The following is a 60,948-nucleotide window of genomic DNA, read 5'->3' as shown; positions in this document are numbered from 1 at the left end:
GAAGAAAAGGGACATCTTCAAAGGGACATTCATTTCTTTTTTAATAATTTTACAACACTCCCCCTTGAATGTCCATAAAAAAATTCTAGTGAAAGAACAAATATATATATATATATAGTTATTCTTAACACTCATAGATGTTGTGCCTCGTTAAAACCTTATTAGGAACAATTCAGTGGGAAAAAACCTAGTGAAGAAAAAAAAGTACATACATCTGGCAATACTCCTTGAGTGCTGCCTCATTAAAAAACTTGCTAGGACAACCCAATGGGACAAAACCTATTCTAAGAGAAAAAGTGTGCAGCGCATGTCATGCTCTCCCTGATGAAGACATCATTTAACATCTCGAAGATGACGCATTCCAATCTTGTATCTCAATTTCTCAAAGGTTGAAGTTGGCAATGCCTTGGTAAACATGTCTGCTAAATTATCACTTGAATGAACTTGTTGAACATCTATTTCACCTTTCTTTTGAAGATCATAGGTAAAGAAGAATTTTGGTGAAATATGTTTAGTTTTGTCTCCTTTGATGTATCCTCCCTTTAGTTGAACTATACATGCAACATTATTTTCATACAATATTGTTGGAGCGTTTTTTGTCAAAGAAAGGTTACATGTTTCTTGAATTTGTTTAGTTATTGATCTTAACCAAACACATTCTCGACTTGCTTCATGAATTACTATTATTTCTGCATGATTTGAAGAAGTAGCAATCATAGTTTGTTTTGTTGAACGTCATGATATAGCTGTACCACCACATGTAAATAAGTAGCCCATCTGCGATCGACCTTTATAGGGATCAGAAAAATATCCTGCATCTGCATAACCAATCAATTGTGACGTGAATTCATTTGAGTAAAACAATCCTATATCTATCGTCCCTCGGAGGTATATGAATATATGCTTAATTCCATTCCAGTGTCGTCGCGTTGGGGAAGAACTAAATCTTGCTAACAAGTTTACTGAGAAAGCTATATCTGGTCTAGAATTGTTGGCAAGATACATTAATGTACCAATTGTACTAAGGTATGGTATTTCAGCACCAACAAGCTCTTCATCATTTTCATGAGGTCGAAATGGATCTTTATTAATATCAAGAGATCACACAACAATTGGGGTACTCAGTGGATGTGCTTTATCCATGTAAAATCTCCTTAAAATATTTTCTGTATATGTTGATTGATGGACAAATATTCCATTTGCAAAATGTTCAATCTGTAGACCAAGACAAATTTTGGTCTTTCCGAGGTCTTTCATTTCAAATTCCTTTTTTCAATATTTTACTGCCTTTGAAAGTTCTTCAGGAGTTCTGAGGATATTCAAATCATCAACATATACTGCTATTATGACAAATTCAGATTCAGACCTTTTCATAAAGACACAAAGACAAATTGGATCATTTTTATATTCTTCTTTTAGCAAATATTCGTTAAGACGATTGTACCACATTCGCCCTGATTGTTTCAGCCCATATAAAGATTTTTGAAGTTTTATTGAACAAGTTTCTCGGGAATCTTTATATATTTTAGACATTTTAAATCCTTCAAGAATTTTCATAAAAATATCGTTATCCAGAGAACCATATAAATAGGCTGTAACAATATTCATCAGATGCATGCCAAATTTTTCATGAACTGCCAGATTTATAAGATATCTGAAAGTGATTGCATCCACCACAAGAAAATATATTTCCATATAATGAATGCCATGTCTTTACAAAAATTCTTATGCTACAAGTCGTGCTTTATATCTTACGACTTCATTTTTCTCATTTCTTTTTTCGCACAAAGACCCAATTGTACCCCACTGATTTTATACCTTCAGGTGTTCGGACTATCGATCCAAAAATTTCACGTTTTTCAAGCAAAGCTAATTCAACTTGAATTGCATTTTTCCATTTTGGCCAATCATTCCTCTGTCTACATTCATCGACAGATTTTGGTTCAAGATCCCCATTTTGTTGCATTATTTCAATAGTAACATTATAAGCAAAACTATTATCGATAATTACATTATTTCGATTCCATATTTTCCTGATGAGACATAATTTAATGAAATTTCTTTATCATTTTCAGGCACCTTGACCTCTTCCAAGGTCTTATCAATTGTTATGTCTTCTCGCTCTTCTTGAGCAGGTTCTTTCATATCATGACTATCTTGATTGTTTGCTTCTTTATTCTTTTTCGAGGATTTTTATCTTTGTAATCGATTGATCTATCATATTTTAAATGTGGTTTAGACTCATTTGCATTAATTAATTATCTATTGGGACATAACTCGAATTGAAGCATTTGCAGCTGAAATTTGAGATTTAGTAACTCTTGATAGGTCAGTGAATGCATTTGACAGTTGATTTGCAATATTTTGCAAATGAATTATCTTTTGAACTTCCAGTTCACATTTATTTGTACGAGGATCTAAATGAGATAGTGATAATGCATTCCAATCTATTTTCCTTTTCAGCTGCTTATTTTCTCCTCCTAATGCTGGGTATACTGATTCATCAAAATGACAATCAATAAATCTTCAGTCATAGGTTCCAAATATTATATGATAGAAGGAGATTCATACCCAACATATATCTCCAATCTTCTTTGAAGTCCCATTTTTATGCATTGTGGCGGAGCAATTGGAACATATATTGCATATCCAAATATTCTAAGATGAGAAATGTTCGGCTCTTGACCAAAAACCAATTATAATGGGGAGACTTTATGATAACTTGTGGTTCTATTCCGCACAAGACTTGGTGCATTCAAAATAACATGACCCCATAATGAAATGAAAAGTTTTGTTCTAATAAACATTGGTCTAGCAATTAATTGGAGACGTTTAATCAATAATTCCGCTAGACAATTTTGAGTATGAACATGAACAGTCGGATGCTCAACTATTATCTCAGTGGACAAACAATAATCATTAAATGCCTGAGATGTGAACTCACGAGCATTATCAAGATGAATTGTCTTTATTGCATAATTTAAAAATTGTGCTCTTAACTTAATTATTTGAGCAAGTAATCTCACAAATATCATATTACGACTTGATAATAAACCGACATGTGATAATCTTGAAGATGTATTTATTTAAACTATATAATATTTAAATGGTACACATGATGGGTGAATGAACTCACATATATCACTCTATATACGTTCCAGAAATGTTGGGGATTCAATGCCCACTTTGATTACTGATGATCTAGTAATCAATTTGTCCTGAGAACATGCAGCACAAGAGAATTCTTTAAATTGAAGAATTTTTTGATTCTTCTAAGAATGTCCATGTGAACTTTCAATTATTTTGCGCATCATATTAGAATCGGGGTGGCCCAATCGGTCATGCCAAATAATAAAATTATTTGAGCTAGTAAATCAAAATGGCATGTGTTTCAACCATGCTAATACTTGTGAAGTATAAGTCGGATGAAAGAGCGAGTAACTTTTCAAGTATAAACTTTTTGCCCGACATCATTGTAATAATGTAAATATATTCATTCTTTTCATCATTTGTAGTCTCAATATGATAAATATTTTGACGAATGTCTTTGAAACTTAATAAGTTTCTTTGAGACTTACTACAATATAATGTATCATTAATTGTTAAATTTATTCCTCCGATAAGTATAATTTTAGCTTTTCTAGACCATTCAATTAATCTTGTACTGCCAAATATTGTATTAATATTAGCTTTTTTTCATAATCAAAGAAGAGAAATATTTCTTATCTCTTAAAATAGTGTGTGTTGGGCACTATCAATAAGACACATATCATCATAATTGATTTTGGATCCAATTGATGACTGGAGAATTTCCATATTCTTCATAAACAAAAAGATACATTATAAAAACGTAAAAAACTAACAACATAAAAACTTTATGAAATTGCACTGCCTTAAGAAATTTTTTTACGAAGGACAACATAATATCAAACATAATAAGAAAATAATAACTATTTTTATAATATTTATCCCCAGTTAGATGATCAATTCGTAAGTCAATATTCATAAAGTCTTCAGCTTCAAATGAGTAATATTTGGTAGATCTCCAAAATCATCATCTTTATAAGCAAGATTTGTCTCAATATGTTCATATTTATTTGAGGGAGTTGCTTCATTATCATCATTTTGAAAATTCAAGTGCGTCTCCATATTATTATCTCTTCTTTTGAGAGAGGCTTGATAAAGTTTCACAAAATGATCGGGCGTACGAAATTCACGTGCCCAATGACCTTTCATACCACACCGGTGGCAAATATTGAATTTACCCCTAAAAGAATTATTTTGAAGAACTTTATTGTTCTCATGTTTATTTTCATCATGATGATGATAATTATTTCGTCCTCTACCACGTCCTCGCCAACGTCCACGACCACGGCCATGGCCGCGATCTGATAATTATTTTATCTTGATTCAGATTGATTATTTGTTGTTACAACATTCGCTTTAGAGAATGGAGCAGACATAGTGAGACGGGCTTCATGATTTTTCATTAGCAAAGTATTATTCTGCTCGGCCACAAGTAGACATGTAATTAATTCAGAATATTTCTTAAAACCCCTTTCACGATATTGTTGTTGTAGCAACACATTTGAATCGTGAAAAGTGGAAAGAGTTTTCTCGAGTAAGACATTATCAGTGGTAGTATTTTCACATAATTTTAACATGGAACTTACCTTGTGGATAGCAAAATTATACTCTGTCACAGTTTTAAAATCTTAAAATCGAGGGTGTATCCAGTCATATTAGGCTTTTGATAACACCATAAATTTTAGATGGTGATATCGATCCTTCAAATTTGTCCATAATTCAAGCTGATTAGCTGAACACCCCATAATTTACCTAACAATTAGGTTGGTGTCTGGAAAAAAAAAAGATTTTTCACTTTTATGGTTGAGCAAAAAAAAGAGTAGTCTCTCCCCTCCACCATACATCTTATTAAAATCTCTCCCATATTGACAAAAATAAATAAATTATAGCATCTTTTTCTGTCAATCATAAAAAAGTCATTTATAAATATGTCCATCTTGTGTGCTTTCATTCAAGAAAGCATAATTAAGAACGTCCAAAAAAAGCAAAGACTTAAAATATAATGTGGTAAAAATAGTTCTAATTTGTTAACTATGATTCGTAGCTACATATTAGAGGGAAGAGATAGACGAGTGAGATTGAGAGATGGAGATAAGAGGCGAGCAAGAGAGAAAGAGAGAGGAGATAGTCAAATTGTATTTGTATATCTGTTGAATAATTGTATATATGTAACTAATATGTATATGTATCAATGATTGTATTTATATATCTCCTAGATAATTGTATTTATGTAATATATTAGTATGTATATGTGTTAATGAATACAATAGTATTAACGAATACAATTTGTATCAATGGATAAATTGTATACAATTATATCAATATTGTGTCAAGTTCGATATTTATAATTGTATAATTGATTGTTGTCATTTGTATCAATGTTGTATTAATTTTACTAACTATATTAATTTTACTAACTACAATTGTATCAATTTTGTATCAAATTTCATATTGTATTTGTATAATTGATTGTCATCATTTGTATCAATGTTGTATCACCGAATACATATGTATTTTGTATTTGTATTACTAAAGAAAATCTGTATAGTTGACACTTATAATTTGTATGTGTTGAGAGATGGGAGGCAAAAAGAGGTGTGTGTGAGAGAGAGTAGGCAGGGAGAGATGACACAGAAAGAGGGGAGAGGCGAGTGAGATTGCAAAGAGAGAGGAGAGAGATGAGAGGCGAGAGAAAATAACAACAAAATTTTAACTATAGCTATAAATTGTAATTATTTCAAAGTATAGTGATGTATTGTAAATACATTACGTGTTTGCCTAATTAGGTAAGTTACCCCAATAATTAATGTCAACCTATTCTTTCTCTTGGAATTGTCCTTTTCATCAATTGAGCCAAACGCTAGAGATGATAACAACAATTAAAGAGTAAATAAAATGATGTACACATTTAATTCTTTTTTTTAAAGTTTTATATCTAGACTATTGAGAGTTTGAGTTTCATACTTAAATTATCACTCATTAATTTGAAAAACATACTTTAATAGTGTGTGCAGTACTCTTTTTTTATGTAACATTTTTTTGTCACATGACATTCTACATGGATAAACTATTTCACCTTGATAAAAATTAATAAACTATTACTGTTAGTTTAAAAAATTAAAGATTAAAATAGCACTATTCCTGAAAGGGTTAATTTTTTAAAAAATTAAATTTAAAAATCCCCTCCCCTCAATTTTATAAATTTCTTTTATAAACGTTATTTTTAAAAAATCTTACTTCAATCAACCCCACCCCACCCCAAACCACCCACTCTTTTCCAAAAACTTTAGATATTATTTTTATTTTATTTTAAAAAAATAATTCTACCCTACCCAACCTAACCCTTTGCTTTCATTTTAAAAAAAATATTTTTGTCATTTTGTATGTTAAATATATACATATGTTTTTAGGAAAATATTGAGAGTGGATAGTTAGATAGGGTGAGGTAGAATTTTTTATTTTTTTATAAAAGAAATATAAAAAATTAATTTTTTTTTTGGGGGGGGGAGGGGGTGTTGGGAGATACGGTAGGAGGAGGAGGTGGAATGTGGTAAGAAAAAAAATATTTTTTTTAAAAAAAATATTTTGGGATAATAATACTTTAACCTTTAACTTTTAACTAATATTAATAATTTATTTAATTTTGATCAAGATGTAATGTTTTATCTATGTGTAGTGTCATGCAATAATTTTTTTTTAAATAAAAGAGAGTATAGTACACACCATCAAATTAAGAGAGTATAACAAAAAAGAGAGGTGTGTTTCTCAAACTAATGAGAAATATTTTAGGTAGGAAACTCACACTTCAAATGATTTAGATTTAAAATTAAAAAAGAAGAAGAAGAGATATAGTAAAACTTCACTAAATTAATAGTCTGTAAATTAATAATCTCTCTAACATAATATTTAACTCTGGTCCCGATTTGAGCCAATGAAAATAAACACATATCTCGATAAGATAATAAGATATATTTTCAAAAGACACCTATATAAATATATCATCCCATTAATATTATGAATTAATAATTTTTAAAAGTACAAATATATCTAAGATAATTTAGTGAAATATGATTTTATTGTGTTTGGTGTTTTTTTTAGATTAAATTTAAAACTAGTTGAAGCTCATCATTAGCTTTTCTTATTTCATCTAAAAGTTCTGGTGTTGTCTTTCCAAACTGCACCATAAAATTGTGAACAGTTCTAGATTCGATAAGTGCTACCGTATGCATAAATGGTTCCGAAGGTATTATATCATCTTCAACTTTATCATCAATATTGTTTTTTTCAATGGTATCCACAATTCTCCACAGTTTTGAACCTTTGAACATGTATAATTTTCGCCAGGATAATTCAACAGGTTATTGATGTCTATTTTATTACGATAATCGATATCATTAATTATGACTTCAAATTTGTGAATGGCGTTTTCACAAGTGGATTCATTAAAAAAATAATATTTTTTCTTATAAATTTTAATTTCATCTCCAAATCTTTTATATCAATCGAACCACTCTCACCGAAATGACGTGACTTGATACCACGTCTTAGCTTGATTTTTTCAAGTCAGCCTTGAGATAATTTGTGCTCAAAATCTTGCCAAGGATATAAAAGTTTCATTGCATATGTTGCCTTCTCCAAAATTATCTCTCTTATTATATTTACACGATCTTAATATTGAAGAAACCACTCATAAACAACCTTCTCTATGTCTGGATATTTTGCTAGCTTGTGCTGCTTGATATTCATTCCTTTTTTTAAGTTAGTTTAAAGATATTCAGCTAATTGTTGAATGTGTTTGATATTTTATCCTGACTAACTTTTAAATGAAAATTTTCATTAAGCCATGATTGCAATTTGTTTTGAGTACATGTGGAATAATTTTTTTTGTACTCACATAATATTTTATATATTTGATCTGTCATTGTTGGATTTGTGATACCTTTTAAATGAGAAGATATTTTTGGATACGGTTTCAAAAAGATCCTGTGTTCCTTATATAGTTTGTTCTCTCACCATTATACATTGAATGTTTTTAGTAAATATACAATGAATAATATTTGATTATTAAGAAACAATGAACATTATGCATAATGAATTTTTTTTTACAATGAATCATTGAATTCTTGAATTTATTTTACAATGAATCATTTATCAAAAAAATATATTAGAATGAATTATACATATACATTGTAATATAATGAATTTATTTTTTTATATGAATTTAATAAATATGATACATAATTTAGTAAAATACAATAATTTTGATGTATTCATTGTATTTTATGTATGATTATTTTTTTTACGTGAATTTAATAAATATGATACATTATTTAGTAAAATACAATAATTTTGATGTATTCATTGTACTTTATGTATGATAATTGTTTTTACATGAATTTAATAAATATGATACATAAATTAGTAAGATATAATGATTTTGATGTAATCAAAATTAATCTTCGTTGAATCTCAAAACACTTTTTAAATAATACAACAACAACAACAACAACAACATACCAAGTGAAATTCCACAAGTGGGGTCTGGAGAGAGTAGAGTGTACGTAGACCGTACCACTACCTCATTAAAGATAGAGAGGTTGTTTTCGAAAAACCCTCGGCTCAAAAGTATCAACCCCAAGTAAAAGAGTAAAACAATATATATAGCATATCGGCTAAAACTAAAAGCAATGCAAATTCTACAAGACAAGAACAATAATAATATCAAAATAGTGTGATAATCAATAGGCAATAATAACACAACTATAATGATACAACTAGGTCTAAGACTAACCCTAAGCCGTCACAAGGCAAGGCAATATTCTACCGCTACTTGTCTTCTACACTAATACACAACACTCTTTAAATAATACTTCTATATAATAATAATAAAAACCTATATTAATTTAGTAAACTTTTACTATAATTTATTATCACGATCCAAGCCTAGGGCCTAGGCGTGACATGGCGAATAAGGAACCCGTAAGTACCTCAAACAAGTCTCTTAGCATTCTTTTAGCCTTTCATAGATAATGATGATAAATAAACAAGCGGAAATCATAATAAATCTTCAACTTACATATGTCCAACAGTACCTCTAACTATTTGATTTAACGGGGCTAAGACAAGTCCCTAACTCACCCTTAATCATAATAGAAGAAATTTCATAGTAAAACGTCTTAACATATCATAAGCTAGAAATATAAAGGAGTATTGTTCCCGGAACATGGGAACTCACCAAAAGTAGTCTTCAAACGAAATCTCGACTAGCCACGTGGATGAGAACGAGGAGGAGCATTGATCCCTACATGGTGATATCATGTAGGCAAAAGAGTATGCGTTAGTACTTTGAATGTACTAAGTATGTAAGGATGCATAAACATTGAGGAAACATTAAAACATTTATGTAATATGGAACATAATTTAATGTATGCATAATAAATCATATATATATCCTTTAAAACATTCATTTTGTGGGAAATTAACCATAACCGACATTTAAGACCATGCGAGCTATTACATGGAATCCAACATAACCCCCTACGTTGGCCGGGGAGACTACTTGCCAGCTAGAACTCCGTCAACTTCATTCATTTCTTTAACTTTAACTTTAAGGGCTATTTATGGATCCATTAGCCCAAGCCTACAAGGGCTCCTATGTTGACACATAGTTAATGAGACAAGGGGTTGCTACTAGGATTCCTTTACTGAATCCCACCTTAATGACCCATTCGGTGCTAAATCAATCCCACAGAATAGTTTAATACTTTAAAATAGTCATAACATATAGCTTGAGAATTCAAAATATCATATTCGGTAGAATAGCTCATTAAAACATTTGGTAATTCAAATATGCAAGAATTTTCCTTATTGCATAAAGAATCCATCATTCATATCATTTCATCATTCTTTTATTTCATAAGACTCCCTTTTGATCATAGATATTGCTTTTATAAACATTCATTTGGAGTCAAAGCTTTCAAGTCAAACTTTATTAAAAACATAGTAAAACTAGGTGGGTTCAAATCACTTCAACTTTTAAACATATATGTAAATAAATATACATAAATACTTTGAAATCCATTAATTAAAAATCATGCTTTAAATAACCCGCCCTTAATTTCAAGAACCTTTAAATAGATAAATAGAAAAATTACTTGCAAACCATCAATTCATACATATGAAATTATGTTGCATCAAAATAGACCAATAATCATTAGTTTAACCATGATTCATACTATTAAGTAAAAATAAGAATTACCATAAGAAAATATTACTTGAAATCAAGAGACTTAATTGAAAGAGTTTTTTTTGGACTACATGGGTGAAAGAACCCATTGATAAATACCCACATAATTTAGAGTAAAGCTTAAAGAAAATAAGTATAATTTAGCATATACTCAAAATAATTTAGGTATGAGAGTGGAAGGAATACTCTCATTGAAGCCTTACATACCTGGAAATCGAAGCTTTAGTTGATACCGAAAGACTTAATGAACACTCTTGAGTCCTAGCTTCTCTCCTCGCCGGAATGTTTTGTGTACTACCCGGAGTATATGAATCACTGGAATAGTATTTCTTCACTACTAAGAACTAAAACTATATTTGAGAATGTGTAAAGAAGTGTATAGAGAGAAGATTTGCTTGAGAAAACTTGATGAATAAAATGAGGAAATAAGGTGGGTATTTATAGGTGGGAAAGAGGAACCTAACAATAAATAAAATAATTATAAATAAAAATCTAAAAATTTAGTGGAATATATTGATGTCATGGATGATGTTAAATGGAGGACAATTTATGTCATGAGTGATGTCAAATGTATCTAGATCTTTCTATGGTAGGTGAAATGAGTTATCTTTGACAGAATACTCTTTTTGGGAGCTGCGTTTGAATAAGATAAATTCCTTATTAGGATTTGGTGTCTTCATAAGAATTGTAGATATAGAGGTCTAGTTTTATATCGTTCAAGAATCAACCAATTTGGATAAACCTACAGTGAGATATGATTTTTCTTCTATAAACACTCATTTCCGTCACAACATCCTACCTTACAAACATTAATTTATTTGACCTACTTAACCTCTGAATCTTAAAATATGGTCTTCATAAAAGTTGTAGGTAATGATCTTATGGTTACGCAGAAATTTGAATCACTCAATTTGGATATTCCTATGAAAAGTTATGACCAAACTACAGAGGTTGTATCATGTTTAGGCAAAAATTGAAACATCGTATACAACGTTTTTAGGGGATGTTACATTATCTCCCCCTTGGGAACATTCGTCCTCGAATGATAAAAGACTCAGCTTGAGTAGAGTAGAGTGTTAAGAAACAACCTATCATTAATGCAACAGTGTAATTTAAAATGTCATTTAAAATATATTTCATAATTTTGTAAGCATATGACAAGAAAAGTTGAGATGTAAAGATTTCAAGTAATTGAGCAAGGGCAACTTAATACCTTAGGTTTAGGTAGAGGGGAAAAGATGAGGGTATCTCTTAATCATATTCGCTTCCGCTTCCCATGTTGCACTTTCTATTTGTTGATTCCTCCAAAGAACTTTAACAGATGCAACTTCTTTGTTCCTCAATCTCTTAACTTGCCGGTCCAAAATTTCCACAGGAACTTCTTCATAGGTCAAGTTTTCTTCAATATTCACTACTCCCCTAGGTACAATGGAACTAGGATCACCCACACATTTTTTCAACATAGATACGTGAAACACCGGATGAACCATGGCCATTTCCAATGGTAATTCCAACTCATATGCAACCTTACCAACACGTCTCACGATTCTATAAGGCCCTACATATCTAGGGCTCAATTTCCTTTTCTTGCCAAATCGAACCACACCTTTCATGGGTGAAACCTTCAGATACACCCAATCATCCACATTAAACTCAAGATCCCTTCTTCTAGTGTCAGAATAGGACTTTTGACGACTTTGAGCCGTCTTCAACCTTTCTCTAATGATCTTCACCTTCTTTAAAGCATCAAGTACCAAATCGGGGCCCAACAAGGTCATCTCGCCTACTTCAAACCAATCAACTAGTGATCTACATCGTCTCCCATACAAAGCCTCAAACGGCGCCATCTCAATACTTGAGTGGTAACTATTATTATAGGCAAACTCTATGAGAGGTAGATGATCATCCCAATTCCCTTTAAACTCCAACACACAAGCCCTTAACATATCCTCTAGTGTTTGAATCGTCCTTTCGGCTTGCCCATCCGTTTGAGGATGGAATGCTGTGCTCAACTTTACCTTAGTACCGAGGCCTTTTTGAAATGATCTCCAGAAGTGTGAAGTGAATTGGGTACCACGATCCAAAATAATTGATAATGGCACACCATTCAACCTCACCAACTCTCGAATATACAACTTAGCATAGTCTTCAGCACTATAGGAAGTTTTAATCGGTAGGAAGTGAGCTGACTTAGTCATTCTATCAACAATTACCCAAATCGAGTCATGACGCTTCCGGGTATGAGGCAAACCCACTACAAAATCCATATTCACATCTTCCCACTTCCAAGTAGGGATTTCAATGTCTTGAGCTAGTCCACCCGGCCTTTGATGTTCGGCCTTCACTTATTGGCAATTTGTACATTCGGACACAAACCTTGCTATGTCCTTCTTCATGCCACCCCACTAATACAACTCCTTTAAGTCTCGGTACATTTTCGTTGAACCGGAATGAATGGAGTATCTAGAATTATGAGCCTCCATCAAGATCAAACTCCTTAGGCCATCCACATCTGGAACACATATCCGACCTTGGTAGTATAGAACCCCATCTCCCCCTTGGGAAAAGACCTCTATCTTTTTTTCCTTTACCAACTTCTTTAACTCAATAAACTTTGGGTCAAGATCTTGTTTTTTTTTAACATCCACCACCAAAGAGGATTCAGACCTATTTTGAACAACCATACCCCCATCATTAGTACTACCCAACTTCACCCCTAATCTAGCCAATCGGTGAACATCTTTCACCAACTCTCTCTTCCTTTCATCCACATGGGCCACACTCCCCATAGACACTCTACTAAGTGCATCAGCAACCACATTGGCTTTACCCGGATGATAGTGCACACTCATGCCATAGTCCTTAAGGAGTTCTAGCCACCTCCTTTGCCTTAGATTAAGGTCCTTTTGGGTGAACACATATTGAAGACTCTTATGATCAGTATACACATCCACATGCACCCCATAGAGGTAATGCCTCCAAATCTTCAAAGCAAAAACAACGGCCGCTAATTCAAGGACATGGGTAGGGTAGTTGCGCTCATGCACCTTTAATTGCCTAGAAGCATAGACTATTACCTTGCCTTTTTGCATTAAGACACAACCTAAACCAATCTTTGAAGCATCACAATAAACTACAAACCCTTCTAATCCTTCTGGGAGAGTCAAAATAGGAGCAGAGGTAAGTCGATCTTTTAAGATCTGAAAACTCTTCTCACACTCATCTGTCCATATGAATTTGGATTTCTTTTGGGTCAATTTTGTCATAGGAGATGAAATGGAAGAAAAGCCTTTGACGAACCTTCTATAGTATCCGGCTAGACCTAAGAAGCTCCTAATGTCTGAAGGAGATAATGGTCTAGGCCAATTTTTGACTGCCTCTATTTTCTTAGGATCAAACTTGATCCCATCACCCGACACTACGTGACCAAGAAATGCTACCTCCTTTAACCAAAATTCACACTTACTAAATTTTGCAAATAATTGCCTATCCCTCAATGTTTGAAGCACAACTCTCAAGTGATTTTTATGTTCTTCCTCACCCCGAGAGTAAATTAAAATATCATCAATGAAGACTACTACAAAGGTATCAAGGTAAGGTTTGAACACCCTATTCATCAAGTCCATAAACACCGCCGGTTCATTCGTCAACCCAAAACTCATCACCACAAACTCATAGTGACCATACCTTGTTCGGAAGGCTGTTTTGGGAATGTCACACTCCCTTACCCGTAGTTGGTGGTAGCCGGACCGAAGGTCGATCTTGGAGAATTGACTTGCCCCTTGTAATTGATCAAACAAGTCATCTATTCTAGGGAGTGGGTACTTGTTCTTAATGGTCATCTTATTTAATTGCCGATAGTCTATGCACATTCGAAGTGACCCATCCTTCTTTCTTACAAATAGAACGGGAGCACCCCATGACGAAATACTTGGTCTTATGAACCCCTTCTCTAACAAGTCCTTTAATTGTTCCTTCAGCTCTTTCAATTCTGCTGGGGCCATGCAGTAAGGAGGAATAGAGATAGGTTGGGTATCGGGGAGGAGATCGATACCAAAATCAACTTCCCTTTTGGGAGGGACACCGGGAAGGTCATCGGGAAAGACATCGGGGAATTCATTGACTATAGGAACTGACTCAAGAGAAGGACTTTTGGAGTTGACATCCCTAACCCTCACAATGTGGTAAATACATCCCTTAGAAATCATTTTGCGAGCCTTAAGATAAGAAATAAACTGACCCTTCACCACCGAATCACGAACCTGCCATTCAATAACAGGCTCATTTGGAAATTGGAACTTGACTCGACGATTCCTACAATCTATGGAAGTATAAGATGCATGTAACCAATCCATTCCAAGAATGACATCGAAATCTATCATGTCAAGCTCAATGAGATCACAAGGAATAACTTTTTGCAAGATAGACACAAGGCAACCCCTATAGACCTTTCTAACAATAACTGACTCACCAACAGGGGTAGACACCAAATAAGGCTCTAATAACATTTCAGGTAAAACATCAAATCTATTAGCAAGGAATGGAGTAACAAAAGATAAATTTGCACCCGGATCTAATAGTGCATACACATCAAAAGAAAAGACCTTTAACATACCGGTAATGACATTGGGTGCATCCTCAACCTCTTGTCTCCCATGCAAGGCGTAAAAGCGGTTGGTGCGTTGGACACCTTCTTGGACTTGTTGACCATGAGCAATTTATCCTTGAGTCCTACCACCACCATCTCTACAATCCTTAGCATGGTGGCCCAGCTTGCCACACTTAAAGCATGCATTAGAGCCGGCTAAGCATTCCCCTTTGTGAGTCCTTCCACACTTCTTGCAAGTGGGGAAAGTTTGAGTAGCAACATTCTCTCTTGGAATCATTGGTTTACCACTCTTGTCCTTGTTGAACTTTGGAGGAGGAGTATTGGTGGAACCTTGTCCCACAAATAGTTGCCCACCTTGGCCTTTGCCATTGTTACCATGATCGGACCTTTGAGGGTTAAACCCTCCACCATCCACTCTAGCCTTTTTAAACCCCCTTGATCTCTTTCTAAGCTTCTCTTCTTCGATTTGTTCTGCGTAAGTCATTAACCGAGAGATGTCCATCTCCTTGACCAACATGACTGTTTTGCACTCCTTGGACACCAAGCTTGAGACACCGGAAATAAACTTACTCATTCTAGCTCTTGGGTAGGAGACCATGAAGGGAGCATACTTTGACAACTTAGTGAATTTGAGAGCATACTCCCTCACGCTCATACTTCCTTGACAGAGGTTGATGAACTCTTGGATTTTGGCCTCCCTTAGCTCCAATGGGAAGAAACGGTCTAGGAAGGCACCTTTGAACTCTTCCCATCCTATCGACCTTATTTCTTCATCCCTCTCAACAATCCATTGTTCGTACCACACTCGAGCCACACCTTTGAGTTGATAGGCCACTAGCTCGGCCTTCTTATTTGGTGGCACACCCATGATAGCCACAATTAGGTACACCTCATTAATGAACTCCATAGGGTCCTCATCTAGTTTAGAACCATCAAACTCGGGCGGATTCATCCTTTGGAAATATCGAATCCTAGAGGCTGGATTTTGCATTTGGGGAGGAGGAATACCTAGATTCCCTTGGTTGGCTACGACTTGAGCTAACAAAGTAATAACACTACGAAACTCAGCATGGGTTACCCCATCCTCATGATGTTGGGCATTGGGAACCGGAGGAGTTTGGTCCTCATCGTCAACCCTTACTCTTCGAGGTGGTCTTCCATGAGTCATTATCTAAAGAACACAAAATAGGTCATTAGTTAAAAAAAATCTTAGGATGCTCTAAGGCACGACATGAATTTGAAAGAAGTGAAATTTTTTCTAAACGCTTCATAGTCTCTTATTCATAATTGTGGCGCGCTTCACAACCATGAACAAGACCCTATTCGACGCGGTATGTTGGACTCCAAGGATCATTCAAAACCTCGGGCTCTGATACCAAGTTTGTCACGACCCAAGCCTAGGGCCTAGACGTGACATGGCGAATGAGGAACCCGTAAGTACCTCAAACAAGCCTCTTAGCATTCTTTTAGCCTTTCATAGGTAATGATGATAAATAAACAAGCGAAAATCATAATAAATCTTCAACTTACATATGTCCAACAATACCTCTAACTATTTGATTTAACGGGGCTAAGACAAGTCCCTAGCTCACCCTTAATCATAATAGAAGAAATTTCATAGTAAAATGTCTTAACATATCATAAGCTAGAAATATAAAGGAGTATTGTTCCCGGAATATGGGAACTCACCAAAAGTAGTCTTCAAACAAAGTCTCAACTAGCCACGTGGATGAGAACGAGGAGGAGCATTGATCCCTACATGGTGATATCATGTAGGCAAAAGAGTATGCGTTAGTACTTTGAATGTACTAAGTATGTAAGGATGCATGAACATTGAGGAAACATTAAAACATTTATGTAATATGGAACATAATTTAATGTATGCATAATAAATCATATATATATCCTTTAAAACATTCATTTTGTGGGAAATTAACCATAACCGACATTTAAGACCATGCGAGCTATTACATGGAATCCAACATAACCCTCTACGTTGGCCGGGGAGACTACTTGCTAGGTAGAACTCCGTCAACTTCATTCATTTCTTTAACTTTAACTTAAAGGGCTATTTATGGATCCATTAGCCTAAGCCTACAAGGGCTCCTATGTTGACACATAGTTAATGAGACAAGGGGTTGCTACTAGGATTCCTTTACTGAATCCCACCTTAATGACCCATTCGGTGCTAAATCAATCCCACAGAATAGTTTAATACTTTAAAATAGTCATAACATATAGCTTGAGAATTCAAAATATCATATTCGGTAGAATAGCTCATTAAAACATTTGGTAATTCAAATATGCAAGAATTTTCCTTATTGCATAAAGAATCCATCATTCATATCATTTCATCATTCTTTTATTTCATAAGACTCCCTTTTGATCATAGATATTGCTTTTATAAACATTCATTTGGAGTCAAAGCTTTCAAGTCAAACTTTATTAAAAACATAGTAAAACTAGGTGGGTTCAAATCACTTCAACTTGTAAACATATATGTAAATAAATATACATAAATACTTTGAAATCCATTAATTAAAAATCATGCTTTAAATAACCCGCCCTTAATTTCAAGAACCTTTAAATAGATAAATAGAAAAATTACTTGCAAACCATCAATTCATACATATGAAATTATGTTGCATCCAAATAGACCAATAATCATTAGTTTAACCATGATTCATACTATTAAGTAAAAATAAGAATTACCATAAGAAAATATTACTTGAAACCAAGAGACTTAATTGAAAGAGTTTTTTTTGGACTACATGGGTGAAAGAACCCATTGATAAATACCCACATAATTTAGAGTAAAGCTTAAAGAAAATAAGTATAGTTTAGCATATACTCAAAATAATTTAGGTACGAGAGTGGAAGGAATACTCTCATTGAAGCCTTACATACCTGGAAATCGAAGCTTTAGTTGATACCGAAAGACTTAATGAACACTCTTGAGTCCTAGCTTCTCTCCTCGCCGGAACGTTTTGTGTACTACCCGGAGTATATGAATCACTGGAATAGTATTTCTTCACTACTAAGAACTAAAACTATATTTGAGAATGTGTAAAGAAGTGTATAGAGAGAAGATTTGCTTGAGAAAACTTGATGAATAAAATGAGGAAATAAGGTGGGTATTTATAGGTGGGAAAGAGGAACCTAACAATAAATAAAATAATTATAAATAAAAATCTGAAAATTTAGTGGAATATATTGATGTCATGGATGATGTTAAATGGAGGACAATTTATGTCATGAGTGATGTCAAATGTATCTAGATCTTTCTATGGTAGGTGAAATGAGTTATCTTTGACAGAATACTCTTTTTGGGAGCTGCGTTTGAATAAGATAAATTCCTTATTAGGATTTGGTGTCTTCATAAGAATTGTAGATATGGAGGTCTAGTTTTATATCGTTCAAGAATCAACCAATTTGGATAAACCTACAGTGAGATATGATTTTTCTTCTATAAACACTCATTTCCGTCACAACATCCTACCTTACAAACATTAATTTATTTGACCTACTTAACCTCTGAATCTTAAAATATGGTCTTCATAAAAGTTGTAGGTAATGATCTTGTGGTTACGCAGAAATTTGAATCACTCAATTTGGATATTCCTATGAAAAGTTATGACCAAAATACAGAGGTTGTATCATGTTTAGGCAAAAATTGAAACATCGTATACAACGTTTTTAGGGGATGTTACATTTATATTATATTAATTTAATTTTGATATAGTTTAAATATATTTTTGACATTTCACTTGTTATAATATTTAGATCATGTTTGGAAAGCCACAATGTAATTGGAATTTGATGTAATTGGGTGTACTTACACTCTTTGATATGTTTGGTAGATCAAATAATTACTTGGTAAGAGAGGAATTAAGTGTAATTGAAGGGGGTAATCACACTCTTCAATTTCCGAGGGAAAATAAGTAATTGGTGTAATTACATCATGTAATTACATTAAACTTTTTAAATTTTTTTATTTATTTATATTTATATTTATATTTTTTTTATTTTAATTTATTTTTTATTTCTACTATTTTTTTTAAAAATAATTTATTATTGTAATATTTTCCAAATATATTTTTTTTATTTTTATTTATATTTCATTTCATTCTCATTCTCAATCTTTACTTTTTCATTCCATGCAATTTTTCATTATTTATTTATTTATTTATTTATTTATTATTCTATTTTTTTTTAAAAATAATTTTGTTAGTAAAATAATTTTTAAAATTATTTTATGTACGTTGTGTTAAAATTTGATATAAGAGCATTATGTTAAACTTTTTGTTTTGAATTTAGGATTTATGTCATATTTTCAATTTTATTAGTTTTAGTACTATTGACTTGATATTTTTACATTGCAAAACATTTATTTTTTAGTTAAACTTGATAGATTATTTTTTTTCCAAATATTTTAATAATTTTATGACATTATATTTATAATATTAACATTTTTGTCAAACATACATTTCACGATGTTCATAAAAAATTTATACTTTTAGTTTATTTGATTAAGTTATTTAAAATATACTAATTTAAAAAATATAAATAAATTATTTTTTTATAATATTGGTTAAGAACATATGTTTATTAATTCATATTTAATTTAATATCATTTATAAAGATCCTTATTTGTCTAATTTAAATTTATAATTTAAAAATTTAATTTTTATTTTTAAAATTTAATACAACTTTATTAAAATTATACTATCAAAAATAAACAAATCATCATAATTGCTAGATTGTGTAATTACTATGGTAATAATTAAGCCAAATTTCAATTACTCTCGTGTCCTAATTTAAGCTGCTGTTGTTGCTAATGAGGAGAGAATCGGAAATTCAAATGAGTACTCGGGAACGCTCTGAATCTTCTTCCTCACCTTCGGCTCCGTCATGGTTTTCTCACTTCTGGTCATCGGCGCTCCGGTCCAAACCACTGGCTTCGCCGTCGGAGACCACTATCCGTGCTGCCTCCGGCGAAGGTCTTGTCCGTCGTCTCGGTCTCTTTGATCTTCTTCTTCTCGGTATTGGAGCATCTATTGGCGCCGGAATCTTTGTCATTACCGGCACCGTCGCCCACGATGCTGGTCCAGGTCAGCTTGCAATATAGAAAGTCAATTTGAATAACTGTGGCATCTAAAACGGACTAGATTAATTTATTTTTAATTAAAAATTAATATTAAATCTTAGAGAAACAAGGGAAATTAGAACAATAAATGTATTATTTATTGATAATTAAGTATAAGTAATGCTTGAGTCCGCTGGACACTATTTCATGTTAAATGTTTGTTGGGATTAAGTTTCTCTATAAAAAGAGGTGATAATCACTCAATGATTGATATGTCTTATGAAGACATAATTCTTCAATTTAAGAAGGTGAGAGGCGGCGAAGAATTTAGAAAGTAAGAGCAAATGAGAATGTGTCATGACACTTGATTAAATTTTATCAAAAGTGAGAGGATGCATTAGTAATATGGAACGCGTGTAAATGACCTTCAATTTGGTATTAGTTGCATGTCTCTTGCAAAGTAGGATTCCTCGTGAAAAAACTGGAAAAACACCTTATGATTGTGGAAAGATTATAAACCTAATTTGAAATATTTGAAAATGTGGGGGTGTATAACTAAAGTTCTTTTATTAGAAACAAAGCAGCATGAAGATTGTTCTGGTGAAAGAGCTTTACAGTTTGTGCAATGCACTAATGTTGATAATGTCAGCAACGTCTTGTAAAAAGATCTGATTACTCCAAAAATTTAGAAACGAAAAAGATCTATTCTTAAGGCTAATTACATTTTCTTTTTGCCTTAATAAAATTCTAAGGTTACTTTCTTTCCATACTGTTCACTGTATGGCACCTTTTTACAAAGTACTTTCCAGCTCCTGCTTTGCAATAACTCCAGGGTGTTTTTTTGGCATTATTCAGGTAGTTCCCATAATGTTGAAAACATGGTCCAAATTTGTTGAGTGACTTTGCAATGAACCTATTACTGCTAATCCATATATTAGTACTACTAACTATAATAATATTAGTAAGTACTAGATGTTTTTACATTTTCCATTGTCATATAAATCTTAGATAGGGGTAAAAAGACTCCTAAAAACATAAGATTTATGGTAAACGTACTAACATGAGTACATGACTAAAGCATAGTCCTAACTAATAGGTATTGCCTTTATAGATCTGTTTCTTCCATTGTGCGCTATTTTTCTTCCATAGTATGAATGTGTTATTAATTTTTCATTAATGACGGTTTATATTTTCTAGTACAGGAGTCACTGTCAGCTTCATAATTGCAGGAGGATCTTGCGTGCTCAATGCTCTCTGTTATGCTGAGTTAGCTTCACGCTTTCCAGCCGTTGTTGGGGGAGCATACTTATATGCTTATACAGCTTTCAACGAGATTATTGCTTTCCTTGTATTTTCACAGTTGATGCTTGATTATCATATTGGTGCAGCTAGCATAGCTCGCAGTTTAGCAAGTTATGTGATTACTGCACTAGAGCTCATTCCCTTCCTCAAGAACAACATCCCAAGTTGGGTTGGACATGGCAGTGAAGAAATATATGGAGCATTTTCATTTAATTTATTAGCTCCAATTCTCCTAGTGCTTCTGACTATTGTTCTTTGTCGAGGTGTTGGAGAATCTTCTATATTAAATTCAGTGATGACAATGACTAAGGTGATCTTGCCATCTACTCTTTGTCCTTTGTTATTTGGCATAATAGGTGAGTTTGTTCTTCTTGGTGATTGATTATCATTTTGGTAAAAGGTTCTTCTGATATCAAAGTGTAGGTTCTTAAGTTAGTGTAAACATTGCCTATGCAAGTTCAAAAATTAGTTAACTAAAGCTAAGGAGATTTAAGTTCTCTCGTAATCTGAAGAAGAGGATAGCTACATATATTTGCTAGTGTTTTATGTATAGATGCTAAGAAAAAGATGTGGATCACTTCTTATTACATTGCCAAGTGGCTACATGCCTATGGTGGATTGTTTTGAACTAGTTCAGTGTGTAGCTCGGTGATGCCATGTTCAACTGAATGACGAGTTGCATAGTTGGTCCTTTAGAAGAAGGAAAAGGAAACACAGGGCATGGGATGTTACCCTGCTGGCCATCATGTGAATCCTATAGAAAGGAAGAAATAGGAAAGCTTTTGAGGGGATGGAAAATGGTTCTTTATAAAAAAGAAATTGCTCTTGTTAGATAGTTTTTGCTTCCCCCATAAAGTTTTTATATCTGTATAGAAGGTTGGGTATCATTTGTAGAGAACCATGTTTTTATACAGGTCCTCTGCTTTCATGTGCACAACTTCTATACGGGAGTTTTTTTCCAGATTAATAAATTATTTACCTTATCTAGAAAAAATTGAATTCCACTACAATCAGATAATCTGCTGTCATGAAGGAGGAAATGGCATCAGCACTGCTACTTGATGTTTCAGTTGTGGTTCTAATATGTTGAGTCCTAGAGTAGCAATCAATTTAATATTCAATAATATTCTTCTCAAATATTTCTCACATGGTATCAGAGCCAGGCCCATTCCAATTTGTTGTTCATCGATGTTGAGCCCCCATTTATAAGTGTTCATGCTCTAGTTGAAGTCTGGGCGTGTGGAGGAGTGTTAAGAAGTCCCACATTGGTAGAGACTTGGACAAATCTCCTATCATGAACTAGCTTTTGAGGTTGAGTTAGAACCAGGTGCCATATCGTTACATGGTATCAGTGCCAGGTTGATGACTCACCAATGAATTAATTCACCGAACATCTTGTCTGGACACCTCTCAGGAGAATGGTGTAGCATAAAGGAAGAAGATGCATCTCATTGAGACTGCTCGCACTCTTCTCATTGAATCCCATGTTCCGCTGCGTTTTTGGGGTGATGCAGTCCTAGAATCTTGTTATCTAATTAGTAGACTGCCCCATCTTCTATTTAGAATCAGGTTCCACATTTCATACTGTTTCCTCACTCTCATCTCTACTCTATCCCCCCTCGTGTCTTTGGGAGCACATGCTTTGTTCATAACTTGGCCCTAGGTAAAGATAAATTAGCCCTCGTGCTCTAAAATGTGTCTTTCTTGGTTACTCTCGAGTTCAAAAAGGGTATCGTTGTTATTCACCTAATCTTTGTCGCAGTGTTGTGAAAGGCGATTGCCTCTTCGTCAATGGCGAGAGGCGACAAAGGCAAGAAAGGCATCGTCTTTTGTATTTGCTTAAAAAAAGCAACCAATTTAGGGTTTTAAAGTTCAAAGGTAATTTTAGGGTTTTCTTTCCAAATTTGCACAGTTGAACTCGTAGACTGTGATTCCAACTAGTCGACTCGACTAGATTTTTCCGGCTACCAGCAAGACTTTTCTGGCGACTCCAAAGTCCCACCAATACGATTTCTTCTTTTCTTCTTCTAATTTCTTCTTCCTCTATTTCTTTTTCCTTTTTCTTCTTCAGACTTTAGAGTTACTTCTACCTCTATTCTTTTCTAACTGTTGACTTTTGTTCTATTTTTTTCACTCAAGTTCTAAACTTTTAGCATGTACTATCTATTTTCAGTTTTGAATTGAAATATTTGCTAATATGTTATTGCTATTGGGATTTTGATTATTTATATATGCAATTAAATAATTTATTTTTTTGGTATTAATTGGCGTTGCACTTCGAAAAGGCGAGAGCCTCGCCGCAAGGCAAACCCTTATCGCCTTTTGTCACCTTTTGTTGTCCAAAACACTGCTTCGTCGATACTTTATGTCCGCCAATGTCACATTCTTTGAATCTCAACCTTACTATACATCTTCTGATCATCCTAATGTCTCTAAGGTCTTACCTATACCTCAAGTCTTACCTGTACTGACTTTTGAGGTATCTACAATTACTTCTACATCTCCAGTTGTAGTGCCCCCAGCCCACCACTCCTGACTTATCATCATTGTCCGCGCCCAGCAGTGTAATCAAAGGCAAAAAGCGCAAAAAAACTCTAAGGTCTGTTGGGGCTTTAAGCTCAAAGCGCAAATAAAGCATGAACTTTAATGAAAAAGGTGCAAAGGGACAAAAAGATACAAATACATATGTTTAGTCTAAGACTAATAATTATAAATATGAATGACAAATATATGACCAAAAAAATTGAAAAACAACTATGTTAAAGTGAAATATCAATTGTTTAGTGTCACTTCTTTAGAAGAGGTTCATTGGCAAGGAAAAGTTTGCCTTAGAGCGAGGCAAAACGCTCAACACGTTTTGAGCCTTGCTTCAGGGCTTAAGCGCGATTAAAGCGCTCGCCTTTGACTACACTGTCGCCCAACACTTTTCCTAGATGATTCATGTCCTGTGCCAAACCCTGCTCTTACTGTGGACTTGCCTCCTCCTAGCCAAGCGATTGCACTTCAAAAAGGTATACGATCCACTCGAAATGCTAACCCACATTATACTTTCTTGAGTTATCATCATCTATCATCACCCCATTAGGCTTTTGTATCATGTTTGTCCTCTATTTCCATTCCTAAGACTACAGGTAAAGCACTTTCTCATCCTGGTTGGAGGCATGTTATGGTTGATGAGATGTCTGCTTTACATACGAGTGGTACTTGAGAGCTTGTCTCCCTTCCTGCAGGTAAATCTACTATTGGTTGCCGTTGGGTTTATGCAGTCAAAATTGGTCTAGATGGACAAGTTGATCGGCTTAAGGTTCACCCTTTTGCCAAAGGGTATACTCAAATATTTGGGCTAGATTATAGTGATATTTTTTCTCCCGTGACTATAATAGCATATGTCTTTTTCTATCTATGACTGTCGCTCGTTATTGGTCTTTTCACTAGTTGGACATTAAGAATGCTTGTCTGTATGGTGATCTTGAGGAAGAAGTCTATATGAAGCAATCACCTAGTTTTATTACTCAGGGAGAGTCTAGTACCCTTGTATGTCGATTGCATAGGTTACTCTATGGTCTGAAACATTCTCCTAGAGCCTGATTTGGGAAGTTCAGCACAATAATTTAGAAGATTGGCATGACTCATAGCGGAGCTGATCACCTTGTGTTTTATCAACATTCTACACCAAATCTGTGTATTTATTTGGTTGTTTACATTGATGATATTGTTATCATCGGCAATGATCAAAATGGTATCACTAATTTGAGCCACATCCTTCTCAGTATTTCCAGACTAAAGATCTCGACAGACTGAAGTATTTTCTTGGTATTGAGGTTGCTCTGTCTAGATCAAGTATTGTGATATCTCAATGCAAGTATGCTTTAGACATTCTTGAACATATAGGAATGATGGGATGTAGACCCATTGACACTCCTGTGGATTTGAATGTTAAATTCCTTCTAGGACAGATGAGCCACTCAGTAATCCTGAAAGGTATAGATGGCTGGTTGGAAAGTTGCATTATCTCACAGTGACTAGACCTGCCATCTCTTTTTCTGTGAGTGTTGTAAGTCGGTTCATGAATTCCCCCTTGTGATAGTCACTAGGATGCAGTTGTTCGTATTTTGCAATATATTAAGTTAGCTCTCAGTAGAGGACTACTCTTCGAGGATCAAGGCCATGAGCATATCACTAGATATACAAATGCTGATTGGGTAGGATCATCCTTTGATAGACATTCTACCACCGGATATTGTGTTTTAGTAGGATATCATAGAAGAGTAAGAAACAGAGTGTGGTTGCTCGATCTAGTGCATAAGAAGAATATCGAGCAATGGCTGTGGCAACTTGTGAGTTAGTTTGGATCAAACAATTGCTGAGAGAACTAAAATTTGGAGAACTCGGTCACACAATAATCAAGCGGTCCTTTATATCGCATCAAATCCAGTGTTTCATGAGAGGACTAAGCACATTGAAATTGATTGTCACTTTGTCAGAGAAAAGATACTCCCAAGAGGTATTGTTACAAAATTTGTGAAGTCAAGTGATCATCTTGCAAATATTTTCACTAAGTCCCTCATCGATCCTTATATTAATTACATTTGTAACAAGCTAGGTACATATGATTTGTATGCATCAGCTTGAGGGGGAGTGGTAGAATAAGAATATGTATATACAATCCTACTTAGAATAGGAATAAGAACAAGAATTGTATGTAGTATCCTACTTGGTAAAGAATTGTATTTATAGTGTCTATAAATTAGGTGTCTGTGTAATAATGTAGATACACAATTCAATAATATTCTTATCCAATATTTCTCACAAAAACTGTAGTAGACTTAGCCACATGAAAATATGATTATGGAATGGGAGATAGGGAGATGGGGAATCTGATAGTAAAAGAGTGGGCGGTCTAAAATAGTCAACAATGATCGGAGGTCGGTCAACATTGATTTTCCAAAAGATCCTTCTTGACAAGTATGTAGTTTAAAATAATTGGACTAGTTGTGTTTGATACTCGCTGAAATCGATAAACATAAATGATTTATAATGTGCGTATTATAATATGCATGTAATTCCTCCTTGTCATTTGTCCATCTATTCATGGTTTTCTTTTTCTTTTGGGATGTGACACTAAAAATAAGACAAGAAACATGATGAGGTAGAGAGTTAAGAGGGAGAGGTCAGCACTTTTTATTCATTAATAGGCGTGTGAACCGTGGATCTCTGTCTGGGAAACCACCTTTCTATCTCGACTAATCATTTATGGGATTAGTCAATGTCGTAGTATGAAAAAAAAAGGGAAAATCCTTCATCTTATTTGATAATGAGGAAAATGGAGAGGAAAAAATGAGAAAAGGGACAAGAGTGAAATTTAAGAGCAGGCAGGAAATGAAAAAGGGGAAAAGACAGAAATCAAGTCCTGTCTGATTTGAGTACATATACCATAGAATGTGTTTAACAAGTTAGAACTCTTCCCACAAATAAAATCATATCTAATAGAAAAGCAAATAAAAATCAAACCAAATTGAAGTGATAATGATAGGGTATAATTTTTTTTTTATCTAAAAGATGCCAACATAATTTGAAATTTGATAAGATAAAAGGAAAATATTATAAACATAATGGTAAAATTTTTCTTAACAGTTCAAAAATCTCTTCTTAAAAAAACCGTAAAGGTAAAGTAATCTGAAAATATGGGGAGAAGCTAAAGAATTGGTAGTAGCTCATCTTTTTCTACTGAAAAATTCCGAATATCTGTTATGAGTTACATCAGTAGCAGGTCTCCCAAAATCCCAGAACTTTATAATAAATTTTAAGTTGGTGATGTTTCATTTGTTATTTATCAGGCCATTCATGTGTGCCGGTACTGTGGACTTCCTTAACAAGATATGCCGTCGTCATAATATTATTTTCCTTTGTTTTGGAAAAATTTGTGAAGCACAATAGTTGAATGATTCATTCTTTTAGAATTGACATAAAATGACATGCTGATCTCTGATCGAGAGACAATTTCGCTGCAGGTAGTCATTGTTATTTTTATCATCATTGTTGGAGCTTTTGAGGTTGATGTTTCAAATTGGAGTCCGTTTGCCCCTAATGGTTTTGAATCTGTACTGACTGGAGCAACTGTAGTATTCTTTGCATATGTTGGGTTTGATGCAGTTGCTAATTCTGCGGAAGAGTCTAAGAGCCCACAAGTAAGACTGATTGATATGATACCCTTCTCGCAACCGTCTTTTAAAAAGTATCTAGTGATTATCATCATTCCCTTTTTTCTGTACTTACTGATATGTTTGATGATGAACCTGGTAATCAGAGAGACTTGCCGTTGGGCATAATTGGGAGCCTGCTTATTTGTGTTGCATTTTATGTTGGAGTCTGCTTGGTGCTCACTGGGATGCTTCCATACAAGTCCCTTGGGGGGGATGCTCCCTTGGCCGAAGCTTTTACATCAAAGGGCTTGCAATATGTGTCTGTATTAATCAGCATTGGTGCTATTGCTGGACTTACTACCACTCTCCTGGTTGGGCTTTATGTACAGGTACACTGCTTTTATGTCAAGATGCTGATGTCATTAAACAAGTTACGGATTTGTTCCATAAGAGATGATTTTTTTTTTATGAACAGTCCCGTCTATATCTTGGCCTTGGAAGAGACGGTTTGTTGCCACCACTGTTTGGTGAAGTACATCAAATGCGACACACACCTGTTAATTCACAAATTTGGGTTGGAATTGTTGCCATTGTCTTAGCAGGATTTTTTAATGTGCACATTCTCTCGCACATTCTCTCAGTAGGAACCCTGGTATATTCTTTTTCTTTTATCTGTATGGTTTATACCAGAGCTCTTCTTGTGTATGTTAAATGGCTATATGTTCTGAGGTGAATGAATCATATAGTGATTACTAAGTTTTATACTTAAAAAGAGTCTCATTCCCGAAAATATGTTTTGGCACTCTTGCTCACAGTGCTTTCGAAAAGGAAATGCGCATGAATATACACCCTTTACTCAAGAGGATGCGTGCTATGATAAATGAAAATAATATCTTTACATATTAAATAAGAGAAATGAAAAGCATAAAAAGGTGAGAAGGTTCCTTGGGCTTTTGGAATGAAGCAAGAAACACACATTATGAAACAAATACCAAAATATAACATGACACATGAAAATAAATAGGAAATCCTCGTAAATTTGATAACTATGCTAACTCAGAACAGGTCTCAGGTTTACATCTCTTTTTCCAATATTCCTGTAAATCAGTCACAAAAATTAAAGCACCTAGACAGATTGGAAGAAGACCTGATTGCTGGGTCAATTCTTGTTACGAGATCTCATTCAACTTCCAAATTTAGTGGATATGTTTTTTTCCTTCTTGTTAATTGTAAAAAGAAGAAGAAAAGGAAGTGATGGAGCACTTGCTTTCCTCACCTCATCTGATAAAAAAAAAAGGCACCTTTGTGTCGCATTAAATGGTCTCTCTAAGTGATGCAGCAATCACTTTCAAAACTCTGTATGCATGGAGAGGGGAGAGAAAACTTAAGTCGAAAAAAACTTTCTGTTTATCACTCAGCAAACCCCAAAAAAATCCTTTCTATTTATAATGAGTGATACTTTTTTTCCTTGTGGGTACTTTAGGATGAGTGATGTTATGTAGTTTACACTTGATTTTAGAAGAAAAAAGGTAGTTCTATTGAAAGATGGTTAACATGACCTGTTTCTTGAATGTCTACATACTATATCTGACTAATATAAGATTTCGTATAACTTACGTGGATGCTGGTCTGTTTCAGACAGGATATTCTGTTGTTTCAGCATGTGTTGTGACTCTTCGCTGGAAGGATAATACTTCCCGTCAGGTGTTTGGGAAGTCTATTTCTAGCAGGGAAGAAGGTCTCCTATACCTCATTACCGTTGTCTGTTGCGGGTTTGCTGCAGGAGTCTTTTACCGTTTCGGTGCTTCATTTATATTCTTGATAGTAGCTGTAGTTATTGCAATCTTCGCAACTGCTGCTCTTCATTTCCGTCAAGTAAGTTGTTCCAGTTTTTTGCATTGAGAATCCTAAGACCATAGATCAGGATGTTTACTTGAACCGGTAATTAAGGTATCCTTAAGGTAAGAAAACTGAATGTGAACATTTTATGGCAGCATGAAATTATTCTCTGACACAGATATCTCAGGATCTAATTAGTGGAAAGTTAGACATACTCTGGATTAATTCTTGGGGAAATTTTACAGCATGCTGCATTTTATGATTTGGACCAACAATGAATTATTAATGGATAAAATACAATATTTTGGATTCAATCTTTTGTTAAAAAATGCCATGTTACCTTTTTGCTAAACTTGCAATTAAGCAGCGAAACCTTTTTTTGGCCAATGTTCTACTGCTGACTTCTGATCAGTAAATACATGTTGGTCCTCCATAAACGTATGCTTAATACGTGTGGTGGGAGAGGAATATGACTTTTGAGGATGTAAGTCCAAGCTATTCTTTCTCAATCTGTTTAGGTGGAACACTTTAGCTTATCCAGCACGATCTTATATTTGTGAATTTTTGAATAGCTAAAAAGTTAGTAGTCTCGTAGCCAATATATTCACAGCTACCGTGTTCTTTGTACGGCGTTTTAATTTTTTTTATGCTTAACTTGTGTTTCTAAAATTTTTGTTTGCTTTAGAAAATGCACATCAAGTTCCCCTCCAGAGTTTCAAAGTTACTTCCAAACAAGCTATCTCACCAAATTCAATTCATTAGAAAATTCCCTGAAAAAACACAGAAGTGGAAGGAAATGAAAATGTATTTGATTGAGAAATGGGAGACTTAGATGCTTTGCATACATCACAAATAGGGATGGCAGCGGGGTGGGGCGGGTTAAGTCTTCCCCTGCTAAACTTTTCCCCTGCCCTACCCCGTTTAGTTGTCTGCCCTAACACCTGTTTAGATTCAGCTCCGCCCTACCCTGTTTAGCCCCTATTTACATATTCTTTGTTTTCGTTATCAAAAAAATAAATAAATTTCTTTTGATTTATAATCATTTTAACGCGATCTTCAATTTTTTTTTGCTTTAGTAATTTTCTAGTTTCTTATTTGTTGATTTTTTTGTAATGGTGCTTTTATAATGTTAATAAATTTTTGATTTTGTAAAAATTCTCACGTGGATTATTTTACTAAATGAGTCATTTTATTTTTTTTAAAAAAATGGGGATAGGGGAAGGAAAAATGGGGTAGGGGATCACAAGATGGGGAATCGAACCCTCACCAACAAGGTGAATGTTTAGGTAGTCAACCAACTGAACTCGTAACTTAATGTGTGATATAGATCATAATTAGATTACCATTTTTCCCGCAAAATTCTTAACTTTTAGCTATGTTTGTAACTGCAAATGCAAAAAAAGTTAAAACAACTAAAGAAGAAAGAGCATAGTTTCCGTGCTGCTAATGTTCTTAAATTTGTAGATTATCCAATAGCAACCATCAACATCTATATTTTGGCCAAGAAATCTAGTGACTTCCCATTTTAGATTGAAAAGTATACTCTCTGTACCATCCACTTTGCCATTTAGGATGAACTCATGACAAACCATAATAATATCCTTTTAAGATTACTTTAGTGTACTCTCAGTATCACTTAAAATTAATTCATCATCGGGGAACGAAGCTGAACTACCCATGTACTATGGTGTTGTCATTCAGTAGCTTGAAAGCCATTTATGTAACTCTATCCCCGCCCTACCACCTTCCTGCCTCGTTTAATTTTTGAAAATAAAAATTTTGACCCGCTCCAATTGCCATCCCTAAAATTCACAAACTTCTAAGGAACAGTGAATAGGACTTTTATCACAAATTTTAATCCATTTCAGGGTCCAATAGTAAAACGACATTGCAACCCTCATACATACATCATATTAGGAAGAGCAAAAGCAGCAACTTTAGCCCATCAGTAGAACATATATTTTACCTATATGCACTGTTTTCCAAATTTCAGGTTATATTTTGTCAAACAGAATATAGTATTGTTTCTACATTTCAGGTTATATTTTTCCAAACAGTATATATCATTGTTTTCTAAATTTCAGGTTCTCCTTTGTTCTTCACAGGATTATACTAGTACACCAGGATTTTCTTGCCCAGGAGTCCCCATTCTGCCTACTGTTTGCATCTTCATCAATATTTTTCTCTTTGCCCAGGTTTGTTTACAAAGCTTCATTCATTAACGTAAACATAGTTCAAATACAAATCATCGGATATAATAAACTAAAATGATTGGAGCCCGAGCTCATTTTTCCATTTCCTTTTCTTGCAGTTGCATTATGAAGCATGGGTGAGATTTGTTGTTCTCAGCATTGTTACAGTTGGAATTTATGCAGTATATGGGCAATATCATGCCAATCCTCTAAGTTCAAATACATTAATCATTTACCAAAAGGCACCTACAGAAGCTGATTAATTAAGCCTCGTAATGCTTTTTATCAACTGTAAGAATCTTTGACGCAATATCCTCAAGAACTCGATGAGCTATTGTTTCCCATTAAAGCCACACACAATTGGATTCGTCAAGAGTTGTTGTACCATGGTGTGTATATATGTTAAATTATTTTGTAATCTTACATTTTAGTGCTGAGCAGGAAAGCTTGGTGCTATTTTGAATAACTACACTGTAATTGTAAAACAACAATTCCCTGGTGGATTTCAATGGAACTTTATTGCTTACTGATAAAAAAGTACATGTGATCTTATTGACATGGAACCATCGCAACTTTATAGACTCATCTATAACTTTGCTTCTCGTTTTCGTATCGCCTTTCTAGATTGACAGCAACAGTTTTGTGGATTAGTTGCCGATTTTGAGGACCATGGTCAGAGATTAGCTTACTAAAGGCCCGTTTGGCCATCTAATTTGGACTTCCAATTTGAAGTTTGTGTCTGTTTATGGCATTTAAACAAAACTTGAACTTCAACTTGAAATTTTGATTTCAAATACCAAGTTTACCTTAAAGGAAGAATTTCGTTTACAAGTTTGTGATTTTTTTTTTTTTTAAATGTAGATCTTGGCTTATAATATATTTTTCAGAACTTATAAGAAATAATGGTAAAATTAAGAGAAGATAAGTAATCCTAAGATAAGCAAGTGTCATAGGACCCTTTGATTTCGATGCTTAAAATGCAAAAAACATCCTTGAGCATGTCATGTTGAATTCCTTGATAAGTTGGGGAAGACATCTTCTACGGATCGTATATTTCATATACAGTCATAAAAGATATTCTTCCTCCATAATCAGCCTAAAAATTAAAATTAATAATTTTTTTGAATCCATAAAGGAATTTATGACCATACAATTGATATACGTTCCGTAAATTCTACTTTGAAAAACTTGAGAGAACTATGTTTGAAATATTCTAATACACAATGGGATTCACGATCGAAAATTAATTTATGGTCCATAAACGTCAACGCAGAAAATTTTAGAGAATTCAATATGAGAAATTCTATTTCACGGAAGGATTCATGGTTGTACATTTAATATGTGGTCCATTAGTCTCACCATAGAAAACTTTAGAGAAGGTATCCGATAGAACTTTTTTTTGGCAAAGTTTAATTACGATAAAAAATTTGGCTAGTAGATTTATTACATGGTCTATTGATGGAATGCATGGTCCATACGTAATTTTTATGGACCGTAGATCTCATTTACATTTATGGTCCAAGCACTTATAAATAATTTCTGTAACATCACAACGTTGATTTGAACCCTTAAGGTGCATTTTTTTTGTCATCTTACGATACAAATGGATACTAATAATGTGTTTGATAGGTTATGTCTCCCCAATAGGTAATAAAATGAGACAAGAAAGCATTATCTTCTTAGAATTTTTTTTTACTTTATGGTCCATAAACCACAACGTAGAAAAGTTCTTGAATATGAGGAATTCTATTTCATGGAGGAATTCACGGTTGTACATTTAATATGCGGTCCATTAATCTCACCACAGAAAACTTTAGAGAAGGTATCCGATAGAAACTTTTTTTGGCAAAGTTTAATTACGATAAAAAGTTTGGATCATAGATTTATTATATGGTCTATTGATGGAATGTATGGCCCGTACATAATTTTTATGGATCATAGATCTCATTTACATTTATGGTCCATGCATTTAGAAATAATTTATGTAACATCACAACTTTGATTTGAACCCTTAAGGTGCATTTCTTTGTCATCTCACGATACAAATGGATACTAATAATGTATTTGATAGGTTATGTCTCCAAAATAGGTAATCATATGAGACAATAAAGCATTATCCTTAGAAGAGGTTTTGACTGTATGATGAGTTTGAAGGCTCGAATGAGGAGTAGATGACCACTCAAACTAAGTACAAGAAGCCAAAGGTACTGATACAATCGACATCTATGTCTCCTTTATAGTATAAATTAGATGGGTCTGTCGTTTCAAATCTGGAATCTCCGATAAAGCATCTGAGATCGGACAATTGTGTAGATGAGAGAGTGGGACGGACCTTGCTCTTAAGGGTCGAAAAAAGACCTGGTTGCTTTCTTTCCTGGGAAAGACCAGTCCCTGCAGAGGTAGCAAAAGTGGTTCATAGGAATCCATGTCAGAGAGCTCATGATAGCATAGCTCTTCACCCACTGGTTCAGGTAGTGGCTCAGTTTCTAGTGAGTCCGGAGAGGGGTCTGAAATCGCTCAACGCACTACTAATGTTGAGTTATATAGAATATAGAAGGTGCATAAAAAATTTGAAGTTGATTCCACCTCCCGATTTAAAATACCAGGGTCTAAGTGTCTCCACAATGTAGGTTTGCATATGATAAGAGGCAAGCCGTATTGTAGCTTCCCTAAGGAGAAACAGATCAAACTTAAAGGGCTGAAAGATAACTCGACCATCCTAGACTTGCTTCAAACACCGACATGTATATAGTTCACCGTACCTCCCAGGACCTCATGTCCAACCATGTCTAGTGTTATTTGCATTATCCAGGGCCATACTAGAGCCCCATAGAAGTTTCCAAAACCATTGCAGGCACCACTTGATTTTGTAATAGTTTGTGGGGTTTCCATTGACTTTAATACTACAACAACCAATAGGTTCTATTTTTAGGTGGAGTACAGAGGTCCAAGGAACACAATGGAGTTTGACAAAATAATGTCCACAAGAAGCAAAAAATGCGCATAGTCAGGTCCATTTATCAGGATACCCAGTTTTTCTGACTGTCTCTTCAGCCATCATTTATAAGAGGGACCTCACATTTGAGGCCAAGTTTTGGTGGAATATGGTCATGGTATTACTCTACCCGAGAAAGGTTTACAATACCTTCACAACTTACAGAGAAATACTCATAGCTACCATAATCTCTAGGATCCTCATTAATATGGCAAATATTATGGGAGAGGATATGCAGGATAGGGCCACTTAAAATGCCATATTAATGCCCTTATTCCGTCTAATTACTTAACTATGTCAATTTTTCGTGTTGGTCCACTTCCTCAAGAGGACACAAAGGTTGAGGCACTATATATAGTGGACATTACAAAAAGAAAAAATGAGATGAATCATTAAACAAAGAAGAGTGGGCATGTGCTTATATGTGTTAGGGAAATACCATTGTTAGAAGGTATTCACACTGAGGTACCTCTGAATGCCTTTGATCATATCACCACTCTCAACTGAGCCAACAACTACATCTACTACTCCACCAAGATCTACTTCTAGGCCCATACCCATCCATACTGCTAAACCATCCGCATTAGTCGTTCCCTCTTCCACATCCATGGTCATTAGAGCAAACTTTATTATACTAATTGATCAGGCCAAGAATGCGGTGAAACATGCATCAACCTTGGATTGAGTTCTACTAATATATGTGATCAGGGATATTGATAAGGACTTGGGACTATTGCGGGAGTTTGGGACTATATCTGTCATGACTCGAGATTATCTTCTAGTTGTAACACTATACTTAGAGTTACAAGTGATCCCAGGCTAATTCATGGTTTGGCATGAAACTAAGATTCGTACATATAAACTAAAATAAATGATGTAGAAGTGGAGCCTAAATGGTATAAGAAATACAAATCTTAACATGATAATCAAAATGGAATTCGTCCTATAAAAATCCATAAGTTGGAAACTACTGTCTAATAGACTGTCTGAAAGCCTCAACTAACTCCAATTGTCTGAAAATTAAATGACCGAAATAAAGAAAATAACATAGGGGTTGTCCTTAAAAGATGAGTACTCACCAATACTGCTACTGAGCTGATTAGAAGTTGTACTAATTGCGAGCTGGATATTGAGCATCTGGATCTATATTATAAAATAATACAGCGCGAAGAGGTATGCAGTTAGTACTTTGAATATATTGAGTATATGAGATATGCATCACAATTCTTGTAATTTGAATATGATAAATCTAAAATGCAAAATTAAAATATAGGAACTAATGCAATGACCAAGAAAATCAACATGCAACTGATAAATATTGAACTGAAATAACTGAGTACAAGGTAAATGCAATAATTGAAAACTAAATTGTGACAAATACTAATAACCGACATACTCTGTTGAGCTAAATAGAGTCCAACATGTACCCCATCTAGGAGGGCACTCTATACCTTTCCTGGTAAGAGACACTAATGTCCAAAAACACTAAGGTGTCAAGATTACACTGACGGGTGACCCTTACAACCTATGGTGGCACGTAGTACTAGAATTAGAGATTTCTACTAAAGGTCTCAACCTAAATTAATGAGTGAGCCTTTAATCACTATATCTGCTCGGTGCTAAGTAATACTCCTAACTGAATATTTTATTGATAACTGACTAATATTGATAATATGAAAAATACTGATAATCTGAATAACTCATGGATACTCAAAACTTAAACTAATATAATATACACTTTATCTGAAAGAATCTCTTGCATATAGACTAAAAACTGAATATAAAGTAAATCATGAAAACTCCAATATTAGAATTTTAAAAGATACAACATGTTTTGAGGGATCATGAAAAATACGGGTTAGTAAATATACTGAAACTTTATGGAAAAACATGTATTTATAGACTGATAACAAAGAGAATCTAAAATGCATTAAATTCCATGTTGATCATAAGAACCCTAGATTCTATAGTATTTAAATATGAAGAACTGAGGTTTTCATTTGGAAATCTCACATATTTGAAATGAACACACTTGATGAAATTATTCAACTGAGGCTTGAAGGTGAAGAACCTTAATTTCTTGCTTGAGAGAACTAAGAACGTACTAAATTTGGTTGTGAGTGTTGGCGTGAATGGGGAGGGTAAATCAACTAACCCCCTTTTTACCCCACTTAGGTAGGCTAAAACATCATGGTACAGGCTTAGAAGATAAGGAAACATGAAAATACCCTTGGAATAATACTTTTAATTTGCTAAAAAATAATGTCCAAGGGTCATTGTATGGGTCGTACCGTGATACCACAAGTTGTGGCATGACTCATGGTTGATAAGGTGATTCTAAGAGGTATCTGGTCCTTTCCACCGGTCCAGAGTATGGATAATACTTGGTTACACGAGTCATGTCTAGCTCGTAGCTGCCTGAATGAACTTGGGGAGTCTCTGATGATTTCCATAAGTCAAAGTACGGACCATACTTTTCTTATCGAACCTCATCACTCCATATCTTGCCTAACATGAAAGGCATAGAACCGATTATTGCGTTGAACGCTTGGTCACCTTGTTGCAGTTGCCCTTCTTGAGCAACTTGGCCTTGAGGAAGACCTTCTCTATGTCTATTAGCAACATTTGGACATTTGAATTGTTTGTGGCCCATCTTACCACATCCATAAAAAGCACCCATTCTAACCAAACACCTTCATCCAAGATTTTTCCCACACTTAGCACACTTGGGCAAAGTAGTACCACTAGAATTTACACCTCTACCTTGAATCTTAGGGTATGGAACCCTATCCTTGTCAAACCTTTGGCTTTGGAATCTTTGGCCTTGTTGAAAACCATCACTACCACCACCGGTCTTAGCATTTGAGAATCCACCTTCAAATCGAGCCTTCTTGGAGTCTCCATCCTTATCTCCTTAAGTTTCTCTCCTTCAATTTATTCGACAAATGTCATGAGCTGAGATATGTCCATTTCTCTCACAAGCATAGCATTTTGAAATTATTTAGCAACTAAGTCAGATACACCAGACATGAATTGGCCCCTTCGAGCACAAGGATCAATAACCAAAGAAGTAGCATACTTGGATAGGTTGGTGAACTTGAGGGCATACTCCCTCACACTCATGTTTCCTTGCTTGAGATTAATGAATTCCTCATAATTTCTTCCCTTAAATCAAGTGGGATAAAGCGATCAAGAAATACAAGTTTGAAATCTTCCCAACCTATGGGACCCCCATCAACCCTCTCAGACTTCCATTGAGTATATCACACAAGGGCAACCCCTTTGAGTTGGTAGGCTGCCAACTCCATATTTTCTTCTGAAGTCTCTCCCATAATAGACACCACCTTATACACCTCATTAATGAAATCTTGAGGTTCTTCATCCACTTTTGAACCGTGGAATTTGGGAGAGTTCATCCTTGGAAAATCCCTCACTTTTATGAATGAAACTTTTAAATATAACCAATCACCACTAGAAAATCCAAGCTCTATTCTCCTTACATCTGCATGCGACTTCTATTTGATCTGAGCTATCCTCAACCTGTCTCTAATAAGCTGAACTTTCTCCATGGCCTCATGAAATGATTCTGACCCTATCAAAGCCACTTCACCAACCTCAAACCACCATATAGAAGACCTGTCAATAAGAGGCAGTTGATAATATCAATTACCTTTAAAGTTGATAATGAAAGCTCTCAACATATCATCTAAGATCTAAATGGCTATTCAGCCTGATATCTGTCTGTGGTAAAATGTTGTGCTAAGCTGAACCTGAGTACCAAGGCCTTTTTGAAATGATTTCCAAAATTAGGATGTGAAATGAATTTCCTTTATGAGATAATGGATAATGGATAATGAAACCCTATGCAATTTCTCAACTCCTAGATGTAAATTTTAGCATAGTCCTCAGTTGAATAAAAAGTCTTAACTGGTAGAAAATGTGTTAATTTAGTCATCCAATCTGCAATCACTCATATAGAATTATGATCTTGATGTGTATGCGGGTAACCTATGATAAAATCCATGTTCAAATCCTCCCACTTCCAAGTAGGAATGCAAATATCTTGAGTTATACCTCTTGGCTTCAATGTTCAACGTTAACTTGTTGGCAATTAAGACACTTAGCCATGAATTCCTCAATATCTTTCTTTATCTCATTCCACCAATAGACTTTCCATAGGTCATGACACATCTTAATGTCCCTTGGGTAAATAATGTATCAAGAATTATGAGCTTCTGATAAAATCTATGAAACACCCCTGAAGTCCCTAGCCGAAACTAACTCTAAACGACTTGGAAATCCCATCAGGCAAAGACGATGTATGTAAGTACAACCTGTATTGATCTTCACAGTTCATGGATATGTCCTGTGAAAGGTATATGAGTTAAGGGAAAAGTACATGAAGGGGACCACGACTGGTAGTGAGCACTATGGGCCATAGTCCCTTCTATGGAGCTGACCCCGAAAACTCCTAAGTCGAGAGGCGACCACGATCGGGGTTCACAAACCCATACTGGTCTTCACAGATTGTGAGAAGGTTTGTGAACCTTAAACCCCCTTAGCATGATCTAAGTCTAGGACCACGAGCGTCACCATAGACTGTGGTGAGCTTCCTAGGCCATGGTAGTCGCCCTTGTTCATGATTTCATTCCCATGGACCCCGCCTGAGTTGATGATTGTTGCATTATATACATTTATTTTGAGATGAGGAGAATAGTTTTCATACATTTAACGAATTATGATTTTCAAACTGTGTCTATGCATATTTGATTATTATTTGAAAGAGCACGAGCATTGAGTCTAAAAGAATATGAGCATTGAGTCTAAATGATTTGAGCATAGAATTAAAAGATTGAATTGATGATTGAGATGAGATGAGTTTAAAGAGAGTCCAATGAGACTAAATGAGTTAATTTAATCATAATGATTGATTAAGTATATGAGCATATTGAGTCTTATGGGAGTATATTAAGCATCAATTTAAGTAAGAGTAAATAATATCTCAAATCCACTAACAATGTAGCCAGCGTAGGATAGGGGATATGCCTCTCAATTCCCGAAATAATGGAGTTTGATTGATTGTGGATCTAATGAGGTTGATCGTCCTTTACCCTATCAAGATATTGGATGATTGCGGCAATGACATTGCCAAGCTTTGTATCATCACTAGCTCATAAGTGATAGTTTTTGGTTAGAGAAACTCCTTTAAAATGAATGGTTTGATTGGGTTGAGTTGCATATCATGGAGTCTTATTTCAAAGCTTGTTTACTATAAAATTGCTACTATTATGAGTTGGTTTGAGTTACCTTTGAGTTGAGTTCCTTGAGTTGAGTCTTTCGAGTTGAGTTTTCTTGAATGCTGAATTATGTTTCCTTCAGCTATTTTACATGCTCATACATTTCATGTACTGCGCCATTTGGCCTGTATCATTTCATGATGTAGATACAATTTCTAAAGATTAATAACAAGCGCTTCATAAAAGATCCCTTCCTTTTTGTTAGTGGTGAGACCTCCTTACTTCTGGTGGAATCACATTTATTTCAGTTATTTCTTATGAGTAGTTTCTTTTGAGGTAGCCGTGGGCTTGTCCCGTCACCTTCTTGATAATTGATAGAGGCTTCATAGACAGAGTCAGAGTTGAGTTAGACTGATACATTTAAAGTATATTTTACACCTTAATTTTAGGTATTGAGTTATGAGATTGAGCTACTTTATACCTTGAGTATTTTGAGACTTTGATTTATGAGATAGACTTGGATTTTAAATTACCCCTTATTGATTTGTTGAGATGTTGGCCTCCTTGAGTGTTATTATTTGATTTTCTTGAGTATTCATTTGAGTGTTTGAGTGAGTGATTGAAATAAGTGGTTCGTTTGGGGCTAGTAATGGTCTCCAAGTACCATCCACACCTAGGGTATCCTCTCGTGGCTTGAAAAATTTGGTATTAGATTCTAGAGTTCAAGAACCCTAGGGTATCTATGAAGCCATGTCTGATAGGGTCTTTCTTATAGGTGTGTCTTGCTCCACACTTATAATCAAGAGGCTATATGATATTAGAAATTGTTTCACTTCTTCATATTTTAAGTTTGTGCGAAAGAGTCTAACTTTGAAAAGTTTCTTCCTAATTTGTGTGTTTGCAGATAATGCCTCCTAAATGTACCTCCAGTCAGAGAAACGCCGCCAGCACTAAGGTTCCGCAGTCTGAGATTCCTCTACTTTCTGGAGTGAGAACTAGGGGTCAACCTATCTAATCTATGGAAGAACCCCAATTTCCTACTACACAGTCGATTCCCTCTTCAGAGGCAAATTTTAGAGGGGCTATTGCCATGCTCACTTAGTTGGTAGCAGCCTGGAATAGTAACCAGAGTTCACTAGCTCCTAGTTCTAGCTCTCAAGAGCCATCATCTTTAGTGAGGATCCGAGATTTTCTAAGAATGAATCCACCAGTCTTCATGGGTTCTAGGGTTGAGGACGACCCCCAAAACTTTATTGATGAGATGTGGAAAATACTGAAAGCGATGCATGTTACTGAGGTTGAGGGAGTCGAGTTGGTTTCTTACTAGCTCAAGGATGTGGAAAATATATAGTACTACCAGTGGGCGGAGGACAGATATGAGGATGTTGTTCCTACTATTTGGGATGAATTTGAGGGTGCTTTCCTTGATCATTTCTTTCCCAGAGAATTGAGGGAAGCCAAGGTTGAAGAGTTTGTGAATCTAAAAAAAGAAGGGTTGATAATAAAGGAGTATGGTCTGAAGTTTATCCAAATATGCTCTAGAGATAATCCCAGATATGAGACCTAAGATGAGAAAGTTTGTCTCTGGCCTGGGAAAATATGTGAAGATAGACTGCAAGGCCTTACTATTGATTTTGGGCATGGGTATTTCCAGGCTTATGGTTTATGCTTAGCAGGTTAAGGAGGATAATAAGAAGGATAGAGAGGAACTATTGAGAAAGAAAGCCAAATCATCTGGGCAAGAGAGTGAGTAGAAGCAAGGTAAGGGAAACATGTCTTCTTTCAGAAAAAGTCTTCTAACTATACTCCATCGTCAGCAAGTGCGCCTGCACCCAGCCACATGTATGATCAGAAGTCGCAGAGCCACTAGAATTTCACAACTTAGGGTTACTAGTCACCAGGATCAGGAGAATTCGCCAGATGTTGTCACTAGTATGCTTCGAGTCTTTACTTTTGATGTTTACGCATTGCTTGATTTGGGTGACACATTGTATTTTATTAACCCTTATATGGCTAATATGTTTGAGATTCTTCCTGAGCGTCTTCTTGAGACTTTCAACATTTCTACTCCTATTGGTGAGTCTATTTTAGCTGAGAGGGTCTATAGAGATTATTTTGTGTCTATCTATCTTAGTGATACCATGGATGATCAAGCTGAGTTAGACATGGTTGATTTTGATGCTATTCTTGGCATGGAATGGCTATATACTTGCAATGCCTCAATTAATTATAGAACTTAAGTTATGAAGTTTTAGTTTCTAAGTGAACCTGTCATAGAATGGAAGGGTAGTCCAGCGATGCCTAGTAAATTAAATTCATACCTTAGGGCCAAAACGTAAATCTCCAAGGGTTGTATCTACCACATAGTTCAAGTTGGAGATGATAGTGTGGAGACTCCACCCCTTGAGTCAGTTTCTATAGTTAATGAGTTTCTCAAAGTCTTCCTTGATGAACTACTTGGAGTCTCTCTTGAAAGGGCAATTGACTTTGGGATTGATGTTCTTCCTAATATGCAACTTATCTCTATTCTGCCTTATAGGATAGCTCTTGCCGAGTTGAAAGATTTGAAAGAGCAGCTGAAAGATCTCTTAGATAAGGGATTCATTAGGTCGAGTGTCTCACCTTTGGGCACTCCTGTCCTATTCATGCGAAAGAAAGATGGTTTCTTCCGAATGTGTATTAACTATCGTTAGTTGAACAAGGTCATTATAAAGAATAAGTATCCTCTCCCTAGGATAAATGATTTCTTTGACCAGCTTTAGGGTGACACTTATTTTTCAAAGATAGACCTCATATTCGGCTATCATTAGTTGAAAGTGAGGGAGTATGATATTCTAAAAATAGATTTCCGAACTCGATAAGGTCACTTTAAATTCCTTGTTATATCTTTTGGCTAGACTAATGATCCTGCAACATTTATAGACTTGATGAATCGAGTGTTCAAATAGTACTTAGACATGTTTGTGATTGTGTTTATTGATGACATTTTGATCTTCTACAAAAGTGAGGAGAAGCATGCAAATTATCTCAAGATTTTTCTTCAGACTCTCAAAGATAGGAATTATATGCCAAGTTTTCAAAATGTGAATTCTGGCTTGCTTTGGTGGCATTCTTAGGTTATGTTGTATCGGGTAAAGGTGTTTGAATTTATTCGCAAAAGATTGAGGCTATAAAGAACTAGCCTAGGCCCATATCTCCAACTGACATAAGGAGTTTTTTGGGTTTGGTTGGTGACTATCACAGGTTTGTTGAGGGTTTTTTATCCATATCATCTCCATTGACTAAGATGACTTAGAATAAGGATAAGTTCCAATGGTTTGATGCTTGTGAGAAGAGTTTTCAAGATCTGAAAATGAGGCTGACTACTGCTCTAATTTTGTCCTTACCTAAGGGAACAAATGGTTTTGTTATCTATTGTGATGCATACAGAGTTGGATTGGGTTGTGTATTGATGCAGAAAGGAAAGGTTATTGCATATTCTTTCGGACATCTTAAGATTCATGAGAGAAACTACCTAACTCACGACCTTGAGTTGGCAGCCTTAGTATTTGCTCTTAAGATTTGACGTTATGTGTTTATTGATCACAAGAGCTTACAGTATGTGTTTAGCCAGAAAGAGTTGAACCTGAGGCAGAGGAGATGTCTTGAGTTACTCAAGTATAATGACATAAGTATTCTCTCCCACCCAGGTAAAGCTAACATAGTCTCTAATACTCTTAGCATGTTATCTATGAGGAGCACAATCCATATGGAGGAAGGAAAGAAAGAGTTGGATAGAGAGGTGTATAGACTTGCACGGTTGAGAGTCCAGCTTATTGGTTCTAGTGAGGGTGGTTATATTGTTCAGAATGGGGATGAATCATCTCTAATTGCTGAGGTGAAGGAAAAGAAAGACCAAGATCCCATGTTATTTCCGTTGAAAAAAGGATGTTCATAAGCAGAAGGTCATGTATTTTGCCAAAGGGGGAGATGGAGTGTTGAGGTACCAGGGCAGGTTGTGTGTTTCAAGTGTTGATGGAATTCGAGAGATTATCATGGAACATCCCCATAACTCTTGGTATTCTATCCATACAGGTTCTACAAAGATGTACTATGACTTGAGAGAAGTCTATTGGTAGAATGAATAAAGAGAGAGATAGAAAGGTTTGTGTCCAAGTGCCCAAATTGCCAACAAGTCAAAGTTGAGCATCAAAAGATTTATGGTATAGCTCAGAACATTAAGATTCCAGAATGGAAATGGGATATGATCAACATGGAATTCATCATATGTTTACCGCGATCTCGTAAGCAATATAATTTGATTTGAGTGATTGTGGACAAGATAAGAAAATCAGCCCACTTCTTGCCCGTAAAGACTACAGACTCAGCAGAGGATTATGCAAGGTTATATATTTGAGAGATAGTCAGATAGCATGGATTTCCCTTGTCCATCATCTCAGACACAGTTTTGGAATTTATTTCAAAAAGGTTTGAGTTCGAAGGTGAACCTTAGTACTGCTTTTCATTCGTAGAAAGATGGTCAGGCAGAGTGCACCATTTAGATCCTTGATGATATGCTGAGAGATCTTTTGTCATTTATTTCTAAGGTTATTAGGATGACCACTTGCCGCTCATTGAGTTTGTATATAATAACAGCTTCCATTTGAGTATCAAAATGGCTCCATATGAGGATCTTTATGGGTGGAGATATAGATCACTGATCGGTTAGTTTGAGGTTGGTAAAGTTGATTTGATTGGGACAAACTTGGTGTATCAAGCCATGGAGAAGGTAAAGATCATCCAACAAAGGCTAAATACTGCTCAAAGCCGACAGAAGTCTTATACTATTGTTAGGAGAAGAGACTTGGAGTTTAAGGTCAATGACTGGGTATATCTAAAAGTTCATCCATGAAGGGAGTTATGAGGTTTGGTAAGAAAGGAAAGTTGAGTCCGCGTTATATTTGTCCTTATCAGATTGTAAAGATAGTGGGTAATATAGCCTATGAATTGGAACTACCGCTAGAATTAGATATTATCCACCAGTGTTCTATATCTCCATGCTTAAAAAGTGATTGGGAAATCCTTCACTCATTTTTCCTACTGAGAGCGTTGGGGTGAAAAAGAGTTTGACTTATGAGGAGATTCTAGTTCAGATTCTTATCATCAAGTTTGCAAGTTGAGAATCAAAGAGGTCACTTCAGTGAAAGTTCATTGGCGAAATCAATTTTTTGAAGAGGCTACATGTGAAGCTGAAGAGGATATGAATGCTAAATTCCCTTATCTATTCGTGCCCTCTAATGATGATATTGATGGTAAGGTTCTTTTTCCTATTCTTGAGTTGATGTTCATTTCGAGTTTGAGTAAATGATGTGTATTCTTGAGTCTGAGTAATGAATGTTTGAGTATCTAAATTCTTGATTTGCATTAGCTCATTGAGTGAGTTCCTAGCTTGGCCATCATTCGAGGATGAATAATCCCAAGGGGGAGATATTATAACACTCTTAAATTCCCAAGCCTGAACTAACTCTAAATGACCTAAAAATCCTATCAAGCAAAGACCACTCAACTAACCATGACCCGTATTTTTCTTCACGGTCTATGTATATGTCCCATGAAAGATATAGGAGTTAAGGAAAAAGTTCACAAAGGGTACCACGGCTCTTGGTGAGCACCACAGATCATAGTCCTTTCCGTGGAGCTGACCCCTAAAACTCCTAAGTCAAGAGGTGACCAATTGGGGTTCACGACCCGTAATGGTCTTCAAGGACCCTGAGAAGGTCCTTGAACCTTAAACCCCCTTAGTATAATCCAAGTCTAGGACCATGGGCATCACCACTACCATGTCAACTTTACGGGCTATAGTGGTCATCCTTAAAGGTTGCCCGACTCAGTTTTAATGATGGGAATTTTGATCTTTTCCCACCTTTCCCAACAGAATCCTACACATTTAGGGACCTAAAAATCAATCCCTTAACTTACCCAATAGTGTTTTTCTTCTGAGATGAGGAGAATGATTTTTATGCATTTAATGAATTATGATTTTCAAACTAAGTCTATGCATACTTGGTTGAGGTTTGAAAGAGCGTGAGCATTTAGTTTAAATGAGTTGACCATAGAGTTAAATGATTGATTTATTGATTAAGATAATATGAGTTTGAGGAGAGTCCAATGAGACTAAATGAGTTGATTTGATCATAATGATTGATTGAGTATATGAGCATATTGAGTCTTATGGGACTAGTATTGAACACCGAGTTGGGTAAGAGTAAATAATTTTTTGAATCTGATAAACTATGTAGCTAGTGTAGGATAGGGGCTATGCCTCTCAAGTCCCAAAATCATGGAGTTTGATTGATTGTGGATCTAATGAGGTTGGTCATTTTTTACCCTGGGAAGGTATTAGATAGCTGCGGAAATGACAATGCAAACCATTTTATCATCACTAACTCATAAGTGATGGTTGTCGGTTAGAAAAACTTCCTTAAAATGAATGGTTTTATTGGGTTGAGTTTCATATCATAGTCTTATTTCAAAGATTGTTTACTAAGGACTTGAATACTATTTTGAGTTGGTTTGAGTTACCTTTGAATTGAGTTCCTTGAGTTGAGTCTTTCGAGTTAAGTTTTCTTGAATGTTGAATTGTGTTTCCTTCATCTGTTTTACATGCTCGTACATTCTTTGTACTGACTCTATTTGGCCTGCACCATTTCATAATACAGATACAGGTGCTAGTGATCATCAACAGACACTTCATTGAATATGATTTCCTTCTTTATAGTGGTGAGACCTCCTTGCTTTTGGAGGAATCACATTTATTTTAGTTATTTCTTATGATTAGTTTCTTTTGAGATAGTCGTGGGCTTTTTCCGGCACCTTCTTGATAGTTGATAGAGGCTTCATAGACAGAGTCAGAGTTAAGTCAGATTGGTACTTTCAGAGTATGTTTTAAACCTTACTTTTAGGTAATGAGTTATGAGATTTAACTACTTTATACCTTGAGTATTTTGAGAATTTGATTTATGAGATTGACTTGGCTTTTAAATTACCCCTTATTGAGTTGCGATGTTAGCCTACTCGAGTGTTATTATATGATTTTCGTGAGTCTTCTGCTGAGTGTTTGAGCAAGTGATTGGACGAAGTAGTTCGCTTGGGGCCAAAATAGTGTCCAAGTGTCGGCCACGCCTAGGGTACCCTCTCAGGGCATGACAATCTGTTGCCATAAACCATCTACATCTGAAATGCACAAAAGGTTTTTGTAATGAAGCACACCAACTCCCACTTTAGAGAAAGCCTCTATTTTTTTCTTAAGAACTGCTTCTTTCAATTCAACTAAGGTTGGGTCATCATCCTACTTTGCCTTAAAATCCATCACAAGAGATGATTTTGAACCATTTTAAACAATAACTCCACCATTTGCCGAATCCACAAGACGAACCCTATAGAAGAAAGTCTGTGAACCTCACGAATTAACTCCTTATTTTGCTTTTTAATTTAAGCAACATTATTCATAGAAAATCTAGTGAGAGCATCTGTCACTACATTGGACTTACTAGGATTATATAGGAGACTCATGTCATAGTCTTTCAATAGCTCAAGCCATTTTCTCTGTCAAAGATTTAAATCCTTCTTATTGAACACATACTTAAGTCTCTTATGGTTTGTAAAAACATGCACATGAACACCATAAAGATAGTTCCTCGAAATCTCAAGGCAAACACCACTGCTGCTAACTCAGATCATTAGTCAGGTAATCTTCTTATGAACTTTGAGCTGACTGAAAGCATAAACTATGACCTTACCATGTTGCGTCAACACACAACCAAGGTCAATTCTGGAAGCATCACATTAAACTAGAAACCCATTTGTAGCCTTTAGTAGAGTCAAAACTAGAGCTAAAGTAAGTCGAGTCTTCAACTTCTAAAAAGCCTTCTCACAAGCTTCGAACACTGAAATTTGACTTTCGTCTGAGTAAGTCTAAACATAGGAGAAGCAACAGAGGAAAATCCTTCAATAAAACATCTTTAGTAACCAGCTAAACCCAAGAAAATCCTAATATCTAAAGGAAAGAGGGGACTAGGCCAATTCTTGGCTGCTTCGGTCTTCTGAGGATTGACTTAAATGACTTCTATAGAGAATATGTGACTAAGAAATGCTATTGACTTCAACCAAAATTTACACTTACTGAACTTAGCAAATAACTGACTATCCTTAAGAATCTGTAAAATAATTTTCAAATAGTCTATATGCTTATTTTTGCTCCGAAAATAGATAAGAATGTCATCTATGAAGATAATAATGAATATATCCAATTACAATTTGAACACCCTATTCATCATATCCATAAATAATGTAGGATCTTTAGTTTTCCCAAAAGACATAACAACAAATTCATAGTGACTATATCGAGTCATGAAGGCTGACTTTGGAATGTCACATTCTCTGATTCTAAGTTGATGGCAGCCTGATTTGAGGTCTATCTTAGATAAGAAACTAGTAGCCTGAAGTTGATCGAACAAGTTATCAATCTATAGAATGGGATACTTATTCTTGATTGTGACTTTGTTCAGCTGACGATATTTGATGTACATTCTAAGAGAACCATCTTTCTTACGCACGAAGAAAATTAAAGCACTCTATGAAGAGATGTTGGTTCTCATGAAAACTTTATCTAGAAGGTCCTTCACTGGTCCTATAAAGAGTCAGATCATTAGTTGGGTATCTAGAAGAAGGTCTATTCCAAAGTCAATCTCCCTTTCAGGAGGGACTACGGGAAGATCATTGAGAAACACTTTTGGAAATTTATTCACTACTAGAGCGGACTAGAGGTTTAGGGTTTTGAACTTGGAATCCTTAACCCTATCTAAATGATAAATATAACCCTTAGGTATCATCTTTCTGCAAGATAAGAGACAAACCAACCTATAGTTGCTAAAATACTACCCTTCCACTTTATGACTAGTCCATTAGGAAACTAGAATTTAGCAACTCTAGTTCTATAGTCGATTGAGGCATATCAAAACCATAACCAGTCTATACCAAGAATGATATCATAATCAAGAAAATTAAGCATGTCTAACTCTACCATATCAACTGAGGTGATCTTTTGAAAAACTAAGATTTGGTAACTTTTGTACACCCATTTAGCTAATACGGATTCACCAATAAGAGTAGAGACTAAGAAGGGTTTTGATAAGATTTTGAAACTGATATCAAAATTCATAGAAATATAAGGATTCATGAAGAAAAGTGTGACCCTTGGATATAATAATGCATAAACATCAAGCTGAAAGGTACATAATATATAGTGACTACATCAGGAGAATTTTTCTGATAATACCGAGTCTATAAAGCATAGAATCTATTTAAACATAGCCTGCCACCCACACTAGATGAGGGACCCTTGTGAGTCGGGTGACTTACTAGGGATGATGAAGGGTTGGACAGAGTCTACTGGCAAACATCTTTTCCCTTCTTCGAAGACAATAGGCACTCCCTCTATTTGTGACCTCACTTTCCATACCCTAATTAACAATCACTACCAACTATACACTCTCCTCGGTAGTTCCTACTACACTTTTTGAAAACTAGAAAGATACGACCACTAGTGACACTGTCATGAGGTTTTGAGCCTAGTGATCTATACCTATTCTACTATATGAATTTAGGTACTGGGCATTAGTAGAGTTTGGGGATGGAGCTGAGAACTTCTGAAAAAATTGAGAGCGATTACCACCACCCGATTATTACTGAGAGTAGTCCATATTGCCTATTCTATCCCTCTTACTCTCCCTGATACTCTTTTTAAACTTCTCTTTCTCAATTTGCTGAGCATGGTTCATCAACCTGGAGATGTCCATGTCCTTAATTAACATGGCAGTCCTACACTTTTTCACCACAGCCTTAGACACACCAGCCATAAGCTTACTCATTTGGGCCCTTGAGTTGGCCACCATTGATAGAGCATACTTAAATAGCCAAGTAAATTTAAGAGAATAGTCCTTCATAGTCATCTCACCCTATTTTAGATTTATGGACTCCTATTTTAGCATTTCTTAACTCAAGTGGAAAGAGTTTATCTAGAAATGCAGCCACAAACTTATCACAGTCTATTGGACTGCATCAACATGCCTATATTCCTTCCACTGTTTGTACCAAATCTAAGCCACTCCTTCAACTGGTAAGCAGCTATGTCTACACTCTTAACGGAAGTAACACCCATAATTTCTGTAATCTTCTATATATCATTAACAAATTCTCGCGGGTCCTCCTTCATCCTAGAATCATGGAACTCAAGAGGATTTATCCGAGTAAAATATCAAAACCTTGCCACTGATGTATTCCTATTTGAGTTGACTAGAGAATCAACTTGCTGGTTGACTTAAGTGGTGATAGCCTGTCTAGCACCTGGAAAGCAGTCTTGAATTTACTATGAGACACTTGTTCATTTAAAGGGTTTGCTGGAGCTGGTGGTGTTTTCCGGTTCATCTTTGTTTCTCCTAACATCAACTCTTCAAGGAGGTATGATCCTCTAAATGTATAGAGAAAAAATAAGAATGAGGTTAAATAGAGTTAAAAACTATTGCATGGCTGAGAGCATGAAAAAAGAAAAATATTTTCCAAAATATTTCATAGCCTCTCATTCATAAATATGACGTGCTTTACACCCATGAATAAGACTATACTTAACATGGACTTTAGACACCCTATAACACTTTAAACTTGATATTCTAATACCAAGTTTGTCATGAGTGGAGACTATTCCCTAGTCATAACATGGTACTTAGAGTCAAAACTTATCTCAAGCTAATACATTATCTGGCATTCCTCTATGATGCAAACATATAAACTAAAATAATAGATGCAAAATTGGAACTTCAATGATATACAAAATCAAGATCTTAACATGATAATTAAAATGGAGTTCATCCTAAAATAATTGATAACCTGGAAACTAATTTTGATTGATTGTCTGAAAGCCTATACTAAGATGATGTAATGACCCTAAAGGTTATGTTTAATTTTTTTATAATATAACCATTTTACCCTTCCCAGTAGTTGTTCCGAGTCATTTCTAATCTGTGCTGGTGGTGGTTTTGGGAAATTGTTTGAAAAGGTGAAGTCTTGGAAGTTTTTAAGTTTTAAAGGCTTAAAGTGTAAAAGTGGTATTTGAGATCAACAGAGTTACTAGTCTTGAAATGGAATTCCCTAGATTTTAGAAGCTCCAAAATGTGGAATTTGATCTAGGAGAGTTGACGAAATCAGATTTAGGGGTTGTAATGAAGATTTGAGGTCTTGAGTTGAGAATTCTTGAAATTTTGATTATAGGGTTGACTTTGGTCAATATTTGGAGATCTGATGCTCAAAATTGAATTTGAATGACTTCGTTGGATTCAGTGGATGATTTTAGATCTGGGGGTGCTCTTAGCTGAATTTTTGGAGGTTCTGAGTTCGCTTTGGTGTTTTGAGGTTAGAAGTTAGTTTGATTGCGACTTATCCGATTTCAGGTACATGAGACCTCAAATTTAAATTCTAATGATTTCATTGAGTCTATAATATCAAAATTAGTAGGTAGCATATAAAGTTTGCGTGCACGGGGTTCTGAATGAATCTTGAGGGTCTATTCAGAGACTTGGTGCGTTAGTGAAATTTTTGTCTTCTGAGTTTTTGGTGCCATCGCAATCGCGAAGAGCCTATCGCTTTCGCGACATCCGATTTTGTAGAGGCCCCTCATTTTCACGATGGATGGGATTTTTGTGTGGCTCGCTTAAGAGAACACTGGGTCACGATCATGAAGCTCGAGAAAGCGACCCATGGTTCGCGAAAGCGATGCCTGCAGGGATTTAAGGTTGGGGTTTAATCTTTTCCTTTATTTTCAGACTTTGAGAGTTCGAATAGGTGAATTTTTATGCGGTATTTCTTGTGTTGGTGATTGGGTAAGTATTCCTAATCAAGAATTTATGTTACCCATCCATTTTATCATGATATTGGTTTCGAATTGAGCATTTTGGACCCTAAACTTTAAAATTTCTTCAAGAACATGAAAATTCTTTTGAATGATGATTGTGAACCAATTTGGGCTCCAATTTCAAAACAGTTTTCGCCAATAGATTCCTAATACTTCAAGGAGATTTTTTATTTAAAAATTTTCAGATTTGGTCGTCGTTTTTATAATCGGGTTTTTAGGTCAATATCGGCTTGGATTTCAAAAAATATGATTTTGTATCTTAGCTCCATAATTTAATTGAGAATTTATATTTGATTAGATTCTTATAATTCAGAGCATCGATAGAAAGAAAATTTCAAGTTCCGGAGTAGTTGGGTGTGATATCATCGCAAGTAAAACTCTAAACCTTTGTAAGCTTTTTAGAATATGTATTCTTGTTACGTGCTATGTGATTTGATTAAATTGAGTATTGGGATGATCACCAATCATGAAAACACTTGATATTGATTATTGGGAATATAAAAAAAAAAAAATCAACCTAATGAATCGAGTTATTTGAACTATTTGACTTGGATGACTCGTTGTGAGGTTTTCATTGTGATAATTGTGATATGAGTTGCACATGGTATTGGACTTCATTCCTTCCCATCTATTGCATGAATATTCTCATTTGCATTTGGATTGATATATATCATTGAGGTTCCAATTGATGAATTCGCCGATGTAAAATGGTTCCGGCTAAGTGATAATGCAAGAGGAAAACAAAGAGGATTCGAGGGATATGCCATGTGCCGTGGTTGTTATATTATTACATCGAGGGATGTATCACACATCGTGGTTGTTATATTTTGCATACGTGGGATGTGCTATGTGCCATGGTTATTATTTTAGCATCACATTGGGTATTCAGTGCATTGCATTGTATTACATGGATTTGACTATCTGAGTATTTGCCCTTTCCTTGTGTTCTATCGAGAATGTAATATATGTGATTTTTATACTATCCATTTGGAGTTGAGGAAACATATCTGACTTACGTGCTACATGGGTTATATATAAATATAGACTGTTAGATTGGGCTGTTCTACTTGTTGGTTGTAGTTAATGAGGTTCGGATAGTGTGCCAGGAGTACTTGTTCTATTTAGATTTACATATGTTATTTGGTACTCACTCCTTTCTATTTACACCTATGTAGGTTCGTAGCTTAGATAGTGATCTATACTTCTCCTTTCTTCATACGCGGCTTTTGGAGATACTTGAGAGGTAGTTGTCGATGCCGACGATCTCTCTTTCCTTTTTACATGCTTTGTTCCATTTGAGAGACAAAACACATTTTGAGACTTATATTTATTTCGTTTATACTGTAGTAGATGCTTGTACATGTGAAAACCAGTCCTATAGAATTTTATAGATGATTAAGACTTCTGCATTTTTGTATATATCTATCTACTTACACTATTTTCGCTTTACTTCCACTTTATTTAGATTTTGGACTGACTTGTCTCGGTGGGTTGACACGAGTGTCATCACACCTGAATTCGGGCCGTGACAGATGAGTTGCTGGGACATATCCTAGCTAACTCTAACTATCTAAAAATTGAAGAGACAAATAACATAGTGGTTGTTCCCGAAAGATGAAGACTCATCACTACTACTATTAAGCTGATCGAAAGTTTTACTAACTGCGAGTTGGATGCCTAGCATTTGAAACTATATATAAAACAATATACCATAGAAAAAGGTATGCGGTCAGTACTTTAAATGTATTTAGTATGTGAGACATGCATCGCAAGTCTAATAAACTAAACATAATAAATTTGAAATACTAAACTTAAATATGTTAACTGATGTAATGACTTAAGTAAATTGTAAAAAATCATTGCGGTTGTTATGGTTAGACCGATGGTGAAGGAATTGGGCAAGCAAACTTTTTAAGTATTGACTTGAAAATTCTAGGTTAGGCCAATCTTAGACAAAATCTGAGTGAGGTGAGGTCTAGGGGAATCTGAAAATGGATTGGGGATAACTTCTTAGAGTGGATTATTTTTTCTAATATCCAAGACATTAAGGAGTCCATAGGGACTTTTGGAATTGAATTCGGGCTAGTAAAACTCCCAATATTGAACTTGGTGTGAAAGAATTGGTTTGGAACATTAATAGTTGAAGTTCTGTTTTAAAATAGGGGCTTTTGAGGGGGGGGGTTGGGTCTCTGAATCCATGCAATACACTATAGTGGGCATCACATTGCTATAGAAGAATATGTATGCAGGCACTACATTGGGTTAATCAGGTACTATAACAGGTGTTTCAGGCGCTATAGTGGGGTTGACCGCTATTGCAAGGGGGGGTGCCATAGAGAGGTGGGGCCTCTATAGTATGGTAACTTAGGTTTTATGTAGAAAGGTCCCAAAATCTCTTATTTTTTACAACTTTGTTTTCGAGTTTGAGAGAGCGACTTAGGGCAGTTTCCACTCAGTTTCCCATTGTGTTCATCGGTTAAGATAAGTTAATGCCCTAGGGTTAGGATTTGAGTATAATTCAGGCTTAATTAGGCCATTGTCATTGATTGTTTGTATTTATTTTAGACTAAGAACAATCCAATACATTGCAAAAAAGGAAAATTTGGGTTCTTTGAGAGTTTTCAAGGCTTGATTCGAGGTAGTTGATGGTTTGTGTGTTTCCAAATTGTGTATGCATGCATATCTACTGCTTTGTAGTATTACTTGTGAAATGAATGTAGGGCAAACTACAAGGCTAATGTGAAATGACATCATGTTGATAATATCATGCAATGACTATGTTTATTTACTTGTGGATTTTAAGGTAATTGTTCATTGTAATTGTGATTGTGCATATTATTTATCATTGATGGTATGATTGGTATGAATATCTATATGGTTGGCTCAGGTACCATGACGGTACATCATACTAATTATTGTCTTAGGTACCATACCTGGTATGATTTATTAATGCTTGGCTCGGGTACCGCACTGACACACTAATAGTTTGTATGTAGGTTCCATAAGGGGACAGGGTATATGCATTGTGTGATCATGTGGTACATGTTCTATTTATTTGTTTATATATATATATATATATATATATATAAATATATATATGTTGGCCTATTTTCCTATTTTGTGGTCACTTGCTTACACTCATTCTTCAGAACTGGCTTTTTGATCCTATGAGCTGCACTTACTCTTTCTTGTTGAGTATAAGGCATATTCTGGCAGCTGTTGGGAGACCTTAGTTGGGAGACGCTTGACTTATGAATCCAATGGTGAGTTATTTTATTCAGGTTCCCATGTATTCTTCTCTATTTCCTTGTCCATCTTTTCGGACACATATACTTTGACTTTAGTTTATTACTTCTCGGTTAGGGTTGCATCCCCTATTAGTCTAGACTTTGTTAGAATTTTGGTGCTATGACTTTTGGGTTCTTAGGAGTTTAACTTCTACTAATATTTTTGATATTTTTATTGAGTTTAAGGGAACTTAAGTTTTAATTATTTAAAAGTATTTTACACTTATCATTGCATAGTTTATCTTCTCTAAAATGGGTTGATGGGTTTAGTTGGGTTAGTAATAGATTCTACCATCGAAGGGTAGTGTGGGTGCCACTCATGGTCGGTCAGATTCATGGCTAAATTTATTTCAAAGCCTTAGGTTTGTTGATCTCATCATATAAAAATGAGTCTAATAGAGTCTTACAGAATAGTATGGAGACATCTGTACTTTTTCAGGAGGCTATAAGACTTTAGAAAAACTTTCTCTTATTTATCCCTTCATTCTATAACTTGATTATTATTGGTATCTGGTGATCCAAATTAGTATCTAATGTCTTTCAATCTTCTATTCAAAGAGGGTTGATATAAAGATGGTTTGATAACAATAGATCCAGTGGTGGAACCAATAGTAGCATCTACAGTAAATGACAGAAGCCAAGGTCGAGGTAGAGGAAGAGCCACACCCATTAGAGGTTGAGCTCAAGTAGAGAATGCACTAAGGAAACTGACCCCTACCCCACCCTAAAGCCCAATTGAGGAAGAGGTTGAGATGGAGATTGAAGAGGATGATGAGCCAGAGATGGAAGCACACGCAGGGGTTATAATTTTTCCCCATGTCTTTTAAAGTAGTCTAACAAGTATTGGCATTTATGAGTGAGATGGTAGGTACTAGAGCCACTCCCACAGTGCAGGCCACTCAGGCTCCACTTACTCATCCTATTGTTACTATGGTCCCTAAAGTGGATGAAGTATTGGGTACAAATGCATTCTTTCATCCATTACTGGCTATGTGATGACTGGTATGGACCATGACATTCTAACAAAGTTCCTCAAGTTGAAGCCTCTAGTGTTTCACGAATTAGAAAATGAGGATGCTTTTGAGTTTATCTTAGATTTTTATGAAAGGTTGCATAAGCTGGGCATTCTGTAGCATCATGGGATTGAGTTCGTGACTTTCTAGCTTTTGGGTGAAATGAAACTGTGGTGGAGAGCTTTTGTGGAGTGTCGATCATCAGTCTTTCCTCTGCTAACTTGTACTTAGTTCCATGCTTTGTTCTTGGAAAAGTATATGTGTTACACTTTGAGAGACTGAAAAAAGGATGAGTTTATGACCCTTGAGGCTAAGTTCCATGCCTCGTCCCATTATGATTTGCAACTTGTGAACATTGAGGAAAATAAGATTCACTTATTTGTCAACGGTTTGATTTTGAATTTCAAGTATTGTCTGTGCACCTGACCTTTACAGGTTAGATCTGCAATGAGGTATCGAATCATGTTAAGAGAAATGAAGGAGTTCAACAAGCTAGGAAAGCCAAAGCATTGGCTAAGAAGTCTAAGAATGTGGGAGATTATAGTAGTTCCTTATCCGAAGGTTCAGGAAAAAGGTGTATTCAACCCATTTGATTCAGTCAGCTCTGCCCCCTTTTACAGGTGGTTCTTCAGGGGTTCCACAGTAGTCTCTGACTCATGATAGTTAAGGGGCTTTTTATTTATTGGCCGGCAAGCGCTTATTTGACCATAGTTTTTTTAATTATGAGGAGCAGGGACACTTCAAGCGAGAATTCCCTAACAAACAGATAGTTGGACAAGTTTAACAGTAGAGTAGAGCAGTGGTACCATTTAGTGGAGGTAATAATGGTATCGAACGTCTATAAGATGGGCGAGGAGATAATTTGAGAGGCCATGAAGGCTGATGAAATGGTAATACAGGGAGAGAAGGGGCATAGCCAGGTAGATGGGTTGTTTGTAATGATGATAGAGCTCAGTTTTATGCTTTTCTAGCAAGCCAGAACCTGAGGCATCAGATTCTGTGATAACAGGTACTATTCTTATTTGTGACTAGACGACTACCATATTTTTTGATCTACATATTTGTTAAGTTTGCTTTGAATTTTGACTTGATATGTGATACTCTTGATGCCCCTATCCATGTATTTATCCTAGTTGGAGAGTCTGTAGTTGTTACCCATGTATATCGTGCTTGCTCTATTTTATTTGTGAGTTTTTAGACTTGGGTAGACTTAGTCATTTTGGATATGACTGATTTTGATGTGATCTTGGGTATGACTTGGCTAACCCCTATTATGCTGTACTTAATTGTAATGCTAATATTGTGACTCTAGAGATCCCAAATAGGGAAAGATTAGTGGGAAAGGGCATACAATCCTAAGCCAGTAAAGATCACATCCTTCCATCGGGTGAGCAAGCTAGTTGGATAAGGTGTTTGGCCTATTTGGATCATCTTCGAGATGTTAGTGCAGAGTTACCTTCCATTATGTCTATTTCTGTGGTTTCAAATTCTAGGAGGGTTTTCTATAGATTTGCCTAACATTCCTCTAGATAGGGATATAGACTTTTGTATTGATATGGAGACGAGAACTCCTCCTATTTCTATTTCTCCATATCGCATGGATCCGGAAAAGTTGAGAGAACTCAATACTCGGCTACAAGAACTTTTTGATAAAGGATTCATTCATTCTAGTGCTTCTTCTTAGGGTGATCCTGTGTTGTTTGTAAAGAAAAAGAATGATAGTATGAGAATATGCATAGATTATAGGCAGTTGAATAAGGTCACCATCCAGAATAAGTACCCCTTACCTTGTTTAGATGATCTATTTGACCAGTTGCAGTGTGCTTCAGTGTTACTTGAGTTTGGGGTACCATTAGTTAAAGATTAGGCCTGAGGACATACCTAAAATGGCCTTCAAGACTTAGTATGGATACTATGAGTTCCTAATAATGTTGTTTGGGTTGACCAATGAGCCAACAACTTTTATAAGCTTGATGAATGGTGTATTTAAATAGTTCTTGGACTCATTCATGATTGTGTTTATAGATTATATCCTCATTAATTCCAAGAGTAAAGAGGAGCATGCAGACCACCTTCGTATTATTCTGGGTATCCTAGAAAAATAGAAGTTGTATGCTAAATTTTCTATGTGTGAATTCTGGTTGTCTTCAATTTCCTTCTTAAGGTATATGGTTTTGAAAGAAGGAGTGATGGTAGATTCTCCAAAGAGTGAGGCAGTGAAGAATTGGGTTCAACCTATTTGTATGCCTTAAGTGAGGAGTTTGTGGGGTTGGCTAACTACTACCACAGGTTTATGAAGAACTTCGCTTTTATCCCTACATATCTAACAAGATTGATTAAAAAAGAGTTCCCATTTGAGTGGTATGGCAAATGTGAAGAGATCTTTCAAAATCTCAAGACTCTTTTCACTATAAGACCTATCCTGACATTGCAAGTGGAAGGTAAGAACTTTATTCTTTAACATGATACTTCACATTTGGGCTTAGGTGTTGTATTGATGCAAAATATGATTGTCATAGCCTATGCTTTAAGGCAATTAAATATTCATGAGAGGAACAAGCCAACCCATAATATAGAGTTGGCAATGCTAGTGTTTTATCTGAAGATCTGGTGACACTATTTCTATAGTGTCAAGTGTGACGTGTTCACAGATCATCGGAGTCTACAATATGTGTTCACTTAGAAGGAACTAAATCTGAGGTGAAGAAGATGGATGGAGTTGCTCAAGGATTATGATGTAACCGTTTGGTACCATCCAGGTAACACTAATTTGGTGGCTGATGCATTAATCCATAAATTGGTTAGCATGGGAAGCTTAGCTTTCTTAGGGGTGTCTAAGCGACCCTTGACTTAGAAGATTCAGACTTTGGAGTCTAAGTTCATGTGGTTGGGAATCTCTGAAAAGGGTGGGGTGTTAGCTAGTATTGAGGTTAATCCCCCTTTCATAGAAGAAATCAAGGACCAACAGTTTGAGGATGAGGACTTGAATAAGCTCAGAGTTAAAGTGGTATCTGAGGGGACCGAAGATGCAACTCTTGATGCAGGAGGTGTGCTCAGTTTTAGAGGGAGTATTTATGTCCCTTGGGTTTATAATTTGATCAAGATTGTATTGGTAGAGTCATACGACTCTCGATACTCGATTCACCTGGGTGTGACCAAGATGTATTGGGATATGAGGCAGCTTTATTTCTTAGCCTAGAATGAAAAAAAACATTGTTGAGTATATAGCCGAATATCAGAACTGCCAGTAGGTGAAGTATGAACATCAAAGACCTATAGATTTACTCCAAAGGATGCCTCTTCCAAAATGAAAGTGGTAAAAGATAGCCATGGATTTCCTGGTAGGACTTCCTAAGACCTTGGGCAAGTATGACTCAATTTGGGTCATTGTAAACAGTTTGACTAAATCAACCCACTTCATTCAAATTAGAATGGATTACAACTCTCAATAATTGTCCAAGATTTATGTCAAGGAGATATTGAAATTGTACGGGGTGCCTCTTTTTATCATTTAAGACTATCGCACTCAGTTTACTTCTAAGTTTTGGGATAAGTTGCATAAGGCGTTGGACACTCAATTCACTTTTAGTACCTCCTTTCATCCATAAACTGATGATTAGTCAAAGAGGATGATTCAGGTATTGGAAGACATGTTGAGAGTGTGTGTGATTGATTTTAGGGGCCATTGGGATTAGTACTTACCCTATGAGTTCTTTTACAATAAAAGTTACCACTCTAGCATTGGTATGACACCATTTGAGGCACTCTATGGAAGGGGATGCAGATCGCCCATAGGGTGGTTTAATGTTGGGGAGGTGGAACCTTTGGGAGTTTATTTTGTAAGAGAAGCTCAGGAAAAGGTAAGGGTTATTCAATCCAAGCTTTCGGCAGCTTAAAGCAGACATAAATAGTTGTAGAGTATAAGGTAAGAGATATGACTTTTTACATTGGTTAAAAGGTGTTGCTGAAGTTATTACCAATGAAATGAGTCATGAGGTTTTGTAAAAATGGGTAAGCTTAGCCCTCGTTACATTGGTTCATTTGAGATTCTTGACGATGTGGGACCAATGGCTTATAGGTTAGCACTTCCACCTAACTTTTCTGGGTTTACCTAGATTTTTATGTGTCAATGCTGAAGAAGTACCATAGAGATGAAGATTATATTATCAAGTGGGATTCAATAGTGCTAGATAAAGATCTTCAGTATGAAGACGAACCAGTTGCGATTCTTGATCAAGATGTCTGGAAGTTGAGAAAAAAATAGATTAAATTGGTAAAGGTTTACTGGAAGCACCATTCGATTGGGGAGGATACTTAGGAAATCAAGAAAGACATGTGGAACAAGTACCCTCACTTATTTGAGGATTCAGGTACTATACTCTTTCTATGTTAGCCAGTTATTCTTGTTTGATCACTTAGGGATAAGTGATGGGTAAATTGGTATCTACTGTAATGAACCATTCCAGTCATTATGGATAGACTAATGATGAAGGAATTAGGCCAAAAGTCATTTTAAGTAGTGACTTGAAAATTCTAGGCTAGGCCTGTCTCAGACGGAATCTATGTGAGGTAAGGTCTAGGGAAACTAGGGAATAGATTGGAGATAATTTCTAAGTAAAAAATGGTATTTCTAATATCCAACACATTAAGCAGTTCATAGGGTTTTTCAGAATAAAATTCGGGTGAGTAAAACTTTCGGAATTGAACTTGCCATGAAAGGTTTTGTTTGAAATGTCAATGGTTGAAGGTATGTTCTAAAATAGGGGCTTTTGGGGGGAGTTTCTAAGTCTATGAATTCTTGCAATGTTCTATAGTAGGCGTCAACATATGCAATCCCTACAATGAGTTAATCATGCGCTATATTCAGAGTTTTGGGTACTATAACGGGGTTGACCATTATGCCGGGGCCGCGGGGTGGGACCTTTATAGCAGGGTAAATCATAGTTTATGCTAAAAAGTCTTAAAACC

The 60,948-nt window shown here is 35.4% G+C and overlaps 1 protein-coding gene across 1 annotated transcript; it reads left to right on the top strand.

Moving 5' to 3' along the window:
• Positions 1-19,772: 19,772 nt before the first annotated feature.
• Positions 19,773-32,044, top strand: LOC129876176 (cationic amino acid transporter 9, chloroplastic). Its single transcript, XM_055951525.1, has 8 exons — positions 19,773-20,053; positions 21,231-21,640; positions 27,342-27,518; positions 27,638-27,862; positions 27,949-28,125; positions 29,112-29,348; positions 31,418-31,507; positions 31,624-32,044. Exons 1-8 carry the CDS (start codon positions 19,780-19,782, stop codon positions 31,765-31,767), a joined length of 1,734 nt encoding a protein of 577 aa, XP_055807500.1. The 5' UTR covers positions 19,773-19,779; the 3' UTR covers positions 31,768-32,044.
• The last annotated feature ends 28,904 nt before the right edge of the window (positions 32,045-60,948 follow it).

This window comes from Solanum dulcamara, chromosome 12 (genome assembly GCF_947179165.1).
Source record: "Solanum dulcamara chromosome 12, daSolDulc1.2, whole genome shotgun sequence".
Lineage (NCBI taxonomy): Eukaryota > Viridiplantae > Streptophyta > Magnoliopsida > Solanales > Solanaceae > Solanum > Solanum dulcamara.
This window is presented reverse-complemented; position numbering and strand designations above follow the sequence as displayed.

Bases quoted from the DNA above. Each gene is read 5' to 3' on its own strand.
- LOC129876176 (XM_055951525.1), top strand. From the start codon at position 19,780: ATGAGGAGAGAATCGGAAATTCAAATGAGTACTCGGGAACGCTCTGAA. The intron at 21,641-27,341 runs GTGATCTTGCCA...ATTTCGCTGCAG, and splicing joins CAGTGATGACAATGACTAAG to GTAGTCATTGTTATTTTTAT. The intron at 27,519-27,637 runs GTAAGACTGATT...CCTGGTAATCAG, and splicing joins AAGAGTCTAAGAGCCCACAA to AGAGACTTGCCGTTGGGCAT.